The sequence below is a fragment of the Homarus americanus genome, unplaced genomic scaffold (genome assembly GCF_018991925.1).
Source record: "Homarus americanus isolate GMGI-L3 unplaced genomic scaffold, GMGI_Hamer_2.0 scaffold32583, whole genome shotgun sequence".
In the NCBI taxonomy this organism is placed as follows: Eukaryota; Metazoa; Arthropoda; class Malacostraca; order Decapoda; family Nephropidae; genus Homarus; species Homarus americanus.
In genome coordinates, this window is record NW_024713129.1 from 130,004 (window position 1) to 192,332 (window position 62,329).

The window sequence follows — 62,329 nt, forward strand, 5'->3', positions numbered from 1 at the left end:
CAGGTGTCCTGTTAGGCAGGATACCTACCTGAAGGAGTTCCGTCCTGAGGGCTTCATTTTCCCCCTTTAGAGTGTCAACCTCACTCCTCAATTGCCCCAGCTGCCTTAACAGAGTGGCAAGGAGGTCGTCTCTCCCCACACTCCCCTCCTCTTCCCCCACGACACAACGATCCAAGGCGGCCATTTTCCTTGGTCTCTAACGGGAGCACTTGTGGCACGACCTTCTCCAAGCTGGGTCAGGTAGCAACTGGAATGAAACATCACAAAATGAATACAATTGATGCCTTGCACCCACAAATAAAATCACAAGGTTAATATATCTATTCACTACATATCATACACTCATGGCCATTCATTCACGCCTCACCATCATACATTGGCCCCACAGCTTCCGGTAATGATGCACAATATAAGAACATAAGAACATAAGGAGTCTGCAATAGGCCGGTTGGCCTGTGCATGGCAGCTCCTGTCGAGAGTTACTACCACTCTCTATCATCCATGAATCTATCCAGCCTCCTTTTGAAACTTTCCAACGTTCCAGCACTTACTACGAAATTGCTAAGCTTGTTCCACTCGTCCACCACCCTATTTGTGAACCAATTCCTTCTATCTCCCTCCTAAACCTAAACTTATCCAACTTAAATCCATTGTTAGCGGAAGAGATTAATAATATTACTCTCTTTATTTACAGCCTTATAGTCTATTTAATCACACAACTGAACTTTGATTCAACTATACAGCTTACTGCTTGGCAACTCCTTGGTGTACCTATTGTTCTTGTCAACCATACACAGCTCTCAGGACAACCATCACTGTTGTCCCCAGTACACTGCCCCAGTATAGGAACTACTCTCTAATACCCGACTCTCCCTTTATTAACACTACTCTGGGTACCTTGCCATGTGTCACTCAGTAACAACACTGTTGACACTGAGTACCTCCCATAAGTTTCGCCTGGTCTTGGTGTATGCCACTGTGCTGCTACTTGGCGCTGTGACTAACCCAACATAATCACAGATTCTTAATAACAACTTTAAGTAGACACTGGAGAGTTCTCACTCTGCACAAGGTGGTGTCACTCTACCAAAACCAGCTGGGCCTTTCTGTCGCCGTTCTTGAGGTAGCAAGGTCACCTGATTACTAGTCCTCTACATTCCCTCTTGTCGCTTCCCTCCAGGCTCTCCACCGCAGACTACCAGCCTTACAAGATTCGTGCAAAAATGAGACAATATCCTCACTATTTTTACCCAGCTATTATCCTAGTGATCTACACTTGTTGGCACATAATATTCACCCTTCCCTTTGCAACTTAACTACATGCCTGTTTATATTACAGCACTAATTCCCAGTAAGTCGGATGATGAGCGACCACGTGTTTACTATGTGTTTCCCGCTCTGCAGACGGACAAGAGGCTCAGAGTTACCAACCCCCTTTGACACGCACTATTTTAAGGATTACCACACGCCCACCAACTTCAATTATTATCAAATATTCCCCTATTACACTGATACAACCATACTAATGGTTTTCGGTGACAATGATCATTTTATCTACAAATATGGACGTTCAGGCAAGAGGACGTGGGCGACGTGCGCCTCACACTTGGGCCAATCGCCCCGAGGTGATAGCAAGGAGAGCTTTGATAGTTGGCCACCATGAAGCTGGAAAGTCCATCAATGAAATCAGTCGGCTTATGGGTATCAGTAAACCCACAGTAAGATTATGGATAAGGCGATGTGTGAAGGAGGGACGACTAGACCGAGATCCGCCCGCCCTCGGGTAACGTCACCGGATGGCGACGAAAGGCTCGTTGCTGCTACCAGGTAAGCCTCCAAAACAACAGAAGGAGCCTGGACCCGGGATTTACAACTTTCACGTCACTCTGTCACCACAAGACGGCGATTGCATTAGGTGGAGCTGAACCGCCATGTTCCGGCAGTGAAGGAGGTGCTGACGGAAACTCAACACCATAGTCAACATGGCATAGACTTCTGAGAGAACGTCATTTTCACAGATGAGAAATGTTTTTCATCTGTGGCAGTGACTGGTAGACACTGCTGGCGGATATCAAACACTCGCTACGATGCCAGAAACATCCTGTGCACGGCAAAGAGCGGCAGAGTAACCGTTTCGTTTCATAAAAACATAAGACCATAAGAATGGAGGAAAGTGCAGCCTGGCCTATTGGCCAATACTGGGCAGTCCCATTTACACCCAACCCCTATGGTTCACATGTCCATCCAACCTACAGGTATGTTTGAAGCTATCCAGCTCATAAATCTAAAATTATATAGCTTAAAACCATTGCTACGAGTTCGCTACTGGTTGGATAGTTTGAGTACCTTTGTTATATCACCTTTGTTTAGCCCTGATTTCCATTTATACACCTCGATCATATCGCCCCTCACTCTACGTCTCTCGAGGGAGTGCAAATTAAGATGCCTTAACCTGTCTCTGTACTCAAGGTTCCTAATGCCCGGGACAGTCTTGCCATTCTCCTCTGAGCTCTTTCTAGTGATTCTATATCCATTCTGTAATACGGTGACCAGAACTGAACTGCTTAATCCAAGTGAGGTCTCACAAGCTCAAGATATAGTTTTAGGATAACCTCGCTGGTCTTATAACTAAGTCTCCTTTGTATGAACCCAAGTACTTGTTCGCCTTGTTTCGAGTAAATACACATTGTTGACTTGGTTTAAGGTTCCTACTTATCATTACTCCTAAATCTTTCTCACAGTCGGATTTCTCCATATCAACGTTGTTCAATTGATATCTGGTTTCTCTGTTTACATCTCGTAGAAAAAGTACTATAAATTTGTTCACATTAAATTTCATCTGCCATTTTTCAGACCATTCGAATATTTTTTTTTAGATCTTCCTGTAGTTTTGCGGAGTCCTTGACAGATTTAATTACACGTCCTATTTTAGTGTCATCAGCAAATTTACTTATGTTGCTGTCTACGCAGATATCTATGTCGTTTATGTACACAATAAATAATAATGGTCCAAGTACTGAGCCTTGGGGTACTCCACTAGTGACGTTACCCCAATTGGATTTAGTGCCATTAATGCTTACTAGCTGTTTCCTGTCCTGTAACCACGCCCTAATCAATTTGAGAATATCTCTTCCAATTTATGAGCCTCCACTGATTCGAAAACAATTTTAAAGAATGTTAATAGATTTGTCAGATATGAACGTCCACTTGTGAAGTCATGCTGGGAATCATTGATCAATTTCTGCTTCTCGAAGTGATTTCAAATACAGTTTGAAATTATTTCTTCCAGTTTAATCTGTCTACAATTTATGTTAAACTGATTGGACGGTATCACATTCACTATCCTCCAGGATTCTGGTACTACACCTGTTTTTAAGGACATGTTAAACAACTTTGCTAAGGGCATACTAAGCTCTTCCTTACATTCCTTTAATACTCTGGCAAATATCTCATCGGGACCTGGTGACTTATTAAGCTTTAGTTTGTCTATTTGCTTACTAACGTCGTTACTAGTCACTACTATCTCGTTCAATCTATTTTCTTCACTATCTTTGTATATAGTCGGTGCCTCAGGTGTCATGTTTAAATTTTCGGATGTAAAAACTGATGTAAATTACTCCAGTACATTCGGTTCCCTAGCACACACCTCTCTCCAACACACATGGTACTCCAACACCTATGTTACTCCAACACACATGGTACTCCAACACCTATGTTACTCCAACACACATGGTACTCCAACACCTATGTTACTCCAACACACATGGTATTCCAACACCTATGTTACTCCAACACACATGGTATTCCAACACCTATGGTACTCCAACACCTATGTTACTCCAACACACATGGTATTCCAACACCTATGTTACTCCAACACACATGGTATTCCAACACCTATGTTACTCCAACACACATGGTATTCCAACACCTATGGTACTCCAACACCTATGTTACTCCAACACCTATGTTACTCCAACACACATGGTATGCCAACACCTATGTTACTCCACCACACATGGTATTCCAACACCTATGTTACTCCAACACACATGGTATTCCAACACCTATGTTACTCCAACACACATGGTATTCCAACACCTATGTTACTCCAACACACATGGTATTCCAACACCTATGGTACTCCAACACCTATGGTACTCCAACACCTATGTTACTCCAACACACATAGTATTCCAACACCTATGTTACTCCAACACACATAGTATTCCAACACCTATGGTACTCCAACACTTAATAATATAATGGTTGCCTGTAACGAGGATGGCCGGCCCAAGGGCCACCTTGGCCTGAATTTGTTTAAGGTTTAGAAGCTTCGTTTTTTTTTTTTTTTTTTTTACGGGCCTAGCCCACCAGGGCACAGGTCAATGACCCACATCAGGGCCCGAGTTAACGACAACTCGCCAACTGCACTGGCTAACCATTACCCCGGAATACGATCCGCAAATCGATAAAAATCCAGGTTCCCAATTACTGTTGGGTAGACAGAGGCAAATGACGTAAACAAACTTGCCTATACTCTCAACCTGCATGGGATCGAACCAGGGTCCGCTCGCTTGCGAGGCGAGCATGCTGACCATTACACCTATGGTATGTTAACACACAAGGTACTCAATACACTTGGTACTCCTCCGTCGTCCCTACCTGCCCCCTATAGTGGCCCCAGTGTCTCTCAGCCGGGTGGCTCCTTTATACTGTTGACACTGACCGACTGAGGCTGATAGGTCACTACTCCTGGGCCACTGGTGGCAGCCGTCCATCCAGGTACTGTGTTATACCAGTAGCCAGGAGTTGCCACCATCTTCATATTAAATATAATGAGAAGAGACGCATTTTAAGTGTAATCGATAATGATTATGATTATAAAGCAATGTATTATAAGAATGCAATCGACGATTAAAATTAGGATTACTTGTAAACGTGCAACTAATTGTAATCGATCAGGAATTCTTTTTGTCCACGGCAATACAAAATAATGCATAACAGAATATAAACAAGAATATAACAAGATTATAAAATGTTACCAACTTTTTCCTTATGTTATGTAAGTAGCCTCCCAAGTAATCCTTCTACCATGATAACTTAACAGTTAATCTTGTCTACATTAATCAGTGAATTAAACTTTACCCAAGTGATAACGTAACTAAAATACACCTGTGTCTGTCACAGGTGCGGCAGGTGGTCCAGTACGGCAGGTGTGGCAGGTAGTCCAGTACGGCAGGTAGTCCAGTACGGCAGGTGGTCCAGTACGGCAGGTGGTCCAGTACGGCAGGTGGTCCAGTACGGCAGGTGTGGCAGGTGGTCCAGTACGGCAGGTGTGGCAGGTGGTGCAGTACGGCAGGTGGTAGAGTGTGTTACTGGACACCATGAGAACACAGAGCACTGCCGCACTTCTACTGGCTGCTGTCACCATCATATACTCGTTCTTGTTTATATCTACTGGGTGAGTATTTTTTTGTATCCATAATTATAGTGACTAGATATTTGCTTTTTACTTCAAGGTGAAAAACTTTAAACTTATTAATCTTCAAATGTTGTGCCATAGTCTGGTACTGGTTTATTGAACATTAGTCTATCTTAATTACTTATTAAACTATATAACTATAATCAACCATAGTAATATTACAATTTTTACCGAAAGAACATGTTTTTGATTTAAAAATATAAGGAATAATGGTAATATTCAATTATATGTATACAGTAGAGAGAGAGAGATAACATTAAGGTACACAGTCAGTTACACTAGAAGTAGTAATAATTTAACACGCATTCATAAATCTTATGAGTATGTGAGAAATAACTTAATAATTTAGTGTTACAATATATTTCTTTTAACACTTCCAATCCTATTGTCCTTATACTCGTACAGGTCTGTCTCTCTCTCTGTCTCTCTCTCTCTCTCTCTCTCTCTCTCTCTCTCTCTCTCTCTCTCTCCCCCTCTCTCTCTGTATTGCCACACTAATGATGGTTCCACAGTAAGTCTCATACACCCTGGTTAGTCCTGCCATGAGAGAGGAAGCTAGGCGCTCACATGTGATGATCAAGGCGTGTTAGAGGGAGGGTATTGTAAGCCCGGTATGGGTTTCCATTTTAAATTAGTCCATCATAGCGCGGGAAGAGTCAGTCAAAAAACATGGTCAATATGGAGAAAAGCAAAACACACACACGAGCACAGAAAAAGGAGAGAAAGAAGAGTCCAGTCCAAGACCAAGGTTAAATGAGGGTTACTTACAGATCATTATACATGGTGAAGGTTTCTATCCAGTGTCATATATAAGTGGAGGAGGGGATTTGGCTATGGCCTCCCTCCTTATAAAAAAATAAATAAATAAGTGAAATGAAATCAAATAGTTACTGGTCTCAAATTGTTCACACTACAGTATGCACCGATACTTTTTGTTACGAGTGTACATAACAGCCATCCACCCACTCTACAATGAGACAGTTTTTCTTTTATAATTTTATTCAATTCTGTTTGAAAATTTTCTGATGTGATTATGTGGTTGGCTCAGTTGGATGAGGATTTGCTCCTTGAGTTGTATGAGTTCTAAAGGCATTGTTGATTACTTCTTTATGGTCCTCCGCTTCACTCAGCTGGTTCAGAGGAGGACCCACACAGATCTTGGCAGTGACCAGCATCTCGCTAATCTTGCCACTCCACCTGTTGTTGCTGAGTGTGGGGCCATCCAAGCTGATGGTGATGTGTCTCAGGCTCAACTCCCCAGTATGGAGGTCACAAACTAGCCAGACTAACCTCCTGCCCAGCTTGACCTCCACATAGTGCATTACTCCTCCCTCCCACCCAGTGTTTACATTAGTGGAGTCCCCTCCTGTTGCCTGGAGGGACTGGTCAGCTCCTCTCTCCCTCAGCCAGTCCACCGGATTGTCTGCAATCACACCTGCATGCGTTCTCTCCTCTGTCGTCTCCTCAGGAAGAAAATGCCACAGATATCTCCCTCCTGGCTCACGGCATACAGAGTAATGCTCCTCCTTGATCATACCAGGGAACAGTCTGTTACTGCTCTCTGTCTCCATCATTACTTTAGTGTCATCACGTCTGCCATCAAACAAGATGCAGCTGATCCTAGTCTCCCTTACCTCCCTCTCAAACTCCAGGTCCAGTTCAGTCATCACTATTGACTGTGTCCTCAACTTGCTGTAATCTATCTGCAGGTGACTGTCATCCTCTGTGATGAAGCCAGCATCAATCCAGGCAGCTGTAGCAATCTCTGCTGCCTCTCCCAGGCCAGTGTGGTGCCTTTTGATGGCCAGATGTTCTCTGTGTTGTATTTCATCTTCTTATGTGCAGGACCAGGTCCAGGTTCTGGGACAGTGAACTCCTCGCCATCATTCCTCCCACCCTCCATTATGTCTCCAGCTTCCTCCAGCAGAGAAGCCCTCCTTGCCTCCTCCTCCCTCCTCACAGACTCCTCCAGCTTTCTCTTCCTTCCCTCCTCTGCCTCCCTCCTCTCCATCTGCCTGTGTGGCCGCCACCTGCCTCCTATGCCCAGGAATGTCTACAGGTCCTATCTGATGTGGTCCCACACTTCCTACCTTCTCCCTTTGTCCCTTTATGTATGGGATCTTCATCTCCCTGCTGCACCTACAGTCTATGTGAGCCTCTCTGGCACAATCTGGGCTGCAGCCCACCTCGGCACAGCTCCTGATCTGGTACTTGCAAGAGAGAATGTTAAACAATCGGTCTAAGCCCTGAATGAAAGTCTGCTTCACCTCCAGCTTCCCCAAAGACACCTCCACAGCCTTGGCCCACAAATTATCCATTCTCCTCTTGATACTCCTCTCACTACAATCACAGGTACAGTGAACTGTGCATTGGTCTTCTGCCACTGTGCTAGCATATCAGTATAGATGTCATTCACTAAGGACTTGACTTTGTAGTTTCTTCTGTCTGCATCACTGTCCTTCCTCTTCAGCAAGCCCAGCCTCAGCAGGTCCCTCACAGTGGGCAGCACTGACACCAGCAGCTGCCTACCTGGTCCTACCAGGCTACTGAGGTGGCAGCTGGAGTTACTCCTTGTACTGGGAGACGACATAGTCACACCTGAAACAAATATTAACACTATCAGAAGACATGCATGAGCACTCTTCAGAGGTAAAAATATGAGTAACAGATCAATACACACCATACGTTAACATACATACTGTATCGATAAAACAATCACACTACGTGCAAACGATGGACTGTGTATTGTGAAAACTTGCACAATATGCACACATACAATTATGCAAGATTAGAGCGATCTCTGTTGCTTGACAAACGTACAAATGCTGCAGAAATGATCTATCTACCTGAACACACACTACAGTGCATCAATGCGAAACTTCGAAGCCAAATAGATGTAGCTAAATGATTTCCAATTTTGACATTAAATATATTTCTGAGCTTCTTACGCATAAATCTACAGAATTATTATCTGCCGTTTTCATAAACAAATAATTCATGAAAATTGACACACCTTATACGATCACTGTCCTAAAAGTACCGTCCAATTAGTTTAACATCAATTGTAGGCAAATTACTGGAAGTAATGATTTCAAACTCTATTCGAAATCACCTCAAGAAACACAAATTGATCAATGATTCCCAGCATGGGTTCACAAATGGGTGTTCAATCTGACAAATCTTTTATCCTTCTTTTCAATTGTTCTTGAATCAGCTGATGACGGACACGAGTATACCTCGACTTTAGAGAAGCCTTCGACAGGGTCCCCCACGGAAGACTATTACATAAAGTGGAGGCTCATGGCATTGAAGGAGATATTCTAAAATTAATTAGGGTGTGGTTACAGGACAGGAAACAGAGAGTGAACATTAATGGCACTATTTCTGATTGGGGTAACATCACTAGAGGAGTACGGCAAGGCTCAGTATCCGGACCATTACTATTTATTGTATACATTAAACGACATATGTATAGACGTAGACAGCGACATAAGTAAATTTGCTGATGACACTAAAATAGGACGTGTAATTAAATCTGATAAGGATTCCATTTTTTTTTTAGGAAGATCCAAATAAGTTTTTCGCATGGCCTGAATAATGGCAGATGAAATGAAATGTGGACAAATGTAAAATACTTAGTCCAGGAGATGTAAACAGAGAAACCAGATATCAGATGAACAACACTGATGAAATTTCCTCTATGTGTGTTTCTCTAACTTCAGTTCCATTATCCTCTAACTCACACAATGATAAAGCGAACTCATCTAGTACCTCTGTGTTTATAAGATGACGCAAAACAACATTTTTCACTACAGACTTTCTCTAGTGATGGCTCATATTTAATTTGGGCCCTATACTCGGGAGCCAACTTAATCTAATCCACTTTCCTAATATTAGAGGTTTGTAAAGTTATTACTGATGGCTCCTTCAGAAATTCTTATACACTGAAAGGTTTCATTTTGACCTGTCTTCACGCAACTCAAAGTAATAACAGAATTTGCCACTAGTCAAAAAAGAGGTGAAGCTTGATCGATAAAGAATAAAGAAACAAACCCCCTGCCACTAGAGGTCACAACAACACGCAGGGTTAACACTATAATGACTCTTATATTATATCCGCCAGGTTCTTAATAAACCTCAGATTAACTCAAAATATATGTATCATGTTGAGGAGGAATCATACACTGCATAAATTCTTAATATCATAAAATTAAAGAATGTATTTACAAGGGACAGGTATTCTTTGCTGAATCACCCTGTTTATTCTGAGTCCAGACCGAGTGTACCAAACTTGGACCACATCCTCACACCAGCCAGATTTAGTTTGATACATTTGAAAAAAACTTTTGGTTTTGACTTCGCCTCCCTTGCTACCTTCAGTTCATTATTCCTCTTTGCTTCTCTTATCTCGGTCAATACCTTCTAATAATCTCAGAGGTAAACTTCTCCACGATTTATTCTTCTACCTATAGCCTTCCTTTGTCCAATAAATATTCTTTAAATAATTATATATAAATTTCTGGTCTTTGTTATTTGATCTGCGTCTTCTGTATGGTATGCTCTACCTTTATGCATTGAGTAACTTTATGCATTATATAAATTGTTATGGAACTCGTCAGCCTGAGATCTCATGGTCAGGTCATCAGGTAATATTAGTTCACTTTATTTACCACCTCACGTGAGGTCATGTAATTCACCCCTAAGCGCAATACCCCTTCTCTCAGCTGCCTGTTCAACCTATCAGAGTTTGCCTTCCTGAAATCAAGGACCTTAATGGAATTTTCCTTGCAACTGACATTAAGTTCTACTTTGAATCTTACTTTTTTGTGATTACTGTTAGCTAGTTCGTTCTCCACCTTGGCATTACTCTCTCTGCTTGACAAAACTAAAACTAGTATATTATTACCCCCTCTGATTCTGAGCTACCCATAATGCTGGTCCAATCTATTTGACTAAAATTAAAGTCACCTGCTATGTCTGGATACCCTGCATATATCATCTCAAATAAGTTGCTCATTAACCCTATAGAGATTAAGAGGTCTATATATTACTCCTATGATTAATTTGGTGCCACTATAGTATGCAGTCTACTGAGCTGGATGCAGTCTACCGTGCAGGTGCTACTATAGTATGCGGTTTACCGAGCTGGAGTTGTTTACCGGGGTATTAAAATTGTAGCATCCATTATCCTAACCTAACCTAACCTAAGTTTAACTTTGGTCAAGTTAGGTTAGGTTAGATTAGGTTAAGCTCTATTAGATTAAGTTAGGTTAGGTTAGGTTAATAGATGCTGCAGTGTAAATATCCCGGTAGACCAACTCTGGGTTGGTAGTGGACCTTGATGCAACTTGGACCTTTAGATGATCCACATTTTGGCAATTGCAACGTCTCTGACAACAGTGCGTCCGAGTAACTGTACTGCGCCTGACTGATTTCACACTTGCTTGGTTTTACTCATATTTTTCTGGTTAAACCTCCGGAACACCTCCTCTTGGTGTTCTAGGTGTTCTTCAAATGTGGCCGAATGGATTACTACATAGTCCACAAATGCTTCCATTCCCTTGATGTCGTGTAGGACTTGCCTCATGAAAAGGTTGAATATGGCGACGAAGAAGGACCCTGTACTGATAAAGCCCCCCTGGCGTACCAAGGGCTGTAATCTGGCGACTCTTGGCGTCCAATGGTACATGAAAAACCCCTTGGTCAGACCAAGTTTCATAAAAATCGTGAAAGCAGCTAATCTTCAGAAAATGATTTGCTGTTCTCACATGGGTTCTGCATCCACCTTGGTGATGGCGTTGACCATCCTATGATCACCATAGATCCCGACACTCCCGTCCTTTTTTGCGGACGACTACCAAAGGGCTACAGTATGGAGACGATGATTTCTCGATGATCCCTACTGCTTCCATCCCCTCAATTTTTTTGTTTCACGGAGTTCAGTAATCACATAGATGTGGGGTAGGGTTTTACCCGAACAGGTGTAGGACTAGCCAGTTCAATAGTGTGGTAGTAAGGAGTTGACGGCCCCTCGCTCCTACGTAGACATATTTCTGTTCACTTGGACGACCGTAAAGGCCTTACTCTGGCCGATAGTGCAGTAATAAGTTTGTCCTCTACGTCACTGACGGGAATCACTGTGGCAGCGCAAATTACTCCTGGATCACCTTGGGGAGGGTCAACCCTGACCTTCTTGGTGCAGGCTGTTCCCCCTATTAGTGACGAGAAGTACTCCTTCAACATGTTGATATGGAATTGGACTATGTTTTTCAGGTCCGAGACATATTGTGCAATGTCGAATGGACTTTTCCACTGAGCCAATAGCGTGTTGCGCATGGTAGGCAACATAACCTGGCATTGGTCACCCAACTGGAAACAACGAGTCTTGGCCTTCTTATCATAAAAGGCCTTCTAGACTTCTTGAGCCTTGATCAGCTCTTGCTTTGCCAGTTCACAGGTTTATTGGAGACAATCATCCAGGTCGATGACCCGTATGTGTAGGTGGTCTTGGCTTCCGGATCGGGTTCCTCGTCATCCCATAGTTGCCAAAGAACCAGTAGGGGCACCCAGACAGATCTACCAAACATAAACTTGAAGGGAAGCAACTTTAGTGAGCTCTATGGCACCTCCTGGTACACGAACAGCAATGTAGCACGGCCACTCCTTAGGTTGTTCGGCTGACATCCTCCTGAGTATCTTCTTCAACGTCCCATTAAACCTCTCATAGAGTCCGTTGCACATCACCGATAACAACCACGTCAACTCCTCCACCATGGCTAAAGTAAACTGGGTCCCCTTGTCACTGAGGACTTGTTTGGGAATACCGACCCGACAGAAGATTTCCTACATACTTCAGCAACGGTCGTGGCTTCAATGTTTCTCAAATGCACGGTCTCGGGCCACCTCATGCTTAAGTCCACCAAGGTGAGGATGTACTTTGCCCCATCGGTCGCCCTTGGGTTTATTGGCCCAACAATGTCCACTCCCACCCCCTGAAAGGGCCCGAAATCACTAGAAAGGGTCGTAGCAGTGCAGGTGGAGCTCTTCCTCGATCACTGGTATTCTGGCAAACACCACAAGAGCGAACGAGTTTGGCGACGTCGTGACTTATCCCAGAAGAGCGCAGCACTGATGCAGTCAGAAGTCTTCTTTCTGCCCATATGACTGCCAAGAGCAGTGCAATGGCCTAATTTGAACACAACCAGGCAGTACTTGGAAGGAAGTACCAACTGCAGTCATGTTTCACCCAGAAATATCATAACCTATTGGTAGAGGCGGTTACGCTTCTTATTGAATCTACGTTACCCAAATATGTCCTTGATGGTCCCATTCATCATTTTTTTCACGTGCCGTAGAGAGCGTGCTGTCATGTCCTTGCTCCTGGATGACATCCTGATTATTGAACAGGTCAGATGATGTAGCAATAGCCAATGGGATGACTTTAGGCTTTGGTTGAGCCATACAACGATTGACTGCAGCAGTATCCGTTTGGATCGCAACATCCACTATTCAGCAGTTCCTTGCACCCTTGATGTTTCCGATGATGAGATCGCAGAGTGGTTCCATCAAGACTACGGCAGTGACCCAACCTGAGAATAAAGGTGTGTCCACCTCAACCTTGGCCACTGTAAACGTTGCAACATACAGTAACTATTGGCCAACTTAACATGTACTCGTGCCTCGGTGTACTGATGTAGCTCCACCAATTCTCTTCTGACAGTACACCCTGATGCTCCATTGTCTCGCTTGGCTGTCACTGGAACGACTCAGACGGACCCCAGTTTGATGAGAAAAGTGCGAAGGCCTTTCGAGGTGGAGGCGGCAAGGAGTCAGCAGGTTGGCTTGGATTGAGGTGAACCTTTGCTTTAGGTTGTGTAACGATCGACCCTGCTGTGAGATCAGTCCACTTACCTTCCGCGAGGTGAGCAACGGTGGCGTCCTTCTGCTGGTCTCTTCACGGATTGTTATTGTAGGGAGACTGGCCATTGTGATTCCTCGGGTGACCCTGGCCCATATACTGAGTGCCAGTGGTATCCTGCTGTCGGTGGCCGAGGGGGTAACGCCCATCGTCCCGATATCTTAAGTGACCTTGGTCTGTAAACTGAGCCACGTCGGCCTCCTGCTGACGTCCCATCGTAGATTGTTAGTTGGGTGCCAACCGCCCCGATATCTCTGGTGGCCTTGGTACTGCATCTGCTGCTGCCTTTGTTGTTGTCTTTTGTGGGGGTAGCTGCTGGGCATTTCCTTGTTGCTTCTGTGGCCACAGTGGTTGCTAACCTTGCTGGACACCTGTGCGGCCACCGCCTCCATGTGTGGTACCTGAAATTACTAAAATGATTTACCTCTTCCCTGATTTAGGCGACAAGCTTGGGGGGGGAAGGGAGGGCAACTTTTACAACCGCTTATGCACCATTAGGTCCAGAAACCCTTCCTCAGTTCGGGGGATCTCATATTTTCTCACTCACTTGCGCAGATAGTCCTTTAGACGCTTATGTAACAGTGCAACCGTCTCATTATCTTGCAACATTGCTCTGCTGAACTGATGCCTGGCCTCCTCAGTAATCAACCCATACGCCTCCAGAAGTGCAAACTTCATGGCCTGGAAGTTTCTCTCGGGACTCTCTCTAAACATTGAAGAACCTCTAAGGTGTAATCGAGGTCGTAGGCGTCTGCTAGCTCCTCAAATTGTGAAAAGTACAGTTGTGGTCAAAATTAATCACCCATCCCTCCTACTACCATACCTGCGTGCTCAAGGCCTTTCTACACGACGGGTCCCAAGAGGGTGGGTGGAAGGTATTGATGGGAGAGAGCTGGGTGGCGGACCCGGGTAAGGTAGGAAGGCGCAAGTCAAGGGCCACATACATTGTAAGAGTGTACAGTGTGTGGTGTTAAGGTTGGTGGATGTTGACGGCCTTAATGACCCTGGCAGTTGATAGGACCAACCAACCAACCAACCAAGCCATATGGACTTAGAGTTCCTTTAGTTACCTATGCCTTTACTTGAGATTCTGGGGAGGGAAAGCCCCTGATAGGCCAACATAAGAGAGGAGGGAGCGTGGCTTTGCGTTCGGTCTTGCTCACCCACAGAAACACTAAATTAGGCTGTTATTTGATTACCCTCACCTCCCACTACTGCCGTTGTTGAAAAAAAAAACACCATTAATTGAAGAAAAAACAACAACAACACACAATAATAATGAGTCGTTGGACAGACTGGGACCTGTCCACCTTGGGCCACCGGTCCCAAGAAGACTCCAGGAGGTTATAGAAAAGGGCGGCCACTGGATGAGCTGTGTTGGTAAATGTTAAAAATAAATGTGATTTCCACCATCATATTTAATATTTCTCCTCATATCACCGTTATTATGAATATCTAATTACTGTTCAGACTCTAAACCACAACTTGAAAAAATAAGGAATAAGGAAACTGATGACATATAATAATCATATATTCCTCTTTCAAACATGTAGACCCAAGATAATATAGTGGAGAAACGTTCAGTCCTTCTTCCTTCCTTCTTTCACGAATTTTCCTGCTTTCTTCATCCCCTCCCCTCACCCCTCCCCTCCCCTGCCCTCCCCGCCCTCTCTAATAAATGATCTACCTCTCATACCACCCTTCCCCTCCCCCGCCCTCCCCGCCCTCTCTAATAAATGATCTACCTCTATACCTCTCTTCCTCCCCTGCTGCCCTCCTACCATACCCTTCCCTCCCCCCTGCCCTCCCTGCGATCTACCTCTCATAGCCCATGATCTACCTCTCTGCCCTCCCGCCCTCTAATAAATGATCTACCTCTCATACCACCCTTCCCTCCCCCCTGCCCTCCCCCCCTCTAATAAATGATCTACCTCTCCACCCCCTCCCGCTCCCTAATAAATGATCTACCTCTCTACCATTCCCCTTCTCTCCCCGCCCTCTCTACTCTAAATAAAATGATCTACCTCTCATACCACCCTTCCTCCCCGCCCTCCCCCGCCCTCCCCGCCCTCTCTAATAAATGATCTACTCATACCACCCTTCCCTCCCCTGCCCTCCCCCTCTAATAAATGATCTACCTTCATACCACCCTTCCACTACCTCTCTACCACCCTTCCCCTCCCCGCCCTCCCCGCCCTCTCTAATAAATGATCTACTACCTCTCATACCACCCTTCCCCTCCCCCGCCCTCCCCGCCCTCTCTAATAAATGATCTACCTCTCATACCACCCTTCCACACCCCTCACTCCCAACAAATGACTCACACCCAAGTCGACCATTCCCATCTCCACCCCACGTGACTTACCTGGCAGGGTTGGTGATGGAGTGGATGAATACTTTTGACCGCGACTGTACATATCGGTGGGTACGCCCTTCTTGAGGATGGGTATCTAAGGGAACTTCACTTGAGTGACGTATGAAGTAGGATTTGCCGGATTAGCGGAATTTTGTCTTGCTGCCGCCAAGGTCAGTTCGTGCTCCCGTTTGTTATGTCTCTCTTCTTGTTTCTTTTCTTCCTTCTGCAAGTCAAACTGGGCCATGCATTCTTCGTGCTCACACTGCTTTGCTTCATGTTCTAGAGCATTCTGGATGTATGCAGTCGCCTCGGTCCCTCCAGCCCAAGGTCTTGTGCCTGCTCAAAGGTCGTGTACCTGTGCAAAATACACCCAGTAGAACTTCCTTCGCTTCCCTTCTGTTTCTTTATTCTTCATCTTAGACCTGTAATCTCTTCGGGCCTCTCAATTAGGTACAGTCTCACCCAAGAGTTGGTTAACCCTCCCAACCAGCTATTGCTGTACTGCCTGCTTCAGATGTTTGAAACTGTCTCAGTACCAACCAGAACATGAAACCAAATCTAAAGGTTCGAAGTAACAGACTCAAGTTCATACATCTGAAGCAGACAGAGCAGCAATGGCTGGCTGGGAGAGTTAACCAACTTTAGGGTGAGACTGTACTAGACCGAGGTTGTTGGGAAAAGAAGGTGTCTTTAAATGCGGAAACATATCATGTTTATTGACACCCTGTATATGCAATAATCCCTACCAGCAATATATTAATGGTCAACACACAGTAAGAGCTCTGGTTTGCTATTAAGATCATCTACATTTAACAATGTAGCCTCTTAGTGTCTTCACTTTTTATTATAATTAATTACAGCTACACCACAAGGTGCGATATGAATAATTATTATGGAATTTCACAATATTTTAATTGGTGTCTTTGTTAGTGTTGCCTAACCTTTTGTGCCCCCCCCTACACTCTAGTTATCCCAAGCCATGCGCCTCTATCCCCCCCCTACACTCTAGTTATCCCAAGCCATGCGCCTCTATCCCCCCCCTACACTCTAGTTATCCCAAGCCATGCGCCTCTATCCCCCCTACACTCTAGTTATCCCAAGCCATGCGCCTATCCCCCCCACACTCCTATCCCAAGCCATGTCCAGCCGCCCTCTATCCCCCCACACTCTAGTTATCCCAAGCCATGCGCCTCTATCACCCCCTACACTCTAGTTATCCCAAGCCATGCGCCTATCACCCCCCCACACTCTAGTTATCCCAAGCCATGCGCCTCATCACCCCCTACACTCTAGTTATAGCCATGCGCCTCTATCCCCCCACACTCTAGTTATCCCATGCGCCTCTATCCCCCCCCACACTCTAGTTATCCCAAGCCATGCGCCTCTATCACCCCCCCTACCTCTAGTTATCCCCAAGCCATGCGCCCTGTCCCCCCCCACACTCTAGTTATCCCAAGCCATGCGCCTCTATCCCCCCACACTCTAGTTATCCCAAGCCATGCGCCTCTATCACCCCCCCACACCTAGTTATCCCAAGCCATGCTGCTCATCCCCCCACACTCTAGTTATCCCAAGCCATGCGCCTCTATCCCCCACACTCTAGTTATCCCATGCGCCTCTATCCCCTACACTCTAGTTATCCCAAGCCATGCGCCCCATCCCCACACTCTAGTTATCCCAAACCATGCGCCTCTGTCCCCCCCTCCTAGTTATCCCAAGCCATGCGCCCTATCCCCCCACACTCTAGTTATCCCAAGCCATGCGCCTCCTATCACCCCCCCACACTCTAGTTATCCCAAGCCATGCGCCTCCTCCATCCCCCCTACACTCTAGTTATCCCAAGCCATGCGCCCTCTATCCCCCCCACACTCTAGTTATCCCAAGCCATGCGCCTCTATCCCCCCTACACTCTAGTTATCCCAAGCCATGCCTCTATCCCCCCCCCTACACACTCTAGTTATGCCATGCCTCTATCCCCCACACTCTAGTTATCCCAAGCCATGCGCCTCTATCCCCCCACACTCTAGTTATCCCAAGCCATGCGCCTCTATCCCCCTACACTCTAGTTATCCTGTGCCCCTCTATCCCCCTACACTCTAGTTATCCCCAAGCCATGCGCCTCTATCCCCCCCACTCCTAGTGTTATCCCAAGCCATGCGCCTCTATCTGGTAGCGAAAAAGAAAAGTAGATTTTAGTTTAAACAGCATGTGGTAACTTACTTTTTATTGTCCCCCCCTCAAAAAAAAATCGTACATTGTCATACAGAAAATAATACAATATGTTGTAACTTCACACAAAACATATTTTATACCACATAATTCGTTGTATTCCATTTTGGATGAAGTAAATATATCCCAGTTAATTAACAGTAACAACAAGCACATCAGTGAGACACCATCAAACACAATAATATGTATATATATGTATTCTTTTCAGAGGAGGCAGGATCACTGGTCTGTGTAATATTAAGTTTACTCTCCACTTCAATAACTTTTTATAACCTTGTAGGTAGTGAGTCAACGAGATAACTGCATATGTTCCAAATTTTTCGAAATCTAAACCATTCTCACACCTCTCTGGCCTTCTTCACCGCCTCTTTTGTTTTCTGCTCCACCTCCATCTCCTGAACAGTATGTTTCGGAGATTCTCAATAGGACTGCAGTCGCATCCTTTTGACGGCCAGTCTATTAAAATATGTCGTGGGTGGCATCAAACCATTTTCTAGCTGCCCTGCTGGTGTGTACTGGGGACTCGTCGTGCACAAAGTAGATAGACTGAAGCCCCAGGATGGCATACGCGCTCACTGAAGGGAGCAGGAAGGTCTCTAGTATTGGTCACCATCCAGGTTCCCCTCAATGGTCACCAATTCTCCCGGACCTCCCCACCACATCCATCCATGGGGGGGAACTGTCACCCTACTGCTTCTTGTTCTTTCTCGGGTGTTGTAAGGTGTAAACCTTGTGTTTTTCTTCCGCCACCATTGGCGGCGTAGGGCAGATAACACCTCCGTAATTCACCCCACGCTCCACATTAACCACAGTAAACCTGAGGCCTAATTGTCAATGGACCTATGTGCTTCTGTCAATGTTTCTTTATGTGCGGGAATGCAGCATCTTAAACCAGCCTCCCTCAGCCGCTGTCTGCTGGCTGTCGTTTGACAAGGTGATTCTGTGTCTCTTGTCAAGGTGACGGCTGTCGTCAGTCGACGTGTCTCTGCTTCCGTCAGTCGACGTGTCTCTGCTTCCGTCAGTCGACGTGTCTCTGCTTCCGTCAGTCGACGTGTCTCTGCTTCCGTCAGTCGACGTGTCTCTGCTGCCGTCAGTCGACGTGTCTCTGCTTCCGTCAGTCGACGTGTCTCTGCTGCCGTCAGTCGACGTGTCTCTGCTGCCGTCAGTCGACGTGTCTCTGCTGCCGTCAGTCGACGTGTCTCTGCTGCCGTCAGTCGACGTGTCTCTGCTGCCGTCAGTCGACGTGTCTCTGCTGCCGTCAGTCGACGTGTCTCTGCTGCCGTAAGTCGACGTGTCTCTGCTGCCGTCAGTCGACGTGTCTCTGCTGTCGACGTGTCTCTGCTGCCGTCAGTCGACGTGTCTCTGCTGCCGTCAGTCGACGTGTCTCTGCTGCCGTCAGTCGACGTGTCTCTGCTGCCGTCAGTCGACGTGTCTCTGCTGCCGTCAGTAGTCTTTCATCCTGTTCAGGCGTCCTTGGTGACTCCACGTGACCTCGTGCCATGACATCCATTCTTGAAAGTTAAACTAAATGGTTGTATGTTGGCTAATATTAACCTCTCCCCCCTGTCTGGTCGGTCCAACGTTTACGTTCTGGAGGATTTGTTTCGAGATAGTATTGGGAGAAGACATAATTTATATTGTTTCCCTCAAATATAGTGGTAGTTCTGTTATTAATAATGTGCCTCTCATCCCATCCCGATTCATCGCTTGATTTCTATATGATCCAGAGTTGCCTTGATAATTTGTCCTAAATATATTGTTGTGGCGAAGAGCCTTGAGTATCTCCAGTATCAGTGCAGTGTGTGACCTCCTTAGGATTTAAACAGCAATCAAACCACTGTAACGATATACAGTACTAACTGATATACTCGTACTTATAAACACGTGTTTAACATGGGGACAGGTAGGAAGGCAGACTGGCAGGTATGTAAGGCTTCCTGGGCACAAAAATAAAATGAGCGGAGAAACAGCTTCTGAAGTTTGACACTGGGGATGACAATGGTCACATCAAGCACGAAAATCTTGAAAAGTTATTAGAATTATTCAATAAGATAATTATGGACAGCTGGAATATTTCATAATTCATGGTGTTTCTCTCTTGTCATATGTGTTGCATAATGGATCCTGTCATAGAAAGAATTATTAAAAGTTGGTAAATGTAATTTTCAAATTCGACCAATTTACTAAATTACTACAACAACAGGAGCTTACTGAACCATTAAGTAAACCTTGAACAGGATACAGATTAAAGAGGGTTTGATTGATTTAAAGTCTTTTAATGACAAGTTTTATTTGACACAAGAGAAGTCAAATGACTTAACGTGTTGAACTGATCAGGGCTTAATGCTACCAAGCAGCAAGGCATTTGCTTTATTTCTTATATTGATCAAGAATTACCGATCATTAGTTCCCATTTCAGTCTCGAGACTTTGAATGGACATTGTTCGTAGATGACTGATCTCTCTTGTATAGGTATTCTTTTTTCAAGGTCTGCCCGTCGAGTAGGTACAGTAGGTACAGTAGGTACAGTAGGTACAGTAGGTACAGTAGGTGCAGTAGGTACAGTAGGTACAGTAGGTACAGTACAAGTCGGCCTTATGGCTGATATTTCTTCCACCAAAGCTAAAGATTTTTGTGTTGTCAAGAATATGTTATAGATATTGAAAACCACTAAATATTTAGATGGCAAGTTTATTCACATGAAAAATTCCATAGTAAATTTTATGTTGAAACTTTGATAAAATATTAATATGGAAAATTCGTGCTAACAGCTAATTCAGTACCGAATTATTCAAATCTGATGCTCCATAGTACCGTACCTACACATGTGCGTTTGACTTAGTTAGACGTACTGTAGATGCTAATATACCCCACCACAAACCTATAGTAAGCACATTTATTGGTTTCATCGGGGACAAGACGGCCCAATACGGTGGTGGAGCTCCCTGGTAGGCTTCCTATTATACTGTACATTACATGAGGTTCGTAGTCTATGTCTTAACCCACACTGCCAGTCTATGAGGTTACGTGAACAAGATACTGAACGATGTACTTCCTCTTCCATCCCACACTGAGAGTCCTTTAACGTCCGTGTTCTCAGCATCATGTCACCCACGGAAAAGTTGACCCTGAATTCGAAATCTATCAGAGATTTTTATAAGTCTTGACTGGATACACAGACGGCTCGAGGATTTGTGTCCGGCTCAAACGAAATCCCGGTGACAAATTCTTCAGATTCACTTTCATATCTTAAAGCAGTTACCAATGCAGAGGCTGGAATTATTGATATGAAGCTCACTTCATTAATAGTTAACATACTATTGTCTTGATGTTGGTGGCGTTGTCACCGTAACATCCGAGGCAATGAAAAGACAGACCATCATGTTAAGTCGACCACAGGCCTTAGTGTGACTGTAGATAACACGGGAGTAACGGCCTTGTAACTCTTTGGAGAAGACGTTACTCCGGCAAGGGTGGCAAAAAGGCCTGGGCCAACTATCTGACAACACTCAAAATTAAAACAGAGGTAAATAACTAAATGCACCTTCTTCAATCTCACGTTAGACCTGCCACACGTGCCAGCAGCCGCCCACCATTTACCATCTCTTCATAAAGTCAAGGAAATACGAAAGTTAAGGCAGCAAACTCCAAGCAAAAGGTTGGGCTATAAGCGTGTTAGTAAGATTATAGCCATCACACCAACCGTTACTGGTAGAGAGATTATGTCCCGCGGGGGATGATATCAACGGAGCCTCACCTCTATAACACGGTGTTCAATAATACCTAATAACGCACTCATGATACAAACAAATTATCATACACCGCGGAACAACGCACTCATGATACAAACAAATTATCATACACCGTGGAACAACGCACTCATGATACAAACAAATTATCATACACCGCGGAACAACGTACTCATGATACAAACAAATTATCATACACAGCGGAACAACGCACTCATGATACAAACAAATTATCATACACCGCGGAACAACGCACTCATGATACAAACAAATTATCATACACCGCGGAACAACTGAGCCAAGGTCTTAAGATTACAATCCTCAGAGACTATGCAGGAAGTATTGACATCCGCGACATATTTCTGGTCATCAGTCGCCACCAGCTACATGTTAGCCTCTTGTCCTACTACTGTACACACTACCTGAAACCATTGAATTAGAAAACAACAAGGGATATATATTATACTGCGTCGGGAACTGTCACTAAAGTATTCCTTCAATTTCACTCAGAGATCTGGAATGATTTTAGTGTTCCAGCCAAACTCTGTTAGTGTATTTGTTAACTGAGTTGAATAATATAATGTTTGCGGAATTTGTTAAGGCTAAAATATTAATGGTTGAGAATGGAGCTTTTATTCACAGGTCTCTCTCTCTCTATCTCTCTCTCTCGCTTTCACTGTCTGTCTGTCTGTCTCTTTCTCAATCACTGTCTGTCTTCCTCTCTCACTTTCTCTCTTCTCTGTTCTCTGTCTCTCTCTCTCAGTAGCTCTCTCTCTCTCTCTTTTTTTTGGCGCGCTAAGCAATACAATTAATTATCACCACATGTTTTTCAGTTTGTTATCAGCTCTGGCCAGATTCCACCCAACTACAGGTCAGTTGTTGTGTTTCAATACATTTTTTCGATGATTTAGTTACGTGGTCAATATTGGTCCCTTAATTATCGCTGTTCTAATTACCATGAAATTCATCTTAAAAAATAATTTGCTTCTCTTGTAATATTTTTTTTTATTTGTATTATGATCTATGAGCTAATACTAACTCTCTTATTGTTCTTGTACTTTATGGTTATTATTATTATTATCGTTATTATTATAATTATTATTATTATTATTATTACATTATTATTATTATCATCATCATCATCACCATCATCATATTATTATTATTATTATTATTTATATTATTATTATTATTATTATTATTATTATTATTATTATTATTATCGATTACAGTGTTACTACTTCAAGTTACCTCTTAACAATACGAAAAAACAGAAAGTTCTTGGAGCAAATAAGATCATTAATGGTATTCATTTTTTGTAGATGATTAACCTGTCAGGGTTATCTGTCCTCATGAACAACTAAGCGTTAATTACGTAAGGCTGCGTAAGGTGTCACCCTTCTCTCTTGTTTTTCAAAGTTACTCGTACAGTCATTAACGTGAGAGCGTTTAAAGTTTGATTATCCAGATTGAGCAGATTTTTATCACTGTGAAGGCCTAGAGGATTATGATTAGATTCAGATGAAGATAATCTGTCAGACTTATCACTGGGGTTGAGGATGGTGGAGGGAACTTAATGGAGAATTACAGTGAAAATAGTGAAGGCAAGAGAAGGAACATCACACATGTACAGGAAGTAACTTTGGATTATCTTTTGTGCAATAGTCTTAAGTAGTACAGCGAGGGGCATTATTCCCTATAAAAACAGATATAACAATTGGTTAGAAGTTAGTAAAGTTACGTAGAAGCCGGAGTAAGATCTTTGGCGCAGGTTATTATCACCAGAAAGCTGTATGGGGGGTTAAAAGTATATTGAAGAGTTTGTTATTGTGTCGTAAGAAAACAGTAATATAAAGAAGAGAACCTTGAGGTACTCTGCATAGACAGGGTAGTTGCCAGAGTGCGGGGTGACGAGAACAACAGAATGATCCTGGATGTTATTCTCAGGTCTGTTGGTACATAAAAAGTTGCCTACATTAGCCCAGAATAAGATAAAATTGCGCTAAGAAGGCTGTACCTACTGTCTCTTACTTAGTGGCTTACAAGATACCGAGCGCTGCCCCGCTGTGCCAGAAAGGACCAAACAACACGTCCAACGACCCACTTACCGCCGCCTCGCCAGAGAAGGGTGATGGTATGTGTCCTGTATCTCAGAGTAACCTTGTGTCCTGTAGCGAGTCTTATAACTTCTCGTAAAATTATGTTTAGGTTTCAATAACAATTAGACTGTTAAAAAAAACATCTTTGGTCATCTCTGATATATTCTATATTTCTAAATATTTTGGTTAGATAACATGTTAACGGTTACATATTTCCCAAATTTCTTCACAGAGAATTACGAGGTGAAAATGTTGAGAAAACGGCTACACAGTAGAGTGAGCAGACAGGAGGGTAAGTAGGAACTTTGTTAATAAGGATTTGTGTATCCTCTCTTGGATTAGTTAATACAGGACAGAATATTTTCGTATTTTGAGAGAGAATTTGCATTAATTATATTGAATATCAAACTTGCCTTAAGCGTTATTATCTGTATAGCACGAAATAAAAGTAGGTCATTCCTGTTCATAATGAAGTGAATATTCAAAAATTAAAAAAGTAACGTCTTTTGCTATGTGTCATAATTTATAATGAAATATACATATAATTACCTTTATATGTATATAAGACCTAAGTTGCATGTACCATACTTTATTAAAATAAATAATTGGTGAACACAAAAGTCAATAACATGAATGTTTAAGAATTGCAACTCTCTCCCTCCCCCTCTCTCTCTCTCTCTCTCTCTCTCTCTCTCTCTCTCTCTCTCTCTCTCGTCAAGACAAAAATAATCCTATCTCCTGTGATCTAAGTCTTGTAGCTGTGTCGGTATACAACAAAACAGAAAAAAGGTGTTTTACTGAACACCGAACTTATCGCTATTGTATGTACAGTGATTCAGTTGAGCAGCCTCACAACAGGTGCCACTGAGGACGGGGACCTTCAGGCTGAAAATAAGATGAAAATGGGAAAATTACGAAAATATTCCGAACAATTCTTGAGGAAAGCTGTACTCTATGGCTATTGTAGGGTTACGTGATATTATGTTGTCTAGCACTCAGGATGGGATTGATGGAAACTCTAGGTGGTGGTTTTCTTGTATAATATAAGTTATATGATAGACAGTCTGGTGCTGGAGATGCCGTGTGGTGAGGAGCTGCTCAGTAGACACGTTCGGTGAGTAGCATGTTGAAGGAGGTAGATGTGGAGGAGCTTCGTTAGAGATGTTGCCTGTTGCTGGCCTCCAGGTTGAATGAGAGCTGGACAGCGAGGAGCTTGCTTGGAGGAGGTGCTGCGTGTTCAGGAACCGAGGCCAGACTGAATCTCAATGGAGAGACAGAGCTTATATACACAGCAGCCGGAAGTAAACCCGTGGGAACTCGCCGGTTTCTTGACTCCGTTGCTAGGGAAGACGTAGCAGGTGGCTGGTTGCTAGGATACTGTGGCATTGGAATGCGGATACGCAGTTGTAGGGGAGACGTCCACTCACTACACTATCATCTGACGTATTTTGATTGCGCAATTCGTAATTGATATTTATGTAGCTATGCTTGATTGCTCTACCTCCATCATTTAGAGGGCCTTTCTGTTTACGTTGCAAGAGCCGTAGAAAAGATTTATAATAATAGTTTAGTGTAGTAATACCAATCACTTGGTAAAAATCAGTATCTGGCACCTTTCTCAGCTAGCTTACAGCAGGACCAGACTCTACGGGCGCTACAGTTACCCCTGAAAGAAGTGAGGGTGAGGCTAGACCTTTCGTTCCTCTCGCACCACCGTTCTCGGCCGTACCTCAGAACGAGTTTTTCTAACCTTCATATCATCTAAGGCTCGGCCATTTATGGACCGATTCTAATAAAACAAAAACTATGTAGTAGAATAACATATTGTTCACGGCTAAACATATAGATTTGTTTATATTTAGCTTCGTTTATTATTTGCTGATTTATCTTTTTAAATATTTGGAGGAAAAAAATGGTAAGTTAGGAAAAAAATCATGCACACAAAACCGATAATGAGAAGTAGCTAGAGTGAGGTTTAAGGGGAGTAAATTATCTATACTCCAATTGAATGTCAACATAATCTTGGGAGAAGTTATAAACAAGCAGGATTTTGAAAATTGATATAAATATAAGGGAAAAATGAGGGGTCAATATTGAGGAAGTGTCACCAGAGACCTGAGTATTAAAAGCAGGGTTTTATAGTGTAACTCATCGCGTTAAATACAAATGTAACATTCATTACCGTCGGAAATGAGGCATAGTGAAGATATTGGACAAAAAGTGGTAGGTCAAACAATGTCAAAAGGTAAAAAAATAAATTAAAAACCTCACCTAACCTAACCTAACCTAACCCCTAGTGCATGAGAAACTTACCTTAAGAGACACAGGAGGAAGTGGCCATCAGTGTCCGCCTCTTACCACAGTACCATGCAGGGTGATCTACACGGTACTAACAATGAGTTACATCTCCGACACTTTATAGATGAAACTAAAACACCGTGAGTCCTATAAATGACAACGGCTGCTGCTTCATTGTCTAAAATGCGCTGAATAATGCGCCAGCCAACCAATGTACATCCATTTCCCACAGACGCAATCTTCCAACTGGCCGCGAACACTGATTAGCACACGAGTATGGCGTCACATCAACACTCACGCTGATTGGCCAAATATTATATTTTCTTTTTCTTTACTTTTACTCAAAACTATACATTACCGCTGAAAATTTTATAGAATAGATTATTTTAATTAATTTTTTCTCTATCTCCCCATATATGACTCATGTCCCTGGTAACATAAGAACATAAGAAAATAAGGAGTCTGCAATAGGCCGGTTGGTCTGTGCATGGCAGCTCCTGTCGAGAGTTACTACCACTCTCTATCATCCATGAATCTATCTAGCCTCCTTTTGAAACTTTCCAGAGTTCCCGCACTTACTACAAAGTTGCTAAGCTCGTTCCACTCGTCCACCACCCTATTTGTGAACCAGTTTCTTCCTATCTCCCTCCTAAACCTAAACTTATCCAACTTGAATCCGTTGCTCTGAGTCCTATCCTGCTCGGATATTATAAGAACTTTATCTATATCCCCTTTATTGATTCCTTTCACCCACTTAAATACTTCTATCATATCTCCCCGCACTCTTCGTCTTTCTAGGAATTGCAAGTTAAGTTTCTTTAGCCTATCCTGATATGGAAGGTTTCTAAGTCCTGGAATCATTTTTGTCATTCTTCGCTGCACCGACTCTAGTGAATTTATACCCATTCTATAATAGGGGCACCAGAACTGAACCGCATAATCGAGGTGTGGCCTGACTAGCGCAAAATATAGTTGCAATAAGACCTCTGCACTCTTGTTACTTATACTTCTAGATATAAATCCCAATACTCTGTTTGCCTTATTTCGAACATTAACGCACTGTTTTCTAGGCCGTAGGTCCGGGCTTACAAGTACCCCTAGGTCTCTTTCACAAGTCGACTTTCTGTATATTGACCAAACGATGTATCAAGGCTATAGCATCAATGTATCTAGTGTCCTGAATTGATGACAGGAAATTAATATTGATTGATCAATTATTAACGAATTTCGTGCTTCGGGATATATTTTTCCATTGCCGTGTAATATGAGAATAATATAATTGACATTGCTGGATTCCTTGCAAGACTGCCAGTATTTTGAATATAAAAGTCATATATTTTGCACAAAAGATAATTTTTTTGCTCTTTCTAATAAATATCTTAAATTAGATCTAAAATTTGTACGTCTAATGCAAATTTTATGATGTTTATATTTAAAATAATCACAATCTTATAAGAATACCAGCAATGTAAATTATATTCTGGCCGGGTAATTTGTATGAATTTTATGAGCTAAAACAAATATCTTCAGTAAATAAACAAATTATACTTTACCTGCGTAAATGATGAAATTTATGGTGTAATTAAAACATTTCATTCTGGCAAGGTGTCGTGTGAATGACCAAACGCGTTAACAAAAACCGTGTAAATCCAGACTATACTGAAGGTAATACTTCTTTCATATTATAGTCGGTTTTTTATATGTTGCATTTAATGTATGTAAATAAATAATTGCTTAAACATCTTCACTTTTAAGATATAAGTAGAGAGAAATGTTTGATATGAAGAAGATTTACCGTCGAAGTGTCAAACAAATTTATTGTTTTGGAGAACACATTCACCACAATTTCTCTTTTCACTAATTATTATGTATATAAAGACAAATGACACCAATCACCAAACGTTACGGGGAGATAGTGAGCTTGGAGGAAGAACCGCTGAACCTGGCCTCTCTATAGTGATGAGATCAAGGCCTGACGTCATATCCCGGTCGGGGCCGCCAACTTTGTTAACTAAACATGTTCATACACTTTGTGCTGCCGCTCCCAAAATTTGGATCCATTATAGAATCCTGCAGGACATATAGAAGTACCCAGAGGGACAGGAGAGATTCTATATCATTACATCGGTAAGTGTTGAAGCTGTAATTAAGTTATATCAAGCAGACGTCATATGTTTATCTTTCGGGTTGCTGTTGTTTCCTGTAATCATGGGTTTCCACAGGATTTTTGCCAGGATAGGGGAGGGTTAGAAACAACAAGACCTGGCATGTCGGTTTATTCAAAACAGGTATATACAGTACAGCCATATACAAGTAATCGACTTACTTTAGAGTAATGAATGATCAGCAATATCACTTATTAGTATTATGACCAAATTATTATTCACTAAAATTAGCATAAGGTTGATCTTAATTATAAATTAACGATAATAATTCATTTGATATCATTAATCTTGAAAATCTCGGGATTGCAGGCGGTGCTGATCAGCTCCAAAACGATCAACCATTTCCTCAGTAAAGGCTTTCTTTCCATCTAATACGTTCTGGAGATCCACGTTTAGTATGCACCCCCTGTGGACGCCCATGTCTGTTATATTATTTGGTATAATATGTCAACCTGCTGGGCAATGTGCACAACCAGGGGGCGGGAGTGATTGTACAACATTCCAGCTGTTAGTGCTGTAAATTGTAATGGAGTTAGATCAAGTAGATGTGCCAGTTTAGTATAGGCTCTCCCTTCATGCCTTTAACAGTTTCCCAAAGATATCATGTGTAAATACTTTATGTCCCCCCTGGTGATGTACACTCGGTGGAAAAAAAACCTTGAACGAAGGTTTTTGATAAAGGCCAAAGAGGCACAAGGTTATTCACCAATCATATTGAAACAAATTAATTTTATATTTCGAATGACATAACTAAGTTTGGTCTACCATTATAGGTTGTAAATGGCTCACAATCACGTCTACCAATCCTAGTTCTAAAATCCTCGGACCACTCTTAAAAGATACTCCTTTTTTCTTCTTTTTTACCAAGTTTATCCACATTGTTTAATTTGCAAAATAAGGCTGCGAGTTAGATAAACTATATTCTATGAAATGCTGCATTGTTTTGTGTCAACCAATATGGCCACTTGGCCCGTCCACTGGCTTCACGAGTCCTGCATGGAGGATGACGTCATGCCTCCTCCATGTATTAATGCTCCTTGAGTGGTATGATTAACTAATGATGGAAGGATAGCCGTGTGTGTGATTGTGTGGACATATTATGATTGTGAGAAATATCCCACACTTTTACATATCCTGATATTCCTGTGCTAAGGTTAACATTTTAGGTGAAGAGATCATAGTAGTTTATATATTTCATCCTTGTTAATAAGATTAATACACAGGCTTTGTGTTAAATAGAACAAAGCTTAGGACAGCTTTTGTTGCCCTTGTGGTAGCATTCCCTGCTCACATGCAGAGGTCCCAGGTTCGATTCTTGACTTGTGAGGTAATATATATATATATATATATATATATATATATATATATATATATATATATATATATATATATATATATATATATATATATATATATATATATATATATTTAATAACTTTCGTTAATAGAAATAGTTGTTGTGTGAATTTGAGAAATTGACTTAGCAGATGTTGAATCAGTGGATTGTGCCGACGATGCTGCTATCTGTTCTTAATTTAGGCAGAGTAGTCCCTAAGTTGGTTCAGTAAACATCTTCTCTAGCGCTATTCATTGTCAACTTTCGATTGTCAAGTTTTCAGTAATTCACACTTGATATACTAACCATTAACCTATGGAAGACTCCATGGTGTACAACTGAAGTTACAAACACCTGAAGCCAACATAATCGACCCATTGTGTTCCCATAAATGTTTCTAACCTACTCCCATTTAAAACCTTGCAGTAGTATATGTAAGCTTTATGAATTAAATGACATTCATATGTGCATGCGCAGGTAGGCAGAGCTTACTGGGTCAGCCACCCCTGCTGACCCAGGCTCTCTGTCTGTCTTCTTAATTACGAAATTATCCAGTCGAGCAAGGTTAACACAGTATACCACTAGAAATATACAATAGGAGAGAAGATGCTTACCTTACAACTGCCAGCACAATACTAAAACCTGGAACAATCTACCAGAGAGTGTTGTGACGGCACCGAGTGTGAGCTCTTTCAAGAGAAGACTTGACCAGGGTTGCCAAATCGGATTTTCAAATGTCGCTAGGCTGGTACCTAAAAGTAGCTAAATGTCGCTAAATCTTCCATGGAAAGTCGCTAGCTATTATTCCCCCCCTTCAGTAATTTGATGCAAATAATATTTTCATAATGCCGACTATAATGGACGGAGTATAAATAAAATGCATTATGTAAAAATAAAAATATTATTTTTTTTAAAGTTTAATGTGCACACTTACCTATTATTCAATAGTAATTGCATCCCAGTCCTCTTGGTAGTGTGAACAACTGTAGAGCTGGAAGCATGTGAAGTGCTTGGTTCAGGTTCTCTTGTAACTGTATGCCTCCACAGTCCCTATCTTTCTTAAAATATTACTAGGAAGTTCATAACTTGCATAACAGGTGTTCTGTCTTTTTAACCCATACTTTATTGTAAGAATTGCCTTTAATGTCCATAGTTTCATTTTGTTGCGCAATTTTGATTTCACAAAGTTCATATTACTAAATGTACGCTCTACATCTGCGTTTGAATGCGGAAGAGATAAGGCAGCGAGTGCAATTTCAGCCAGATTATGGTAAGGGTTTTCACCTGTCGCATCTCTGTAATTTGCCACTTCTGACCACAATTTTAGGGTGTTAGATGCATGGACGGGCTGACATCAAGTGATCAGGAAATAGACGTGTCCCTCCTTCTGTACCACGACCCGTTCAAATGTATTAAACTTTTCTTATTATTTATTGTCCCTGTAACCCCGTTGCTATATATTATGGCTCGAAATTAGGAAAACTGAGTTTTCATGGACAGTCCAAAAGTATCCAGAAAGTCGCTAGATTTCTGTGGATATCTCTAGATTTGCGACAAGTCGCAAATCGCTCTAAAATGTCGCTAGAAAAAAACAAAAAGCTCTAGATCTAGCTCCAAAGTCGCTAAGTTGGCAACTCTGGACTTGACCAACACTGGAGCGGGTTCAGGTACATTCAGGAGCCGGTGCATGCCCAGTACTTGCCAACAGTGTGTAACAGAGACGTGACCGATCACCCGGGCGGCTAACGAGTCGATCTTTTGGTGAAGAATATAAATGAAAAGAGACGTGACCGATCGCCCAAGCGGCTAACAAGCCGATCAGTGGCGAAGAGGATAAAAGTAAAACCACCCGGCTCTGAGAGTTAAACAGAGCGAGCAGAGGTTGGCGGAAATGACGTCATAACAAAACACGTTCAAGTTGCGAATCCACAAATACGTATCAGACGCTCACTCACTCATTAGTATTCGAGACTAATACAATAAACATTACATTGTTTTGCCTAACACATTGAAACAAATGTTACTACATTTTAAGTATAACCCATATCTTAATTTTAACTTGCTTCAGTGTGCACACAACGAATCAGACGAAGTTCATATGCCGACCAGTAATCTATTCATTGGTTCTTATTCCGACACTCGTAACAAGTGAAATGACCTCGAACAATAAACACTCATGCGAGCCCCATCCAGCCATGTGAAGAAGAATAACAGTCACCTTACTAGAGGAATGGTGCTTTGAATAATGTAATGAACAAATAAAATCAGAACAACCTTCTTCAGGCAAAAGTGAAAATAAATATAATTATCAATAATTTAGTTATAGATCGGTACAGAAAGAACATAAGAATTTTTTTACTATTACAGAAGATGAGAGAATAGAGCAGGATATGGACGGCCCTTCCTTCAGGCTGTGGGAAAACATGGGCTCTGGAACGCCGTGCAACAACTACGTCACCAGGTAACTACAGTACAGTAAATATAATCCCTGGCATTAGGAACATTGAGTATAGAGACAAATGTATTAAAGCATTTGAATTTGCACTCCCTCGAGAGACGTAGAGTGAGGGGCTATATGATAGAGGTGTATAAACTGAAGACGGGGTTAAACAAAGGTGATATAACAGACGAGTGAACTTGTAACAATGGTTTTAAATTAGACAAATTTTGATTTAGGCCCCAGATAGGTAAACACTGGTTTGGAATTCGAGTAGAGGATTAGTGAAACAAATTACCAAACATCATCATTAACTCGAACACGCTGGGTAGTTTCATATATAAATTGGACAGATATATAAGCGATAGGGGTTAGTTGTAATCGGGACTGCCCGGTATAGGCCAATAAGCTCGCTGCAGTTTCCGCCATTATTATGTTCTTATATAATGTGTTAAGAATCTTTAAGTAAACCTTGAAACCAAGTCATTACTGAGGATGAATCCAGGGTGACACCAGACAAAATATTTAAGCCACTACACTAAATAAGGAAGGTATGGGTGTATCTCGACCTATTTTTTTTTTATTTGTATTTTTTTTTACTTGTATTAGTCCACCCGGGCACAGCTCACTGACCCACATCAGGGCCTGGGGGCGATAATGTAATAATAATAATAATAATAATAATAATAATAATAATAATAATATTAATAATAATACAGAACCAAAAAAGAAAAAAAGAAAATCAATAGTGAGAAACAATATATGTATTTGAGACCTTGCAATTGTGTGTAAATGAGGCAGAAAGTTAGATCATCAACCTGGGACTTGGTCACATGGCGGCAGGGTCTACCATTAGACAACACATTATGCTTCCAATATATTCCCAGGCGGTAGTGCCTCCCTGTTTGGTAGCTGCCTACTACCTACTACCTTTAAGGAATAAGAATGTGTCTGGACTTTGTTGAGGGAATAGGGATGGGTCTACACCGTGTTGGGGGAAGAGGGATGTGTCTAAACCTAGTTGAGGAATGATGATGTGTCTAGACATCGTTGAGGGAAAAATTATGTAGCTTGAGGAACAGCGATGTGGCTAGACATTGTTGAGAGACTAGGGATGTGTCTAGAGTGTGTTGAGGAACAGAGATGAGGGTAAACTTAGTCAAGGGGACAAAATGTGACTAGACCTGGTTGAGGGAGGGAGAGATGTGATTAGACCTTGTCGAAAGAACAGAGATGTAGCTAAACCTTGTCAGTAGGTACATGTTGACTTCTTCTTGAAAGAGAGATTGAACAATTGCTGCTGTAGGTAGTGCTGTTGTATCAGTTGTTTTGTAGTTGTGTAAGTTGTGTTGTTCTTATATAGTTCATTTTGTAGTTATTTTGGTTGTGTTATAGGTTGTGTTGTAGTTGTAACAATGGGGGTTGTGGAGTAATAGTATATGTTGTGGTGTAACAGTGCAGGTTGTGGTGTAACAGGGCAGGTTGTGGTGTAACAGGGCAGGTTGTGGTGTAACAGGGCAGGTTGTGGTGTAACAGGGCAGGATGTGGTGTAACAGTGCAGGTTGTGGTGTAACAGGGCAGGTTGTGGTGTAAGGTTGTGGTGTAACAGTGCAGTTTGTGGTGTAACAGGGCAGTGGTGTAACAGGGCAGGGTGTAACAGGGCAGGTTGTGTAACAGTGCAGGTTGTGGTGTAAAGTGCAGGTTGTGGTGTAACAGTGCAGGTTGTGGTGTAACAGTGCAGCAGGTTGTGGTGTAACAGGGTTGTGGTGTAACAGGTTGTGGTGTAACAGGGCAGGTTGTGGTGTAACAGTGCAGGTTGTGGTGTAACAGTGCAGGTTGTGGTGTAACAGGGCAGGTTGTGGTGTAACAGTGCAGGTTGTGGTGTAACAGTGCAGGTTGTGGTGTAACAGTGCAGGTTGTGGTGTAACAGGGCAGGTTGTGGTGTAACAGGGCAGGTTGTGGTGTAACAGTGCAGGTTGTGGTGTAACAGGGCAGGTTGTGGTGTAACAGGGCAGGTTGTGGTGTAACAGGGCAGGTTGTGGTGTAACAGGGCAGGTTGTGGTGTAACAGGGCAGGTTGTGGTGTAACAGGGCAGGTTGTGGTGTAACAGTGCAGGTTGTGATACAATAAGATAAGTTGTAGAGCTTAGTGAAACAGTATGGGCTGAGTTATAACGGTGTATATACAAGTATTATTATATTACAGTCAGGGCCGGATTCAGGAGTGGGCAAAGTGGGCAGCTGCACAGGGGCCTCCACAATCTGGGGGCCTCCACATATTACAATATTTTATTTATTTGTTTATTTATTTGTATTATTATTTTCATTCTTTAAAATTCATGTTTATCTATTCCATCACGTAAAACTATGTTCAGCAAGAAGCGTGATAGAAATTAGGCTAGCTACTCCTTGAAATTCATGAATAATGCAAAGAATCATCTCTCTGTAATAACTAATAATATATTCTTTTCTGTGAAGTCTCTTGAAATTTTTTGACATGTGCGGTAGTAGCTATATCAGGGCTGGTCGACTTGAACCCACATGAATGACTCCAGTCATGTCTCACTTTTGTGTGTGTGTGTGTGTGTGTGTGTGCGCGTTGGGAATTTGTACACTATCAATAAACATACAGTTAATTAAAAATTTCTCAATGTTCTAATTTCCTCAATATAACTGCATATGGCTTCAAAATTCTCCAAAGAAGTGTTCAAATTTCACAATTTTCCCGGGGGGCTTACAGCGCCCCCCGGAACTCCCAGATGTTTAGGCTCGCTTCACTCACCACCCCACCCTCTTGGGTAGTTATAATGAGGGGGGCCTCCACAAAGAGGCTGCCCATGGGCCTCCACAGGTCTAAATCCGGCACAGATTACAGAGTAAGTTATACCTGGTGATAATCTTTATTTTCTGTGACGGACTGAAAAAAATAAGGTATTGTAAAACGGATTTGTTTTTATTTACATATTTTTATTTTATCCCAACCGTGATTATGAGGTAGAAACTTGGTCAAATTCAATAGTAATAAACCTCAGTATTTACCAATTACACTTTCCAAAGTAGATGATCTCCCACCAATCACATTTCAGGACGCAATCATTCTGCCAAATTCAAAAATAGATATGCTAGGCCTCACCATTTCCTCTGTGTCATGGAAGCCAGACGTCCACAACATTGCTAAAGCTGCCTCCTTCACTCCTGAGCAGTTGCTCCAAGTATATAAGGGATTCATTCGTCCTAACTTGGAGTACTGCTCTCATATCTGGGGTGGCTCTTCTTCTGTCCAACTATTAGATAGGGTGGAATCAAAGGCATTTCGTCTTATTAACTCTCCTCCTTTAGTCGACAATCTCTCTCCCCTTTCTCTTCGCCGCAATGTTGCTTCACTCTCTCTCTTTTACAAGTACTTTAACGGGCAATGTTCGGTGGATTTGGCATCCTGTGTACCGCCGGCAAGGCCGTGGGCTCGTAACACTCGTCTTGCCCGCGGTGCCCACCGTTTCTCTGTGGATGTCGGTCACACTAGAATAACCAGTTATGGTACCTCCTTCTTTCCTCACACAGCCAAACTGTGGAATGCTCTGCCTTCTGTGTTTCCATACTCATACGATCTGTCTCACTTCAAAAACTGGGTTTCCAGCATCTTCGTGGTGTAGATTAATATAACCTTTTTCTTTTCCATTTTTAATTTCTTTTTACTCTTTTTTTCACCCCCTAAGCCCCGATATGGGTTGATAACATGTCCCCCGGTGGGCTATTCCCGCAAAAAAAAAACAAAAAAAAAAAACGTTTGATACATCAGATAAGATTATAAGGAGCGGCCACAATTTTCTAGGTACAGCAGATTTGTGTTACAAGACATACATGATTATTTTGTTTTGACTTTATGGTGATGTGAAGTATTGACTGTGGAGTACACAAGGTGTATCATTGACAGGTTTGGGCGGCGTCTGCCGAGGGTGTACCTGGTGTCATTTCCTCTCTCCGGAAACACCTGGACACGTTACCTGTTGGAGGCCGCCACAGGGGTCTTCTCCGGCTCCGTCTACAATGAAACAACTCTTTATAACAACGGTGAGTGAACTACCCAAGTTTAACCTCTCATTAAGTCATGTGTGGAGGAATAATAAGCCCTCGGGTTAACTAACAATAAGGCGTCTGAGTGAACAGCACCATGGTTCCAGTGACCTTTAGAGGACAGGGTTCCTCTCACCTGAATAAAATCGTCTGGTTATAGCAAGGATATGTTCTATAGCTGTCTTGAACTTATCAAGGAGCTCCTCACTCCTACACTGGCCAATATCATTGCCTCCTGCACTGAGGCAGATAATGGGTTTGTTCCCATTACCAGACAAGATATTGTCCATCCTGTCAACTATATCCCCCACCCCAGCTCCTGGCAAACACACCCTCATCCTATTTTTGTTTTTACCACAAAAAGCTCTATCCAGGTACCGTACCTGGGAATCGCCAACAATTAAGGTTTTCGTACCGTCCTTGTCAGACCTGTCCTTGACTATGCTAACGTCCAATTCCTCTATGAAAAGACTAAAAGAGTTTTTACACTTAGCTGTTGTCGTTTCCTTGGTGTCTTTTCTCACGGCCAGTTTGGTCGTTCTTCTCCTCACAACCTTCCATTCGCCTGAGTTTTCGTCAGACACGGTCTTGTCTCGTGTCTTCTTTCTTCATCCTCACTATTACTTCTCAAGTTTTCTTCCTTGACTTTCACTAACTTCGCCAGTAGCTCTGTCCTCAGAAGGGCACAGCCCTGCTCACAAGTAGCACGAGCCATTAATGACAATTAATCCCCAGGAGCTAAGTCTGCCGTGACGTTTCCTCTAGCGAGGTCAGAACACAACTGTACACAACTTCATCACGAATTATTCTCCTACCTATTGCCTTTTTTAATTATAATTATTTATTCATTTGGGGTCATTGTTATTTGATATGAGCTTTCTGTATGGTGTATTTTGCGTTTGTGCATTAAGTAACTCGTTATTTAAATTGTTGTGGAACTCGTCAACCTCAGATCTCGTGATCAGGTCATCGTTAACCGTCATATTTTGTGAGGATATCGTTGTTAGGTCTCCAGGTAAAGTGATGTCGCCCTCTGTCAGTACATTGTGTGATACCCCTTTTCTCAGCTGCCTTTTTAAACAATCAAAGTTTGCCTTTCTGAAATCTGGGATTTCAATGTAATTTTCCTTGCGACTGACATTAAATTCTATTTTGAATCTCACTTCTTTATGATCGGTGTTAGCTAGTTCGTTCCCTACCTCGACATTGCTAATGAGTCTTTTTCTCTTTGACAGAACTAAATCGAGTATATTATTACCCCGGGTGGGTTCGACTATATTTTGACTTAGGAAACAGTCCTGAACTGTTTCAAGAAAATCCTCTGATACTAAGTTATCCTTAAGGTCGGTCCAATCTATTTGACTAAAGTTAAAGTCGCCTACTATACAGACTTTGCTATGTCTGGATGCCCTGTACATTTCATCACAAATAACTCTCTCATTAACTCTATCAAGATTAGGGGGTCTCTATATTACTCCTTTGATTAATTTTTCTCTACCAAATGTTAATTCTATCCAAATTGTTTCTGTATTCAGTTAAATTTTTATTTCCTTATTGATTTCACACTTCAGATTATCCCTGACGTAGATTGCTACTCCGCCTCCTTTCCTAATCTGCCTATCGGTATGAAATAATTTGTAACCTGTAATTTGGTATTCGACAGGTAACTCACGTGAGTCTAAGTTTATCCATGTTTGCGTAGTAGACATTTAATAATAATAATAATAATAATAATTAGCGGTTTATTGAAAGAGCATAGCAGCCAGAAGGCTGAAAATATACATTTACATAATTGGGGAATGGGTTTCGATTTACAAATAATACACAAGTAACATAAGTGGTACAAATATGATATATAATAACTAGGTGGGGAAAAGCTCAAACTACAGGGCATTTCAACATAGTGACAGTGCAAGAAGTAGGATTGACTGGGAGTGAATACACTGGTTTATTACAAGTTACTGATAATTTTTACAATGGTTGGGACTGGGCTGTTCTTATAGCGATCAGTTCGTGCACGTATGGGATGGATGCGGTTGTGGTGTCGAACAGCAATTCTCGGGCTAGGGATCTCAGGTGGTAGTAGGAGCCGGTGTCGAGGATGGTGCAAAAGCTTCTTACCAAATTTGCAGATGAGGTCGTGGTGATGGTCAGTGAGAGTCGAACGGGTCAGTGTGTTGAGTGCTTCTTGATATGTGGAGTAGGAAGGGGAGAGAATAATTTTGCATGCCCTCTTTTGCACTTTTTCTAGGTGTTTACGTTGTGTGGCATTTAGGGAGGAAGACCAGGTAGGGGAGGCATAGGTGAGCTTGGGAAGTATGAATGTTGAGTAAACACTGAGGAGCTCGGGTGCAGAAACTCCGAGGGACTTGAGTCGGCGGAGGAGGTGGAGACGGAAACTGGAGGATTTGAAAACTTCAGTGACGTGTGGTTTCCAATTTAGTTTGTTGTCTATGGTGACGCCGAGGAGCTTAGTGGAATCTACAACCTGGAGTGTGTTGGGACCTAAAGTAATGGAAGGGGGTGGGACAATGTCGGAGGAGAGATTGATGTGCATAACCATGGTCTTGGTATGGTTGATGGTGACGTGGTTGTTGGTGGCCCAGTTTTGGAGACTGTTCAATAAATCCTGAAGGGCGGTATAGTCGGGAGCAAAATTGTTGATGCTGATCCCAATAGTGGAGTCGTCGACATATTTCCAGCGAGCAAGGGTTTCTCTTAGGGCATCATTGATAAGCATAAGGAAGCATAGTGGTCCCATCTTGGTGCCTTGGGGGACGCCACAGGTCAGTGATTGAAAGGTGGAGACAGCCCCTTGGAAGCGTACAGCTTGGCGTCGGTCACTGAGGAAGTCTGTAAGCCATGGTATAAGACTTCTCCGAAGCCCGAGGTCAATAGCTTTGTTGATGATTAAATTGTGGTCGACTAGGTCGAACGCTTTAGTGAAATCAATGAAGGCGACAGCTACAGACGTTTTTCGTTTCTCGAGATGGCGGTATATGTAATCGAGAAAGCTGACAAGACAGTGAGTGGTGGAGGAAGTTTTCATATTGCCAAATTGCTGAGGGTCTACGACTCCTGCAATATCAGCATAAGCCCAGTCGAACACAAAACTTTCACAGATTAGGCTGGGTATTGGGGTGATTGCAATAGGTCGGAGCTGATTTAAGGATTGTGGGCTGGTTGACTTGGGCACTGGTGATACATAAGAGGTCTTCCAGTCAGCTGGGCATCTGGCTTGACTGAGAGAAGCATTGATGATGGAGCATAGGGGTTTAGCAAGCTCCGGGGAGAACTCCTTGAAGAGTTTCATTGGTAAGTCAATGGGGGTGGTAGAGCGTTTTAACTTTAGTTTGTCCAGACGTATTGCTACTTCAAATTCTTCTACTAAGTCAGTGGCAAGGGGGGCTGGTAGGTAAGCAGGGAGAGTTAGTCGAGAACTGAGTCCTCCCTTTGTTCTGCTTAGGTTTTTAACTCCCTGCCTAATTTATTTTTGTCATCATTCCTAGCACTTTTTTCTGTAACTTGATGGCTACTTGGCATGCCTAGGAGATGGAATGGTGCTACTGAGGTCTTTCCAGACATTATGAGACTTATCTCTGAAGCTTAACACCCCACTACCTGCAGCTGCTGCTTGTGAGCATCTGTTTAGTCAGGCTGGGCTCTTTATTTATTATTTAATTAAGTTATTTCACCCCAGGGGGCGACAAGCCTAGTCACAACGCCTTTCAGTCAGACACTAACACATTGCTACTAGTGTCTCACAGGACACGCTGTGACTTGTCATATGGTGACAATTGTTATGCCATAATTTATCAACTTGAAGTACGTTAAAGATTAATATACTTATGACGCCACATATGGCACAAAAAACAAATTGGCAACTCAGCACATCTTAGTCATGGGTTCAATCACAGCCCCTCTCTTTATCCCAACAGTTCAGGAGAGAAGGTGGAATTATACACATCACGAAAAGTCAAATAAAATGTAATAATAAGAGTTTACCATAATAAGTGTGTAGGTTACATCATGAACAGATAAATTAAAACAAGAGAATAAAGAATAAACAATCCTTAACAAACCACAAATATATGTACAGTAAATAAACCATAAACTATTTTGTAATACCCTGTATCACCATTGATTGCACTTTACACAAAATAAATAATAATAGAGAAGCACTGAATAGTTAATACTCAACTAAACCCAATTTGAAAAGGTATCCACCACTGACAAACTGAGATGTCCTCCTATTCCCAAGGACAGTGACTGACATCTCTCCATACTCCAGGGGACTACAAACCTAATACTGATATTAATCAACTCCGACATTAAGCTGCAAAAATACCTACATACATCCAGATTTTGTTTTATGTATCAAGTACCAGCCCTGCTCACACATAATGAAACCAAAATATTCTATTTACATAAATTGAGGGTAACATTCCTAAATATATTTCACTATGCACAGCACAATGCACCACTGTGCATTTCGTAATGCATAACACCCCCTCCTTAAAATAAAAGAGGTAGGGTTTTACATAGGCAACACACCGTTATCTGATCTGCCTAATATTGCCTAGACAGAGTATCAGCAATAATGTTATCCTTATCCTTCATATGTCTAATTTCAAGATTATACAGTTGGAGTGCCAAACACCAGCGAGTTAAACGCTGGTTTTTGCTCTTCATGCGAGTAACAAATTGCAAGGGGTTGTGGATGCTATATACAATGATTTTCTGGTTGCTGTTCCCAAGGTTTACATCAAATTTATCTAACGCCATTAACAATGCAGCTGCTTCTTTCTCAATGATAGAGTAATTTCTTTGATGAGGCTTAAATTTAGTAGATATGTAAGATACCGGGTGCAAAACATCATTATTACCCTCGCACAATAAAACTGCCCCAGCTGCTACTTCAATCGCATCTACTTGTACAACAAATGGCTTGTGAAAGTTTGGTCCCCATAATACTGGTTTACACATCAAAATTCCCTTATTTTTCTCAAATGCCTCTGGACAACTTTTCGTCCACACAAAATCCCTTTAAGGACTAACTAAATCAGTTAATGGTCTAGCAACATCTGTAAAGTTAGGGCAGACTCTCCTATAATACCCTGCCATAACCAAAAAGCGTTGGACTGCCTTACGGTTTGTGGGTATGGGCAAGGTATCACTGGCCTCAACTTTAGCCTGGACTGGGGGCCACTGTCCCAGAGCCAATCTCATGTCCCAAAAATACTAGTTTGGCTTGGCCAATCTCTCTCTTAACGAGGTTAACAGTGAGCCGAGCACTATTAAGACGACTGAACAGACAACGAAGTGACTCAATATGCTCACTCCATGTGGAAGAGAACACATTAACATCGTCAAGATATACTCTGACACCATCCAAACCATTAATGACAACTGACATCAAATGTTGGAAAGTTGGAGGGGCGTTACGCATACCAAATTGCATTATAGTATACTGATACAAGCCATAAGGGGTAACAAATGCCGATATGCGTCTCTCCCGCACTGACAAGGGTACCTGAACACAAGGGGATGCCCACTCACTGTCACTAGGTTCAGCCAAATTATTGTCAATCAAGAACTGCACCTCGTCATTCAGAATGCCAATTTTCTGGGAAGACATGAGGTAGGGTACTTGTTTCACTGGGGCTACGTCGTCCACCAATACAACACCATGGGTCACCACTGGGCTAGGCTGCGGCACATCACCAAAGATGGGCTGGAATTCCTGTAGGAGACACAGTACATCGCTCCTCTGGTCCTGTAGTAGATGGCACAATTTAGAAGAAGGATCACTTAACACATCAGAATTGTTCAGTTTGATATCTGCTTTCAACTCCCCAAAGCCATGCTTGGTAACTCATCCACCTCCACTCCATCACATGTCACAGTATTGCACACCACCTTATCAGGTCTAACACAATAGGGTTTCAACAGATTCACATGTACTAGTCTTTTAGTCTGCATATGTACGTTCAGGCGTGGCTATGACATAGTTAACATCTCCTACCTTACTCAAAACTTCAAAGGGACATTGGTACTTAGCTTGTAGGGGAAACTTCCTAATGGGCAAGAACAAAAGCACATTATCCCCAACATTAAATTTTCTATCATCTGCAGTTTCATCTTCTTCTACCCAATTCTCATGCAATAGTTTCAAGAAACTACGGATATCCCGGCCAAATACCAGTTCACTTGGACACAATCCCAAACTAAACTGTGTAGTACATCTGATAACATACAATAGATGTAATATAAACCGAGTAGTAGTAGGCAGCTACCAAACAGGGAAGTACTGGGAAGATTTTGGAAGCATAATGTGTTGCCTAATGACAGACCCAGCTGCTATACTCATTTTGCTGAGATCTGGTTAGGGACAAGTAAGTGGAACGGCCTTTGCCCATAAGAACAGACTGAATCAGAAAGGACCAATACTGCTGAGGCCAGGAAAGTGTTGTTGCAATCTGCTCAAATTGGATGAAAAACTCTTCCGGATCATGTTCGTCAAATTTTGGCACAAACTTTGTCACTTTAATTGCATCAAACTTGACGTCACACGACTCCACAGTAGCTCTCTTATCCAGCAACTCTAACTGGAACGCCTTTCTCTCTACCTGTCCTCCCTTTCTCTTTCTCTGTCCTCTATTTCTTTTTGCTCCAACCTTAACTTCATTTCCCACTCCAGCTTCTCTCTCTCTAACTGCAGCTCTAGTAACTTTACTGACGGATCTTCTTCTCTCACAGTTGGACTGCAGACTCCTCCAAAATTAACTTTTCCACCAAACTACTATTTACGGCATTTTTGACAGTTGCCTTTTTCCAGTTTGACTTAATTTATACTTTATAATGCTTAGCCAACGAAACCGATCATCTTTACGAATGGTACTTCACTCCAGACTTAACACTTAAGGTTCAGTAATGACCTTAGCTAGATCAAAAGGCTTCATATTAAACAAATATGGCAACTTACCGACTACTGGAGAAAACTTACTCCAAGTAATTTGCAAACTTCACTCCTGATGATTTTAATTTAATTATTTAATTTTAGCCAAAGTCTCCCGGACACAGGCCCCCATTTTGTTATGTCATAACTTATCAACTTGAATTACGTTAAAGATTAATATACTAATAGTGGCACAACAACAACAACAACAAAGTGGCAACTCCACACATCTTGGTCATGGGTTCAACCACAGTCCTCTCTTTATCACAACAGTTCAGGAGAGAAGGTTTGGTATTATACACATCACGAAGGATTTAAATACAATCTAATAACAAAAGTTTACCATAATAAGTGTGTAGGTTATATCATGAACATATAAATTAAAACAAGAGAATAAAAAATATACATAATCCTTAATAAACAACTACTATATGCACAATAAATAAACACTAAACTACTTTGCAATATCACCATTGATTGCACCCATATATAATACTAGAGCAGCACTGAATTGTTAATACTTTTACTTAAGTAACAAAGTTCGGTATTTCTTACAACTCTGTCCATTATGTGGCGAGATTCGTTCTAGGTTACTATTTAGTAATCTGAAATTTTTATTGGAACATTCGGGATAAGTTCTCGGGTGTGGGAGGCACCCGAAAGACTTATCCAGAATGTTCTAACTAGTTATATATGAATAGAAAAGGTCTCTGAAAGGCAATATATACATGTAATTATTGTATCAAGCAATAGGAGAGAACAACGGTGAATAATAGACCCAACATACAAATACAATGGTTTATTAAAGACACAAAATGGTTATTAAATGACGTTATATGCACAAAATAGGAACTCCTTGTACTAGCCCTCAGGCTCAATTTACTTACACCACAACTGGGTGTACACACACAATAACACACAAACTCTCACAGCACCTTAGCACCATTAAAACCAGTGGCACTTGACAGTACAACACAAATGAAAACCTAGCACAGTTTCCAGAAGTTCATAAGGTATATAACGACAGTATAGAAAATATGTTGATAAATATCAATATTACTAGTAACGATGTGCTTAAAGTAATTAACAAACTGAAGCCTCATAAATCGCCTGGTCCAGACGAGGTATATGCTAGAATATTAAAAGAATGTAGAGATGAGTTGAGTAATCCATGAGCAGTTTTATTTAATAAGTCATTAGAATCGGGCCTAGTGCCAGAAGCTTGGAAACTTGCAAATGTAGTTCCGATTTTCAAAAAGGGTGATAAATCAATAGCATCAAATTACCGTCCCATTAGTCTCACGTCAATCATAGGCAAGTTGCTAGAGTCAATTATTGCTACAAAAATCAGAAGCCACCTTGAAACATTCAACTTCATTCATTCTTCTCAGCACGGGTTCACCCAGGGACGTTCTTGTCTCACAAATTTGCTTAGCTTTTTCTCAGAAGTATATGAAGCGGTAGATAATGATAAGTCATATGATATAATTTATTTAGATTTCAGTAAAGCATTCGATAGAGTCCCTCATGAGAGATTGATAAGGAAGGTAGAAGCACATGGAATAGGTGGATCAGTATTAAAATGGATTAGGTCATGGTTAACTGGTAGGAAACAAAGAGTCAGCATAAATGGATTAAAGTCAGACTGGGGTGCGGTCAAAAGCGGAGTTCCCCAGGGATCTGTATTAGGCCCTCTGCTGTTTGTTATATTCATTAATGATCTTGATTTAGGCATAACTAGTAGGATTAGTAAATTTGCAGATGATACCAAAATGGGGAGAGTGATAAATTCAGACAGTGACTTTGAACACCTTCAAAGAGATCTAGATACCTTACATGAGTGGTCAGTAGACTGGCAAATGAATTTTAATACTGATAAATGCAAGGTACTACAGATAGGGAAGACGAATACAAACGTTAAGTATAAACTAGGTAACACGGAAATAGAAAACTCAGTTTGTGAAAAAGATCTAGGTGTATTTGTTAGCAACGACTTGAAACCTAGAAAACAATGTATTAGCGTTCGCAACAAGGCAAACAGGATTCTTGGGTTCATATCTAGGTCTGTGAGTAACAGAACTGCTGACGTTATCTTGAAACTTTACCTAGCATTAGTGAGGCCACACATGGATTATGCGGTTCAGTTCTGGTGTCCTTATTATAGAATGGACATAGATTCTTTGGAGAGAGTACAAAGAAGAATGACAAAAATGATCCATAATATTAGAAACCTTCCATATGAAGAAAGACTGAAAAGCTTAGGCTTACATTCATTAGAGAGGCGTAGAGTTAGGGGAGATATGATAGAGGTGTACAAGTGGGTAAGTGGGATTAACAAGGGTAAAATGGAAGATGTTCTGAAGCTCAGTAATAACGAAATAACTAGAACAAATGGCTTTAAATTAGATAAATTCCGATTCAGAAAGGATATAGGCAAGCACTGGTTTGGTAATAGAGTTGTGGATATGTGGAATAGGCTACCGAGTGCTATAGTAGGATCGGGGACGCTAGGGAGCTTCAAGACGAAGTTGGATAGGCACATGGAAGTGCTGGGATGGGTGTGAAAGGGATCTGCCCTGTATGGGCCAGTCGGCCTCCTGCAGTATCCCACTTTCTTATGTTCTTATGGGAGTCTCATCACCACGTGGCACCTTCCAACAAACTCGGATAATTCCGGTGGAATCACACAGCCACCAAAGAGCCCTACTGAGCCATGGACTCATCCACCAATGATGGGGCAGGTAGTTGTTTGTAGGGCCTGATGATCCGGGGTCACCACGTGGGCAGAGCGTTTGGGGAAGACTGGCCAGCTATGGGGCCCATAGGTGGTAGTGGAGCTTCTGGCGGTCGGGACTCACGGAGATAACCGATTCTACTGGTCTTCAGACATCTCCCCAGACAAGTGGATGCGTCATCCACGCTACAGACACGGCCTAGGCTCTGATGGGACCTGTGGAATGAGGATCCTGGCGGCTTACTGATGGTTGATAACGAACATCAACGTTTCAAAGGGATGTTAAGGACGTAAAAATACTTCACTAAAAGCACATCAACTACGTTACTGTAACGCATGCACAATCAAACTATTAATTAGGTCAAATCACTTTAAAATGGAGAATACAACACGGAGTGGAATGACCTACCTGTGGAATAAGGATCGTGGCGGCTTACTGACCGTTTGAAATGTCCGGCGCACTCTCACCCACGCCAGGTCACAGATTCCACCTACGCAACCATTTCACTGTATTACGTTACTGTACACTCTGACGTTTGAAACCGAGACTACGAACTCAGTTTCATTAGCTTATATTCTCTTCACAAACAATGCTCTGACTGATCTGTCAAAGGCAAGAATTAAATTGATCACAAAAGGTTGGATGGCAATCCCGGGTGAGCAAGTCCAAACACGCAGCGCCTTACTACAAACACGAAGAGCAGGTCTAAATGTTCCCTTCAGGAAAATTAACTAATTCCATAGTTAACATCCCTGCAACAATTTCACTATGATTATCAGGGTCTCTGATATTCATAGGTGGAAAAAGGTTTACAGGTCTCGGTAGATGCAAAAGAGTTTACAAACTCGGTCAACACAAATTCAACATCTTGATGACGTCATGAAAGAAACAGAAAACGGAGGATGTTTCTACTGGGGGACTCAGAAAGTTTTGTGGGCGTGTAAGCGTAATATGAATCATTAGGTTTTAACAGGCTAGCCGTCATTACGATCATGGCACTATAGATGTAACGTCATTTCCAAATCGCAAAAGTATTATATAGAAAAGATCCAAGATGAGCCAAATGTGCTTGGTAGATTGTTGAGGTAATAGTTTACGAGTGTCACCTGTGACCCACACCGATCACCTTGAAAAAAAAAATTCCGTGCTATAATTCACTATTTGGGTTGTTGTTCTGGTGGTGCCTACAGTGTTTGTTAGGTTGGGTTACATAAAATATTTTTTTAGAGGAAATGGTCCAACCTAAACTACAATCAGGGTTGGGAAAAAAGTGTCATAATTGATTAGCGATAAGACACTATTTTAAATAATTACATAAATAGCATTAATTTATAAAACCACAAATGTATAAAATTTGAATACAAATGAGAAACCATGAAAAATTACCAATATACTGCATATTAAGCCCCATTCCAAGTTAAGTCCTTATAGTACAGTAGCCTATATGAGGCAGACAAAACCCTAAATTAAAGCAGTACAGTACAGTACAGTTTTCTGCTCTTTTCTCTTTTATTTTGTCTTTTAGTGGTATCTTTTGGGTTTCAGTCAAGCTAGTTGTCATTTCTCTTGAAAAAGAAGTTTGATAACCACCACTCGCGCTTCAACTTCAAATTTGGCCCCACATATCAAGCCGATTTGTTACATTTATCTTGCCCAGGCCTATCAACCCTCCCGAATTGCGACATTACAGCTACTAAATGGTAACCTGAATGTACAAGCTGCTAATTGAGTTTGATGAATCCATTTGTCGGGTCACTAAAAAGTAACCCGATGTTCAGGGATTGCTCCTCGGAGTTGCTGCCCTGAATGTTAACAAAAATGGCTGTCTATGTGCATATCCTCGTCAGTCAGTAGCTAAAACACAATGCCCCGATCACTCATGTCTACCACACAATACTTTCGAGTTTTAATGTAATATTTGTGTTCATGAAATGTTTGCTGTGAACTCTTACCGTTTCATGTTAAAATTACATAAGGATGAAGATAGGAATATAAAATGTTATATCTTAGGAGAAATAAATTATTTATATGTTACAAACACATAAATAAAAAAAACGAACACACATTGTATCTGCTACACTCCTGAGTTAATGAAAAAGTCCACTTTAGAGCGGGTCTATGTGCTCCTCCACTTTGAACTACACAACTATATTCATAGTAGAGAGGTTCATAATGGAGACTGGTGCTGGTGGGTATATTATTCCTCTTCAATTGCTTTTTTTAAAGTCATTAATGACCCCAGTCTCATTGTATATGAATCATGATAGTTTATTGTAGTATGGAAATTATGATTCTAGGGACAATTGATGACATTCACCACCAGCATCCAGAGCTGACCCATCTCAGCTATTCTTCATCGCCTGGATGAGGTAGCTACTGCCATCAAACAGATGAAAAATAACAAAGCCTGAGGGCCTGATGGAATCCCAGCCGAGGTGTACAAAGCAGGAAGACCTGTGCTTACCAGCCGTCTCCACTTTCTCCTGAAGAATATATGAGAAAAGGAAGAAATCCCCCAAGCTCTTAAAGACGACTCCATCGTCAATATTTATAAGAACAAGGGAGACCGGTCAGACTGTAGTAACTACCGCGGGATCTCCCTGCTTTCCGTAACTGGCAAGATTATCCCCAGAGTCCTCCTAAACAGACTTCTTCCTGAAGCGGAAAACTTCAACCAGAATCTCAATGTGGCTTTAGTGGAACCACTGACATGATCTTTGCTGCCCGCTAGATACAGGAACAGTGCAGAGAACAGCGTCGTGGGTCACGACGCTGTGACCTGTACATGGCTTTCATAGATCTAACCAAGGCCTTCGAATCGGTCAACAGAGAAGTCCTCTGGCGGACCCTCAGCCATTTGGCTGCCCACCAAAATTCATCGTGAGGCAACTCCACGATGGTTTGAACGGCAGCGTCCTGCACATTGCCACCCAGTCTTCGTTCTTCCCCATCCAAACAGGGGTTAAACAAGGGTGTGTACCGGCACTAACTCTCTTTTCCATTTTCTTGACTGCCTTCCTTACTCGTGGCAGTACCAATTTAAATACGTAGAAACAAGCCGCAATTGACGAGCACTGGATCCTACTCACTGCACCTTGTTCAAGTTCTACTTGGTTCCTGACGGCTCAATGAAACACAGTCTTCGCAGATGCAGTTCATTGGGAGAGGTCTGCACAGTGGTGCAGCAGGAAACAATCTGTCTCACACCCACAGGGTAATTGCACATGATCAAAAAACCTCGTGCTATGTCATCTAAATACTCGGACATCCAACTTCATTCACACTGCTAGGTGGCAGCACTCATGCACACCTCACTCACTCCACTAGAGGACAGCATTCGTGCACTCGCTCGTTCACGTCATACAGTGGTTCACTTGCTCGGCTCGTTCGTATTGCATAAACACCACACACTCAGTACTTAGACCAATACTATTTATTATATACATAAAGGATATAGACATAGGCGTAGACGCAACATAAGTAAATTTGCTGACGACACTAAAATAGGAAATGTAATTTAATCTGACTTGGACTCTGCAAAACTACAGGGGGATCTAAACATTTTTTTTTTGCATGGTCTGAAAAATGGCAGATGAAATTTAATGTGGACAATTGTCAAGCAGTTAGCCTAGGAGATGTAAACAAAGAAACCAGTTATCAGATAAACAGCGTTGATATAGAGAAGTCCGTCTGTGAGAAAGATTTGGGGGTAATGATAAGTAGGAATCTTAAACCAAGACAACAATGCATATTTGCTCCAAAAAAGATCATCAAAGTACTTGGGTTCATACAAAGGAGTGCTAGTTACAAGACTAGCGAGGTTATCCTAAAACTATATCATGCAGTTCAGGTTTGGTCATCGTACTACAGAATGGATATCGAATCCCTAGAAAGCATACAATGGAGGATGACAAGACTAAGCCTGGACGTAGAGTGAAAGGTGATATGACTGAGGTGTATAAATGGAAGTCAGGGTTAAGCAAAGGTGATATAACAAAGGTACTTAAACTATCCAGCCAGGAACGTACTTGTAGCAATAGTCTAAATTTGACAAATTTAGATTTAGGAGCGAGATAGGTAAACATTGATTTGCAAATAGAGCAGTGGATGAGTGGAACAAGTTACCAAACATAATCATTAACTCGAATACGCTGGATAGCTTCAAATATAGGTTGGACGCAAAAATGAGCGATAGGGGTTGAGTGTAAATAAGACTGCCTAGTATGGGCCAATAGGCTCGCTGCAGTTTCCTCCATTCTTATGTCCTAATGTTCTTCATTCTTTCAGTGAAAATGAGTCACTCAATATACTGCAAATCTGCCCCTTTAAAAGCTTTGGTGGCTGTCTTTTAAATTATACTGTAATTCTCTTAAGCTAAGCTACGACACGTACACTTATAAAATACATAACTTCTTACATCTTCCCATCGATATTTACCCTTAACTAATTTTCAACTTGACTAGGGAAGAAGGCATGTAGAATCCTACCATCTTCTTGTCAAGGGCAATTTTGAAGCTTCCACAACATTTGTTGGTAGACTTTGTCATAGGTTTTCCGCAGTGTGTGAAGAGTTACCTTCTTATATTCATCGTGCATTGCACCTTGGTGAGCTTGTGGTTTTGTTCCCTCGTGTTAGTGACGCGTGACATCCCAAAATATTGCCAGGGTTCACGTTTTCCACCCCTTTCACGCTTTTGAATGTGATTCTGAGATCCGTCCTATCTTGTCTTGTCTGCAGAATTGTCAGTCCTAAGGCTCTCCTCAGTCTACAGTACTTGGATAGTCGAGATGAAATCCCCGGAATAATCTTAGTCGCTCTGTGTTGTAATCCATCCAGGGATGTTATGTCTTTCAGGAAGTAAGGTCTCCATACATAATTACAGTAGTCCACATGGGGACTTACGAGACACTTATAAAGTTAAAGGAGCATTTTATATATTTGTTTATGAAGGTAAGATACTGTACGACTTCTAATTCCTAACGTTTGCTTTGCTTATATCATTGCTGCTCCCGATTGTTGCTTGTTTTCCTCATCAACAGTGTACAGGGAGGTGTTTATTCAGTAGGTTGTTTTAATCCATGTGCAGTTTTATATTTTGTACGACCATTTGAACAATTCCTGCAGCTCTTTTTGTCTGGATTTATTACAGTTGTAAACGAAACCCAATTGAAGTTTCTTCTTTTATTAAAAAGTATTATTTGTATAATTCCTGAGTGTAGATCAACCGTAAGTTCCACTATTTATGAGTGTGGTGAGAAAGGGACGGCGTCTATGTAACTAGACGTGAATCAACGTCCGTTTGATATTAGTTTGTGAGTGAGACTGACTAAGGGCATCCAGTGGTGCGCGCTTAGATAATTGCTGTCCTATGGTCAAATGGGCTTCTCCCTCTTGGGGAAGCTACCGTTCACGTGATCAGTTCATGTCCTCCTCATTGTTAGTGGAAACTTACAGGGGATGAATCTGAATATAAATCAAATGTAAAGAACCCATTTATATAATACTTTCTGTTGATGAGACAGGGGCCATTACACTAGCTTATCTTAGCTCACCCGCCTTTGACTGCACATCTCCAAACCAATTATATACTTTTATCAATATCAGACCGAAGATAGTGGACACAGGGCCTAAAATCGTGTAGATTGATATTCTATTCACACTCACTACATAAAAGGAGTTGTACAAATAACAATAATTATCACATACAAGATTTCCATTTTATAAAATATTAGTCTTGTGATGTGTGATGTATTTATGAGAGTATTAATCATGCCGCAGGGTTTCTGGGCGAGAAGGACTCCCCTGACAGCGGGAGGACGTTGGTGCAGAGTACTCACGCTGCCAGCATCTACGACAAGTTTCCACACAACCTGATGACGCGCTATAGTCAGTTACATCCAGACCTACCCACCATCTTACTCCTACGTGACCCTGTCCAGTAAGTCACCTTCTCCTGTGGCCTGTCACTGACATCATGTGTTTATCTCGAGCTAGGCATCACAGAACATGTACTCTACAACATACGTGATCCAATCTTTAACTGGTATCCAGATTCCTGATTCTAATATACAGTATTGTAACTAATTCTTTCTCGTTTGTTTATGGAACAGAGCCATCAGCTCCTACTGGAAACATTATGTTTCAAACAAAACGAAGGGAATCATCTCAAGCGAAAAGGGTTCCATCTCAAGTGAAGAAAAGGGGACCATCTCAAACGAAAAGAAGGGTACCGTCAAAAGTGAAAAAAGGGGTTCCGTCTCAAGCGAAAAAAAAAGTCCCGTCTCAAGTGGAAAAAATTATACCACCTCAAGCAAAAAAATGGGTACCGTCTCAAGTGAAAAAATGGGTACCCTCTCAAGTGAAAAAAATGGTACCATTTCAAGCGAAAAGAAGGGAACCATCTCAAGCGAGAAAAAGGGTGCCGTGTTAAACAAAAAAAAGGGTACCATCTCAAGGAAAAAGAAGGCTAGTGTCTCTGACAAAAATCACGAGGATGGTAAGTTTAAAGACGAAAGTAAGTTGTCAACAATATTTAAAGTATATTTTCTAAAAAAAAAATAGTGATAAACAATTAGCTAATATTTCTGTCTCTCAGTTTTGATAGTATCTTTGGAGTACTGCTCTTACATCTGGGGTGGCTCTTCTTCTGTTCAACTGTTAGATAGTGTGGAATTTAAGACATTTAGTCTTATTAACTCTCATCTTTTAGTTGACAATCTCTCTTCCCTTTCTCTTCGCCGCAATGTTGCTTCACTCTCTCTCTTTTGCAGGTACTTTAGCGAGCAATGTTTGGTGTATTTGGCATCCTGTGTACCGCCGACAAAGCCGTGGGCTCTTAACACACGTCTTGCCCGCGGTGCCCACACATTTCTCTGTGGATGTCGGTCACACTAGAATAACCTGTTATAGTGCATCCTTCTTTAAACACACAGCCAAACTGTGAACTGCTCTACATTCTTCGGCGTTTCAATACTCACACAATCTGTCTCAATTAAAATACCTAGTTTTCCGGCATCTTTGTGGTGTAGATAATAAAACCTTTACCCTCACTTTACCTGCCACTAACACTATCTATACCTTCACTTTACCAGCCACTAACACTATCATTACCTTCACTTTACCTGCCACTAACACTATCTATACCTTCACTTTACCTGCCTCTAACACTATCTATCTCCTTCACTTTACCTGCCACTAACACTATCTATACCTTCACTTTACCTGCCACTACCACTATCTATACCTTCACTTTACCTGCCACTAACACTATCTATACCTTCACTTTACCTGCCACTAATACTATCTATACCTTCACTTTACCTGACACTAACACTATCTTTCCCTTTACTTTACCTGCCACTAACACTATCTTTACCTTCACTTTACCTGCCACTAACACTATCTATACCTTCACTTTACCTGCCACTAACACTATCTATACCTTCACTTTACCTGCCACTAATACTATCTATCTCCTCTCAATTTTACCCCAGCCACCAACACCATCTATAATCTTCACTTCCACTCCATGCCACCAACACCATCTATACCTTCACTCTTCCGCCACCTCACAACACCACATCCATTCCCCTTCACTTTTACCTGCCACCAACACCACCATACCTCCACCCACCCGCCACCAACACCATCTATACCTCACTCCACCCTGCCACCAACTACACCATCCTCCTCCACCCACCCCACCAACACCATCTATACCTCCACCTCACCGCCACCAACACTATCTACACCTTCACTTTACCTGCCACCAACACCATCTTTACCTTCACCTTACCTGCCACCAACACCATCTTTACCTCCACCACCTGCCACCAACACCATCTTTACCCTTCACTTTACCCGCCACCAACACCATATCTATCTCCCTTCCACTCTTACCTGCCACCAACACCATCTATACCTTCACCTTTCACCAGCCACTAACACCATCTATACACCTTCACTTTTACCCGCCACCAACACCACATCTATCTCCTCCACTCCCTACCTGCCACTAACACTATCTATACCTCTCACCTTTACCTGCCACCACCACTATCTATCACCTTCACTTTACCTCGCCACCAACACCTCATCTATCCTCCTCCACCTCCCACTGCCACCAACACCATCTATACCTTCACTTCACCTGCCACCAACACCATTCATACCTCCACTTTACCCGCCACCAACACTATCTTTAACCTCCACTCTTCACCAGCCACCAACACCATCTATACCCTCACCTTTACCTGCCACCACCATCTATCTCCTTCACTTTACCCGCCACTCAACACTATCTTTACCTTCACTTTACCTGCCACTCAACACCATCTATAACCTTCACTTTACCTGCCACTCAACACCATCTTTACCTCTCACTCTACCCGCCACCAACACCATCTTTACCTCACTTCACCCGCCACACACCATCTACACCTCACCTTTCACCGCCACTCAACACCATCTTTACCTTCCACTCTTACCCTGCCACTAACACCATCTTTTGACCTCTCAATTCTCACCTGCCACCAACACCTATCTTTTACCTCTCACTTTTCACCTGCCACCAACACCATTCATCTCCCTTCACTTTACCTGCCACTTCACCATCTCTTACCTTCAATTTTACCTGCCCACCAACACCATCTCATCTTCACCTTTACCAGCCACACCATCTATACCTCTCACCTTACCTGCCACTCAACACCATCTTACCTTCACTCTCACCTGCCACCAACACCCATCTTATACCTTCACTCTCACCTGCCACTCAACACCATCCTTTAACTCTCAACTTTACCCGCCACCAACACCATATCTATATCCTTCACTTTTCACTGCCACCAACACCATCTTTACCTTCCACCTTTACCTGCCACTCAACACCATCTTTACCTCTCACTTACCTGCCACCAACACCATCTATACCTTCACCTGACCCGCCACCAACACCATCTTTCACCTCCACTCCCCACTCCACACCAACCACATCCACCTTCCACCTTTACCAGCCACCAACACCATCTTACACCACCTACCCGCCACTAACACCATCTCACCTTCCACTCTACCCGCCACCAACACCATCTACACCCTCTCACTGCACCCGCCACCAACACCTCATCACTATCTACACCCCACTCCACCCACCACCAACACCACATCTTATCCTCCACTCCCTACTTGCCACCAACACCATCTCTTAACCTCCACTCACCTCACACCCCAACACCATCTTAACTTCACCTTTACCTGCCACTCAACACTATCTATACCTCTCACTTTACCTGCCACTAACACTATCTATACCTCCACTTTCACCTGCCACTAACACCATCTTTACCCCCTCACTTTACCCGCCACTAACACTATCTTTACCTCTCACATTACTCCACACTCAACACCATCTTTACCTCACTCTTACCCGCCACCAACACCATCTACACCTCTCACTTACCTCGCCACCAACACCATCTTTACTCTCTCACTCACTCCACACTCAACACCATCTTTACCTCTCACTCTCACCTGCCGCCAACACCACATCCATCTCCCTCCACCCTACAGCCACCAACACCATCTTTACCTTCACCTTACCTGCCACTCAACACTATCTATATCTCACTCTTTACCCAGCCACCAACACCATCTTACTCTCTCACTTTACCTGCCACTCAACACCATCTATACCTCTCACCTTTACCTGCCACCAACACCATCTCCATACCTTCACTCCTCCGCCACCAACACTATCTTTACCTCCACTTTACCTGCCACTCAACACCACATCTCATCACCTTCCACCTTCCACTGCCACCAACACCATTCCTTTTACTCCACCCCATCTGCCACTCAACACCATCTTCACCTGCCACTCAACACCATCTATACCTCCACTTTACCCGCCACCAACACCACATCTATCTCCCTTCCACTTTACCCGCCACCAACACCATCTTTACCTCTCACTTTACCTGCCACCACCACCATCTATCTCCCTTCCACTTTACCCGCCACCAACACTATCTACACCTTCACCTACCCGCCACTAACACCATCTTTACCTCCACCTTACCTGCCACCCACCACTCATCTATCCCCTCCACTCACTGCCACCAACACCATCTTTTACCTCTCTCACCTTCACTCCTGCCACTCAACACCATCTTTACCCGCCACCAACACCATCTTACACCTCCACTCACCTGCCACTAACACCATCTTCACCCGCCACCAACACCATCTACACCTTCCATTTTACCTGCCACACCTCACACATTCCATCTCCTTCACTCTCACCAGCCACCACCATCTCTTCACCCTCTCCACCTTACCTGCCACCAACACCATCCATACTCTCCACACCTTCAATTCCGCCACCAACACCATTCACCACCTCACCCTCAGCCACCTCAACACCATCTATACCTCCACCTCACCTCGCCACCAACACCATCCACACCCTCCCACCTCACCTGCCACCACTGACCATCCACACCTCCACCTTACCCGCCACCAACACCATCTCTTCACCCTGCCACCAACACCATCTATACCTCCACTTCACCCGCCACCAACACCACATCCATCTCCTCCACTCTTTACCTGCCACCACCATCTTACCTCTCACTCTACCTGCCGCTAACACCATATCTATCTCCCCACCTTTACCAGCCACCAACACTATCTTTACCCTCTCCACTTTACCTGCCACTCAACACCATATCTATACCCCTCCACCCACCAGCCACCAACACCATCTCATTCTCCACTTACCCACGCCACAACACCATCTCACCTCTCACCTCCACCTGCCACACCATCTCATCTCCTTCACTCTTCACCCGCCACCAACACCATCTCTCACTTCACCTTTCACCCGCCACCAACACCATCTTTCATCTCCACTCTTACCTGCCACTAACACCATCTATACCTTCACTTTACCTGCCACTAACACTATCTTTACCTTCACTCTTTACTCCCACTCAACACCATCTTTACCTCTCACTCTTACCCGCCACTCAACACCATATCTACCTCCTCACTTTACCAGCCACCAACACCATCTATACCTCACTCTTTACCCCACTCAACACCATCTTTACCTCCACTCTCACTCCTGCCACCTCAACACCATCTTACACTCCACCTTTAACTCGCCACCAACACCATCTTTACCTTCCCACTCACCTGCCACCAACACATCTATCCTCCACCCTTACCTGCCACCAACACCATCTTCACCTTCCACACTCTCACCTGCCACTCAACACCATCTATCACCTTCCACCTTTACCCGCCACTAACACCATCTTACACCACCTCACCTGCCACCAACACCATCTACATATCTCCACTTACCCGCCACCAACACCATCTCATCTCACCCCTACCCAAGCCACTAACACCATCTCACCCTCCCACACACCCGCCACCTCAACACCATCTCACCTCCACCTCACCTGCCACCAACACCATCCACAATCTCTCACCTTCACTCTAGCCACCACACCATCTTTCCCTTCCACCCTACCGCCACCAACACCATCTCTTTACCCCACCTTTCACCTGCCACCAACACCACATCCATCCTCCACTTTCACTGCCACCAACACCATCTTACCTTCACTCTTTACCTGCCACCAACACCATCTTTACCTGCCACCAACACCATCTATACCCTTCACTTTACCTGCCATCAACACCACATCTATCTCCTCCACTCTTACCTGCCACTCAACACCATCTTACCTCTCCACCTTGCACCTGCCACCAACACCATCCATACCCTCTCACCTCACCTGCCACCAACACCATCTCTTTACCTCTCACTCTACCAGCCACCAACACCATCCCATCCTCCACCTTCACCCCACCAACACCATCTACACCTCCACTCCCTACCCGCCACCCAACACCATCCTCACCTCCCCCACCTTTAACCTGCCACCACACCCATCTCTTTACCCTCCCCATTCCACCTGCCACCAACACCATCTCACCTTCACTCTCACCTGCCACCAACACCATCTCACTCCACCCACCCGCCACCAACACCACATCTCCTCCACTCCACTGCCACCAACACCATCTCTCACCTCCACACTCCACCCGCCACTCACCACACACCTCCACCTCACCAGCCACCAACACCATCTCACCTCCACTCACCTGCCACCAACACCACATCCATCCTCCACCTTAGCCACCAACACTATCTCACCTCCACCTTACCTGCCACTCAACACCATCTATACCTCCACCTTTACCTGCCACCAACACCATCTTACTCTTTCACTTCTTTACCACCGCTACTAACACTATCTTTACCTTCACTTACCAGCCACTAACACATATCTATCTCCTTCACTTTACCTGCCACTAACACACCTTACCTTCACTTTACCTGCCAGCAACACATCTTAACTCTACTATACCTTCCAAACATCTTCTACCTGCCACTAACACTATCTTTACCTCTCACCTTTACCTGACACCAACACTATCTTCCCTACTCTCACTCCGCCACCACTGACCATTCCACTCTACCTGCAACCAACACCATCTTTACTCTCTCACTTACCCGCCACTCAACACCATCTTTAACTTCCACTCTTTACCTGCCACTAACACTATATTCCTCACTCCACCACCAACACCTTCCCACCTCACCCCCCACCAACACCATCTCATCTCCACCCCACCATCCACCTCAACACCAACCATAACCCTCCACCTCCCTCACACCAACACCCCACCCCATCTCACCCCACACCAACACCATCTCACCTCCACCCCACACCACACCACCATCCACACCTCCACTCAATCTCCACCAACACCATCTCACCTTCCACTCTCAATCCGCCACCAACACCATCCACACCCCACTCCCCACCTGACACCACCACTATCACCTCCACATTCTGCCACTCAACACCATCTCTTTACCTGCCACTCAACACTATCTAACATAAATTTAATAATTGAATGTACTATACCAATCCTAGATGCACCTCTATGCTGGTTGTTCGATTTATTAACTCTGCACCTGACAAATGCAATTTCACGCCAGCACAAGCATCCTCAACGGTCAATTGTCAATTTCATATACACCGGGACACAATAGCTGTCATTCTATTACACCCCCCACTGGCCCCATCCCCATCCCCATCCCCACACCCCCACACCCCCACTGTCATCCCCACACTGTCATCCCCACACCATCCCCACACCATCCCCACACTGTCATGTCATCCTCACACTGCCGGTCATCCCCTACACTGCTCATCTTGACACTGCTGCGCTTCATTCCCACTGTTGGTGTCATCCCTATACCGTTGGTGTTTTCATTCTTTACACTGTTGGTCATCCCCTGTCCCCCACACCATCCCCACACCCCACACCATCCCCCACACCGTCATGCCTTCCCATCCCCACACCGTCATGCCTCATCCCCCACACCGTTGCGTCATCCCTGACACCGTCGGTGTCATCCCCATAACTGTCAAGTCCTTTCACACTGTCAAGTTCATCCCCTACACCGTCATCCTCACACTGTTGGTGTCATCCCTTTATACTGCTGGTGTCATTCTTTATTATAATGCTGGTGTTTATTCCTTTATACTGTTGGTGCTATTCCTTTTATACTGCTGGTGTCATTCCTTTATACTGTTGGTGTCATTCCTATACTGTTGGTGTCATCTTCATTATACTGTTGCTAAATTCAAACTTTTCCAATGATGGATCTTTTATTTATTTAGAAAGACTAACAACTATTTTAATGTTTATCCCGTTCATATCTTAATCATTTACCACAGCCACTGGTGTCGCCTCTTCAAATGGAAACCATCCCAGCTAATTTTTAAATATTATAACTAGCTTGTAGCTGTCAACAGTGTATGAATTATTTTGAGGAAATATCCGCTTTCCGTAAGACCAGCTGATCACTTAATTCCAGTTTCCTACGTTCGGTGTGCTGTGGTCTTGGACAAATATTTGAGCAGGCCCGCAACGCGACCGAGACAGTTGACGCCACGAGGATCAAGATCACTTATTAGTCTCATACAGCCTGTTACGTCTCTGTTCTCTCACCTGGTTTTTAGTGCTAGAAATTCAAAATATGACGATTGGTCCCTCAAAATAATGAAAAGACAGCATTGTCCCCATGCGCTGGAATTCACTCTCAGTCTGCCCAATCCAACCCTTGAGCCACGACCAGCACTTCTCAACCTCCCAGAGCCATAATCCATCATACCCTGACGACAGCAAACCTGCACTCCACCATCAAACGCCCGATTCACAAGCGGGACCAGTGTCAAAAGTAATAATTTACCAACTACTGCTACATAACGTCTGGAACCTGGACACTGCAAGGATCGACTCAATCTTCACTTACAACCAATCTCAACGCCCAGCTCTTATCTCCTCCGTCCCAACCTATGACTCCTCCTAGTCCTGTTTGTCTAGTCCCTCGGCAGCCAGAGCCCTTCTCGTCATCATGCTTGCCGCTGAGGAGGCCTTCACCCCTGGCTCATCCACCACCGAGCTAGATATTCCTGCACAGTCACTCCTATTCCTGGCCAGAAGCCTCGATCCCGCACAAGCGAAAGGGTACAATCCCGCCCCTGGTACCCACTGAACTCATCAATTCTGGAACCTTAGCAACATTGGCACCTCTCCACACATATCGTTCTTCGCCTTCTAAACCACACGGCCTTAACTACCGTGTTGCCTCACTCAGTACATCTTACGGAAATCATCACTTGGAGTTCCCCTGTGCGTCTCCTGAATCTCTTCTGCCATCCATCTCCGTATCCCCTAAAACATTTCATGCATTCCCACCCTGCGCAGCCCATCTACCGTCCACAGCTCACTCACCCCCAGCCACATTATTCTCCACTATATTAATTTGCCGTATATCTGCCATCACTCTCTCCTTCCTGTTCTAGAGCCTAGATAGAGCATCTGCTACTGTGTTGTTTCCGCCTTGTACTGATGATGAACTGAATTGCTCTAAACCAGCATTCCACCTGTTCCGACTGCCCCTTAATTACGCGGTCTTTTATGACTCAATGGATTGTTATCAGTGTAGACAGCGAAATGTTTCGCCATTTAGTCCCTGAACTTATTCACTATTGCCTATTTGAGTGCTATCATTTCTAACCTAAGGGAGCTATATTTTGTCATGTTTCTTGATTTCCTGAGGCTCCGGCTTGCATTGCACGCAGGATTCAGCTTGCCATTTATCTGGGACAGCACAGCACCTAGCCCACTGAAACTTGCATCTGTCCCTAAGGTGAATTCTCAATGAAATCTGACAGGCAATCCTGGCGACTGCTTCACCACGTCTTTCATCTTCTGGAACGCCTACTGCTACCTCCTCCCCTTCACCCCCAACTAGATCCTTCGCCTTCCTATGCATCAGCTCATGCAATGGAGCAGCTATCTGAGAAAACTCGTTGATGAATTTGTTATAAAAAGAGTCTAATCCCAACAACGCCTTTCACATCTTTCTCTGTCTGAGGACTGGCCAGTCTTTTACTACTATCCTGTCCCTGGGTCGACGGTATATATGCATTTTTTTTATTTACATCTCAAGCGATGACTATCCCTGAACACAGCCTAAGTAAACATTACTACAGTATTCTCATACAGGCTTCGCAAGTTTATTATGAAACTATCCACATGGGAGTCTCTGGTGACAGATGTACTGATATGGCAGTCAGCTCCACTCCACGTCGTTCACTATGAGCGCCTGGTAAATAACACAGACTTATTCCGTGGGATGCTACACTTCCTCAGGTAAGGTTGAAGCTCTACTGCACCACACCTTCCTGATAAGCATATTATTAGATATTTTATACAAAATGTCCTAAACGCTGCTGCCTTCTGTTAACAATGCTGTAACTCTCTGATGTAATGTGACAATAACACACTTGGCGTTGTCTTGTACGAAGGTAAATATTTATCTGAGGTCACTAGAGGAAGGCCTATTCGTCCTGTACAGGTAAATATCTAATAAATGTATACAATATGAGGTACAACTGTAACATAATAGCAACATTATCCTCCCTGGTACCAGAGGATGAAGAACGCCTTCTCGTGTTTCTCCCCACCTGCGTGACCCGTCAAGAGTGTGGACAAGAAGGCTGTTGATCCCTTTACGAGCTCCGAGAAATGAAAATTGCGAAAGCCGTGGACAGAGTTAACCGACTACTTTACTATTAAGATCCAGTCATGGCTTCCCAGAAAACTTAACAGATTGACAACTCAACCACAGCTGACTGTCTACCTAGTACTCAGAGAGTGACTTGAGGAACAAGGACCTGACAACAATTTAATAATTACAAAAAAGTAATGTTAGAGACTGGGAAAACTTATAGGACAAAGGAGGAACGAGGATAAAAGTAGGTGGATGTCAAACGAAATTGTGAAGAAAATAGAAGGAAAATATGTGTAAGAGTATACCATCGTACGATATG

The 62,329-nt window shown here is 42.9% G+C and overlaps 1 protein-coding gene across 1 annotated transcript; it reads left to right on the forward strand.

The window, feature by feature from the left end:
- The first annotated feature begins 5,207 nt into the window (after positions 1 to 5,207).
- LOC121865808 lies at positions 5,208 to 60,486 on the forward strand. Its single transcript, XM_042365374.1, has 9 exons — positions 5,208 to 5,464; positions 22,571 to 22,608; positions 23,773 to 23,871; positions 24,069 to 24,128; positions 32,003 to 32,096; positions 36,006 to 36,142; positions 51,618 to 51,777; positions 51,950 to 52,335; positions 60,326 to 60,486. Exons 1-9 carry the CDS (start codon positions 5,388 to 5,390, stop codon positions 60,484 to 60,486), a joined length of 1,212 nt encoding a protein of 403 aa, XP_042221308.1. The 5' UTR covers positions 5,208 to 5,387.
- Positions 60,487 to 62,329: the final 1,843 nt, after the last annotated feature.

Coding starts and splice junctions, on each gene's coding strand:
- LOC121865808 (XM_042365374.1), top strand. CDS start 5,388: ATGAGAACACAGAGCACTGCCGCACTTCTACTGGCTGCTGTCACCATC. Junction 36,143..51,617: donor AACAACTCTTTATAACAACG/GTGAGTGAACTA, acceptor ATCATGCCGCAG/GGTTTCTGGGCGAGAAGGAC. Junction 51,778..51,949: donor CTCCTACGTGACCCTGTCCA/GTAAGTCACCTT, acceptor TTTATGGAACAG/AGCCATCAGCTCCTACTGGA.